Raw genomic sequence first — 70,631 nt, forward strand, 5'->3', positions numbered from 1 at the left:
GCCGTCGTCGGCACTGAAGAAGGTCAGGCAAGGCTGTCGCCCGAAGCGCTACGACAAAACAAATGTAGCCGCGACAACCAGCAAAGGAACAACAGCAAAGTCTAAGCAACGCCGACAACCGCACTAGTGCAAGAACCTGAAAGCGCATAGGATGCATCAACTTCCGTCACAGGTGGCTGGGAGGCCGTCATGGGCCAGCTCCAAGGGGCCATCAAGGAGTTCCTCAAGCTCTAGGACAGAAACTAGAGCCAAGAAATTTCCCCAATCATATCTTCTTTCCACCGGTGCAGCCTCCACTACTCGCCCTAGGTGCTACAGCAAGAGGAGTATGAAGATCCAATGCCGGTGTTCAAGCTGAACCTCGACGTCGACTTGCCGGTGTTGATCTACACAAGGAGAAGCTACTGCTGCAGTGGGAGAGCTACACCTCGACGGCCGCCGGTGAGGTGCCAGCCGGAGAAGAGGAAGAAGAATGGGAGTAAATGAATTAATGAAAATATGTAGGGGGTGAGTGCATAAATGGGCTGCGACCTTACAGTGGGCCCCACCTGTAAGAAAAAGTGCCAAATGCGCTTAAATGTTGGCTTTGGGTAAACTGAGAAGATTAGTCTAAAGAAGTGTGGTTCTGCGAGAAAATTATCGAAAAGTGTGGTTCTGTGAGAAGCTTGCCTCAAGAACTGTGGTTCTTTGAAATTTAGTTTTTTTTTATCGAGAGTGTGTGGAAATCATCCTATTTTATCCCCTTCTCCTCCCTTCTCTCCGTTCTACGGTAGCCTCCAGGAAAATCCTTGGAGCCCGGCCCGAATCCAGCTTCTTGCCGCCGGCAGAGCCGGTGGGGAAGAAGATGGAGGAGGTGCTCGGAGCTCCGCCGTAGTTAGGGTACCCTTAGAGGGTTTCGGCTTCTTGCCGGGGTATGGCGCTATGCCGTTAGGGAGCAGGCGGCTGCCGTGTTCGAGCGACGATGGTCGGCGTTTGGCGGCGGAGAAGCTCGGAGGGACTGGAGGGGCAGTCCATGCGGAGGTCGATGCCGACAGCTCCAAGAATAAGCTCGTTTGTTTCCTGGTGTTGTAGAAGATCCAGTGGCTTTCCATTTGAAATTGTAGCCACCATGGAGGTGGTCCTCCGATGAGGTGAAAGCGGCGGACTGAAGCTGATGTGTCGAGGTCGAGCACAACCATGTCGAGGTCGAGCACAACCACGGTGGTCACGGTGGAGCGACGGCGCCTACATACGGCCGCCTGCTTCTCCCTTGCAACCGTATCTTTAGGCCGAAGGGCGGCCATCTTCTTTCCTCCTAGTCAAGAGGCCTTATGGAAGGCAGTTTAGTGTCTGATTGGTCGTCATAGTCTCCAACTATGGCAGCCTCGTTGTCCCAAGTGGTTTTGTCCCCAACGACGGCAAGGTGGATTCCGAGAGGATGCTGAGGACCTGATTGCATTTCTTCTTTCTGTTTCTGGGTCCTTTCTACATTTTCCAGGAACTTGTCTATAGTTCTCTGTCTTTAGAGAGTCCTGTTGTAATATGTGCTAAGTTCACTACTAATGAATAAAATCATCTGGATCCGGAATCCAGCTTTTACAAAAAAAGAAGTCTTCTTTTTTGAAACAGCTAGTTGATGCTCTGCACTGCATGCAGAATGATTTTCCTGATTATCGCGTCGATTAAGCAATTGATTGGAGCAGTAATTGTGAGCATTTGACAAGTATGGGCTGCTATATTGTGGGCCGAAACAAAGAACGGGCTGCTATATTTTGGGCCGGAGCAAAGAGGCCAGAGCCAGCCTCGCCGAACAAAAAATTGGGAATCCAGACTTTTATTAGTGAAGCGCCAGAACCCGAAATCGAGATGAGGATTTCCGGAACGCAGGCCCTAGATTAATTCCTTCTCCGAAGCCAGCACCCGTCTCCGTCCGATGATGTCCGGATCTGTCCATGGCAACGACGGCAGCACGCCGCCGCCGTCGCCGCCGACCTGGCTCTCCCCCGTATCCGTCACAGACGAGGCCGTCTCCGCGTCCACCTCGCGCGTGTTCAAGATCGAGGGCTACTCGGAAACCAGGGGCCTCCTCGGCGCCGGCAACAGCATTAGATTCCCCACCTTCTTCCTCGGAGGCCATGGCTGGCAAATCTGGTACTACCCCGACGGCCTGCACCCCAGCCTCTCCGGCCGTTGGATATCCATGGCGCTGGTGCTCGTGGGCAACGGCGACTCCAGGCCGAGGAGGAGCGTCAGGGGCTCAGGGCAAGCGTGACGTTCCTCCTGGTAAACAGCGAGACCGGCAAGCCGCAGCAGGGCCAGGGGGGCTTCGCCGGCGGGGCGGGGAGGGCGACGTTGGGGAAGGACGAGCCGCTTGGCGTCCCGGAGTTCGTCGAGAGGGCGAGGCTCCAGAACTCGTGTTATCTCAAAGGGGATTGCGTCAGCGTCAGATGCGACATCTCCGTCGCCACCACGAATGTCGTCGCCCGTGGGACAGAGCTGTCAGAACTGTCAGAGCCGTGGTCGTCGTTCGTCGTGGTGCCGCCTTCCGACCTGCGGCGGGACCTCGGCCGGCTACTGTCATCCGGCGCTGGGGCGGATGTGGCGTTAGAGGTGCGCGGCGAGACGATCGCCGCTCACTGGCACATCCTCGCCGCCCGGTCCTCAGTCTTCGCGGCAGAGCTCCTCGACGGCACGACAGAGGAAGAGAAGACAATTCCTTCTAGCAGAGTTCGGATCGATGCCATGGACGCCACGGCGTTCAAGGCCATGCTCCACTTCATCTACACCGACTCGCTGCCGGCGACGATGGACGAGGCCGGGGGATCTATAATGCCCATGGCGCCGGACTTGCTCGTGGCGGCGGATAGGTACGATCTCTGGGGGCTGAAGTCGATGTGCGAGGAGAAGCTGTGCGATCACATCGCCGTGGACACGGTAGCGAGTATGTTGGCGATGGCTGAACGGCATGGCTGCCACGGGCTCAAGGAGGCGTTGCTTGGGTTTTGTCCAAATTCCTGGCGATCTCAAGCCGGTCTTGGGAACCGAGGGGTTTGAGCGTCTGGTCGAGAGTTGCCCCTCTGTTCTGAAAGACCATCTTGCCGTGTTTGCTCCTTGAGCTCTTTTCAATCGGGAGACCAACCGATCAGCAACATTATTTGATTTTATCATTATCGTAAGTTAAATTTCGTGACTATATATCCAGTTGCTTGCATTTTCACCGATCTCATGTGCGTGCTAGTAAAACTTTTGCTCATTTGGGCCCAAAAATGATGCTTCTAAATCCCAAGGAGGCATTGGTAAGCATGACACCATAGGACCGCTACACCACTGAACAGAAAGAATTGAGCAACTCCTAGGCAGATATGAATCCAACTTGTGCAACGATAATCTCCTCAGCTCGTTCACACTCATCATTTGAACCTAGAATCTCGCAATTCATTTTGGATTTGAAAAATCAACTTGTTTGGCTCGCATGGAATTGAGCAGATGAGTTCTATTCAAAATTTCATGTAATCGTACCATAACTGACCTCATTTCCTCTTTAAAAATCGCCACTTCTCTGGAATCATCTCCCACTCTACAAATCAATGTGGCTGACAAATTTGATTTTCGAATTAGAATTCAAATTCAACCAAATGGAATCCTAATAAAAATTTGATTTCATTTCATTACCAAACAAACTGCAAGATGCAAGAGGGTAGCATATATAGTTCCAAACTTCAGCACGGGCATGCTACTAGGAATAATTTTGATAGTTTATTGACCATCCAAATAACTTCAGAAACTATTCAACATGACCTTATAAAAATTTGGCGCGATTCTTAGTTGCCGAAACCATGGCGGGATCTATTCGTTGTTTCCATCCAAAACTGACGTCCGGGTAGGACATAATAATCTTGCCACGATCCCAACCTCCCAAACAAAACATATGTACGGATTGGCAAAGTTGAGCCACGGATAGTTGTTTGTATGGAAAAAAGATCCGTCTGGAATTAACGCTAAATCGAGGCCCCGCGGGCGTGAGGATGGCAATGGGGCGGGCACGGGTCGACCAAATCCATATCCATATCTATCACCAAACCAACTATCCATCCACGAAAATATATATCCGTGGGTGCAAAACAGTATTCACATCCATATCCACGGGTATCCGGATATTCATGGATTATCCATATCCATGCAATATATTTCATAAACAACAAAAAACATCATCAAAAGCAGCATATATACATCATCAACAACAACATATACAAAAACATACAACTAATTCTTGTGGTGGAGTGTGGCATTGAGGGAGGTGAGGGAGTTAGTGTTAGTGTTGAGTGGGAAGGGGGCTATTTATATAACTCATGTAGCTGACTAATAGACCCACATGTCAGTAATTTATTTATTATAATAAGAAAAAGATGAGGTTGCTCCCGAGCGTCTTGCTCCATATATCTGGAGCCGTCCATCAACTGAGTGCACAAACGGTGATTTTTAGACGTTTAAACGGAATGTGCACAGTGCTCTTCTTGGATTTGTAAATTTCAGTACGGAAGGGGACGGCATCTGCATCTTTCTCTCTCTCTCTCTCCTCCATGTCTCTCCTCCACGTCTTTCCTCCATGTCTCTCCTCCACGTCTTTATTCCATGTCTCTCTCTCTCCTCAATGTCTCTCCTCCATGTAGATGCTCCATTCTTGAGAGAGGATGTCTCTCCTCCATCTACATGAGGCTGCAGCATGGCCTGAGATTACCTGTGGCCGCCATATGGCCAGAAGCCACCATACATGGAGCCGCCATATATGTACATGGAGCTGCGCCGCCCTGCCGGCCTGGACGAGGGGAGAAAGTGACGGGGAACAGTGATAGGAAAGAGGAAGAAGGGGGAAGAAGAAGACACATCAACGGCCTGGGCAAGGAGAGAAAAGGAGGGGAAACTAACATCGATCCGGATCGCAAACGAAACATTATCCCCTTGTTCTCCTGCCGTGCCGTCAAATGCATTTGATGTGGGCTAACGGCTCTTCCAACCCCCAGATCGAACGTTCAGCATGCAAGGGTTGGACGGCATGGATAGAACGTGCAGGATGCTCGAGAGTAGAAAAACTGCTCTCTTATAATAAATGCCGGTTATCCATGGATCAAATGTAATATCCATGGCCACTCCATAAGTTAGCGGGTATCCATTCATGGATCCATGGATCCAAAATCCTTTCCATACCTGCCATGCATGGTCTGGATATACATGGTCGACCATTCCATCTTGACGCGGGCGCTTGCCTTGGCCACGGATCGCTCGTCTTCGTTATACAGTACTAGGTACAACCGAGAAGAGCAGGGAGCAGTATATAAAAACCCACAAATCACCCTCTCAAGATTCCTCTTAAAATCACAAACCCCCCAGACTCAGCCCCGAGCCCCGACCGACTACGTCCCCTTCGCCGGCTCTCCCGCTAGGGTTGGGCTGGGCCTTGCTCCTGCGCGAGCACTCCGTCGGCGCCGCCCTCCCCCATCCTACCAGGAACACCCGCCGCGGTCAAGGAGTTTGTGGCCGGCGTCCGTCCAGGAGCTCATCGCCGGCCGTCCAGAGCTCATCACGCCACCTGCCTCCCACCGCCCCAGATCAGCCGCTACTGGCTGCTGCCTCCCGCTACCCGGATCCGCCCCGCCGCTGCCTCCCACCGAACCAGCTCGACGGCCCATGCTGGGACAAAGTGAGTTCGCCACTGTTTTTGCCACTGCCTCCCATCTCTCGATCAAATTTTTGGCCGTTTTGCTTTGTGAAATCAGACGGTGAATGACTGCAATGTGGTAGAACGGCAATGACACTAACTCAAATCAATGGTTGGTACTGCTTGTCTTGTTTGGTGGCAAACCAAGGTGCATTGTTTTGTTTACGGGATGTTTTAGAGCTCTGGTTGATGAGCTATGATGATATATAGGTTGATATTAGTTTTAATATCTGTATTAGTTAATCAAATAGAAAGATCGTGGCTTTTACATTATTGCTTTGTGGAACGCTTGGTTAACAAGTGTTGGAAATATGCACTAGAGGCAACAATAAATTTGTTATTATCATATTTCCTTGTTCTTGATAAATGTTTATTATCCATGCTATAATTGTATTGACAGGAAACTAAATACATATGTGGATAAATAAACAAATACCGTGTCCCTAATACGCCTCTACTAGATTAGCTCGTTGATTAAAAGATGCTTAAGGTTTCCTAACCATAGACATGTGTTGTCATTTATTAATGAGGTCATATCATTAGGAGAATGATGTGAGATACAGACCCAACCTAAGCATAGCTTTTGATCGTGTCACTTAATTTTAAATTGCTAATGTTTTCATTATGTCACGTATCATTTCCTTAGACCATGAGATCATGTCACTCCCTACTACCGGAAGAATACTTTGTGGACATCAACCGTCATCTCGTAACTGGGTGATCATAAAGGTGTTCTTCAGGTATCTCGGAAGGTGCTTGTTGGGTTGTATGGATCAAGACTGAGATTTGTCACTCCATGTGACGGAGAGATATCTCTGGGCCCTCTCGGTAATATAACATCCTAATGAGCTTGCAAGCATGTGACTAATGTGTTTAGTCACGGGGATATTATATTGCGGTACGAGTAAAGAGAACTTGCCGGTAACGAGATTGAACTAGGTATGGTGATACCGACGATCAAATCTCGGGCAAGTAATATATCCCGAAACAAAGAGAATTGGATACCGGATTAATTGAATCCTTGACATCGTGGTTCAACCGATGAGATCTTCGTGGAATATGTGGGAACCATTATGGACATCCAGGTCCTGCTGTTGGTTATTGATATGATCATGTCCACATGTTCTCGAACCCGTAGGGTCACACACTTAACGCTTAATGTCGTTAGGGTTTGATGAGATAATAGATGGTGATATCGAATATTGACTCGGAGTCTCGGATGGGATCCAGGACATCACGAGGAGCTTCGGAATGGTCCGGAGATAAAAGATTTATACATGGAAAAGCTGTTTTAGGGTTCCAGAAAAGTTCGGGGTATTTTCGATATTGACCAAAAATATTCTAGAACGTTTCGGAAGTTCTCAGAAGGTTCTGAAATGTTCCGAAATATTTCTGAGAATTTAATTGGGCCTTTATATGAATTAATTGGAGCAATCTAATTAATTATCCCCTAATGGGCCTAGGCCCATTAGGGGAGAGGAAACGTGGGGGACTCCACCACGTGGTGGAAACCACCGTACGGTGGAGAACCACGTGCGTGGAGAGGCCGGGCAGAAGGAGGAATCCTTCCGGGACTCCCCTAGTTGGCCCTAGCCTCTTCTTGGAGGAGGGACAAACCTTGACCACCACCTTTATATAAATAGAGGGGAGGGGCAGGGGGAGAAAACACACCAAACCTTGCTCCTCTCCTTGACCTCCTCCTCTCACGCGCACGGTGAAGCCCTGCCCGTGGAGAACTCCACCATAACCTACACCACGCCGTCCTGCTGCTGGAATCTCATCGACCTCTTCCCTCGCTTGCTGGATCAAGAAGGAGGAGACGACGTGAAGCTGAACGTGTGGATACCAAGGAGGTGCCGTCGTTTCTGCACTGAGATTGATCTAATCGAAAGTTCCACTACGCCAACAATGATCCCGTGATCGTAACGCTTTGTGGTCTACGAGGGTATGATGCTCATTATCCCTCTCGTTACTTACATCTACTAGATATGATCTTGGGTTTCTTCCGCACATCTCGCAGGAAAAATTTTGTATTCCATGCAACGAACCCATCAACAAGAAACCGAGTCACAAAAGAACAGCAATGTGGACTCTGGTTTTTAGGGTGTTGTTTGGTTGAGGGCATCTCTGGATGAGATCGATAGGGATAGCCAGATTTTAGAGAAATGACAAGTGTATTAAGTGACAACCAGGAAATTGGAGTCAGCCAAATTTGCCGAATGGGGGCAAACCAGTCAGCCCGTAAATTCTACAATCTGTACAATTATGTTCATCTGGTTCTTGAGCACATTGTTACCTTCATCATACTTTTATAGTTCTTGGTACGGGTCATACTGATCGTCAGGCATTCATTATTTTTTCTGTTGTTTCACATTTGTGATTTTTTATGTGCTTCCAGTTGCAGTTTTGATTATAAGGATAAGTGACTTCGATGAAGTCATTTCGAGTTACTGACATATCTATCTTGTTTTCTCACATAGGCATGCATGTCTAAGATTGCTAAAGTTACTTTGCTTCGTACAGTGAAATAATGATTGTGTTATTGTTATTTCTGTTGGATTAGTGGTCTTCCTGAATCAAATGCTAATATATCTTAAATATTTTAGTGTATCATTTCTTTTTTCAATTTAAGCATTATGATGGTTATTTTGTTACTCAATTAGAATATTCTGATTTGTTCACTCTTTGTAGCATTTGGCTGATACATTTGTCAGATAAGGTTAGGTTAGCACAGAGTTATTTTCAGCCTTTGTACATCTCTTGCATACTCAATTAGTTATGTTTTGACAGTGATCTTGTACACATTGAATTATTTACACACAGATGGGTTGGTCTTAACTTGTTCAACCCAACGGCCAACCTTGGTATTTTAAATTAGTATACGATGCAAAATCTCATACTTTGTTTTGAATTGGAATAGAACTTTACAGTTTACCAAGCTAGGTGTCAACTAAATTGTATTTCGTAAACCCAAATTAGGTCTCATGTATCCGATATCTTTGTTGAAGAATTAGGTATTTTCGATGAATATTTAATCCAGAAAATTATGGCTAAAAATTTGTAGCATATTATGTCATGCAAACTAGACAAACTAAACAGCAACGCAAATCGATAAAACTCGTCTAATTCCACAGCATGCATAATATAACTACTGAATAAAATCAACAAGAAAGAGCAGATTATGTACGGTAAGGTGCCCTTCTCCTGAGTTGGTTCCTTGTTGATGAATTTCTTGAAGTCGGTGACGAGTCCAGCGGCGTCAATGTTCACGCCGGCTGCAGCAGCTGACCTGGCAACCTCCTGGGCAGCTGCGAGCGCCTGTGCTTGCATCTGGGCAGCAGCAGTCGCCCGTTGTTCGATCTGCTGCTGTGCTTGGAGTTGAGCAGCCTGCTGCTGCTGAGCTTGAGCGGCAGCCTGAGCCTGAGCCTGAGCGGCAGCCTGAGCCGCAGGATCACCGTTGTTGACCATGGTGACGAAGAAGCCGACGAGGAAGGGACGTGATGAAGCGAGCAGTCGCATAAGAACGCTCCCCAAAAACCTTATCGACCGTCTACCGGGCAGGATCTCGAAGGTCGGGCTTCCGGAGGCCTGCTTTCCCGGCGAGCTGTGCACGTAGCCGGTGGGATGGAGTAGCAGAAGGCAGCGAAACAGCGAGATTGGATCGTGGGTGCAACGACGGATTTTTGGCGTATTCGTTTTGAAGCTGGGAACATCTTATTATATCGGCATGCATGCGGACGTCGGTTTAGCCGACGTTGATTTAGGAAACCTTCGGTTTAGGAAACCAAAATCGACTCCGCAATTATCGGGATTTGTTACGCGTCCGCAACATATTCCAACTGCCAAAAGAATAAGCAACGATCCGGACCGACCGACTCGATGAATGGGCTTTTGAGATTTTCCAGGAATTTAATTTAGTTTAGGCGTTTGCCTTATCCTAAATTCCAACAATCCCCCACAATATCTCATAAGCACATAAGAATGTCGTTGATCCAAAAACTCTGTTTTTGATATACCAGCGTTTCAGTGGAGACCGGTTAAGGTTGAACATCCACCTAAACAAATAGCTACACTCATGCACAACTGAACAATGGACAAGATCTTAAATTGTCAGTTTTTTATGTTAGAGCTTCACTAAGTTGTTGTCTGGTACAGGGCTGCCGAAAACTACCCCGCGGTGTGGAGCATATAAGTCATTCTCCAGGCCTTTTTCATGAGCTGACTAGAGACCACCCAAATCTCATATACTGCGACCAATAGTCAGGCTCATATAGGTGTGTTCTTTCGAGACTACTTTGTAGAACAGTATCTCTCTTTGAAATTTATGCAACGCATCAGAACACATTAAGTTGAACAACCTACCATACAACATAAGAGAGTAATGCATCGTCAACGGAGTGGGATAAGGAATGTACACTCTCTTCTGTTATCCTATGACTTGTTTCCAGGTCCTACTTCACGGGATCTCCGATCACATAGGCTGGTTTACCGCCATGTTAACTCACGTGGGTCGCAACCCCATCTCCCTTGATGCAGATTCTATCACATTCCTTGATAGACCCTTCGTAAAGGGATCTGCCAGATTTTTAGCCGTTGAGATATACCCCAATGCTATTATTCCTGAATTTCTCATTGCTCTGACAGATTTCAGACGTCTTCTGACGTGTCTTGATGACTTCATGTTGTCTTTAGAACTGTTCACTTTGACTGTCACAGTTTGATTGTCATAGTTCATAAGAATTGCCGGTACAGGTTTTTTCAACAATCAGCAAGTCCATCAAGAGCTCTCGAAGCAAGTCAGCTTCAACCGTGGATGTATCTAACGCTGAAAGTTCTGCTTCCATTGTTGATCTGGTTAAGATCGTTTGCTTGCAAGACTTCCAGGAAACAGCGCCCCCTCTGAGTGTGAACACATATCCATTCGTGGCTTTTAGCTCATCAACATCAGATATCTAGTTTGTATCACTAAAGCCCTCAAGTACCTTGGGGTACCCAGTATAGTGTCTACCATAGCTCATTGTACCCTTTAGTTAGCGCATTACCCTCTCGAGTGCACTCCAGTGATCACCTCCCGGATTCTTAGTGAACCGACTCAGTTTGCTCACAGCAAAAGAGATGTCAGGTCTAGTTGCGCTAGCTAAATACATGAGCGAGCCAATAATCTGAGAATATCTCAGTTGGTCTCTTCCAATTCTGTGATTCTTGCGAAGCAGAACACTTGGATCATAAGGAGTTGGAGAAGGTTTACAATCAGCATAGCCGAAACGGCTCAATATCTTCTCCACATAGTGAGATTGCAACAGAGTGATCTCACGATTGTCGCCTCTCACAAGCTTGATGTTTAAAATGACATCAACTACACCAAGATATTTCATTTCAAAGCACTTCGACAAGAAAGCCTTTACCTCTTCAATCACTTCGAGGTCAGTCCCAAATATTAGTCAAAGTTTTGTCAAACTTCTCATGCCATTGCTTAGGAGCTTGTTTCAGGCCATATAAAGACTTTAATAACTTACACACTTTGCCTTCATGACCCGTTATTACAAATCCATCTGGCTGTTTCATGTAAATTTTCTCGTCCAACTCTCCATTAAGGAAAGCTGTCTTGACGTCCATTTGATGGACGATCAGACCATATGAGGCAGCCAGTGATAGTAATACTCTGATTGTGGTCAATCGAGCTACAGGTGAGTAAGTATCAAAGAAATCGTCACCTTCTTTCTAAGTAAAACCCTTGGCCACAAGCCGCGACTTGTACTTCTCAATAGTACCATCAGGCCCAAAAGTTTTCTTGAACATCCACCTGCATCCTACAGGTTTGCACCCGTACAGATGGTCAACCACCTCCCAAGTACCATTAGCCATGATGGAATCCATCTCACTACGAATGGCTTCCTTCCAATAGTCTGCATCCGAAGATGCAAAGACCTCATTAATGGTTTTAGAAGTGTCTTCCACAGGGTACACAATGAAATCATCACCAAAGGATTTTGCAATCCTTTGTCGCTTACTCCTCGTAGGAGCTTCAGTGTCATCCTCCTCAGGAATCTCAGCAAGCGTTTGTTCAAGATTTTCAATTGGGATGGCGGTTTCAGGAGCTACATCATGATCTTGATGTTCCTCTGAACTGTCGGGTTCGACAGGTATAAAATGATCCTCTCTAGATGTGCTATGCATATCTCTCATGGGAAATATGTCCTCAAAAAATGTAGCATCACTGGACTCCATAATTGTACCGACGCTCATGTCGGGTACTCCAGAGTTTACAACCAAGAATCTATAGCCGACACTCCTAGGAGCGTAGCCAATAAAGACACAATCAACGGTTTTGGGTCCAAACTTACGTTTTTTGGTAATTGGCACATTGACTTTTGCCAAACAACCCCAAGTCTGTAAGGAAGAAAGTCTGAGTCTCTTCTTTTCCCATAGCTCGTATGGTGTGATCTCTTTATCTTTTGTGGGAGCACGATTTAGGACATGACACGAAGTCAATAGAGCGTCCCCCCACCATGCCTTGGATAAACCTGCAGTGTCTAACATGGCGTTAACCAAGTCAGTCAGCGTGCGGTTTTTCCTCTCAGCAACCCCGTTTGATTGGGGCGAATAGGGAGGCGTCCTCTCATGGACGATGCCATGTTCCTCACAAAATGAATTAAACTCACTGGAGAAATATTCTCCACCGCGGTCAGACCGCAACCGTTTGATTTTCTTCTCAAGTTGATTCTCGACTTCAACTTTATAGATCTTAAAATAATGCAATGCCTCATCTTTTGATTTTAAAAATACACATAGCAAAATCTAGTTGCATCATCAATGAAAGTCATAAAGTAACGTTTTCCACTTTTGGTTAATACACTGTTCATCTCACAAATATCAGATATGAGCTCTAACGGTGCTAGGTTCCTCTCCTCCGCAGCCTTGTGAGGCTTGCGAGGCTGCTTTGCTTGCACACAAGTTTGGCACTTCGAACCTTTAGCCACGGCGATTTAGGGATTAAACACAGATTTGCTAACCGCGTCATGCAAGCAAAATTAATGTGACAAAGTCATGAATGCCAAACATTAGACTCATTGTTAATAGAATTGACGCTGTTCACGACCTTATTACAAAAATCCGAAAGGGATAAGCGGAACAAGCCTCCGCACTCATAACCTTTACCAATAAATTGTCCATATTTAGACACAATAACTTTATTGGACTCAAACACTAACTTAAATCCGTCCTTGCAAAGGAGGGATCCACTAACAAGATTATTCTGAATGGAAGGCACATGCTGCACGTTCCTCAGCTGCACGATCTTCCCCGAAGTAAACTTCAGATCCACCGAGCCAACACCATGAACAGAAGCATGAGCGCCGTTCCCTATCGTCACTGAGGACCTGATGGCCTGATATGAAGAACACAAGGAAATATCAGCACACACATGAATAGTTGCACATGTATCAACCCACCAATCGGTGGATTGACATACAGAAAATACAGTAAATGAATTACCATACCCGCCTGCATTTTCATTGTTGCCAATAGTCAGATTGGCAAACTTTTGCCGTATCTGTCCTCCTTTGCGCTCTTTGCAGTTACTCGCCCAATGGCCGAGTCCTCCGCACACAAAGCAAGGATCCTTGTCCTTGTTGCCTCCTTTCTTCTTCTTCTTGAAAGTGGTAGTGTTCTTGGGACCAGGAATGCTGAATCCCTTTCCCTTTCCCTTGTTGTTATTGTTGTTGTGGTTATGGTTGTTCCTTTGAACCATGTTGCCAGTGGACGTACCCTCCAAGGGATTGCCTTTGGGGCTAGCATCTTTTGCTCTCGCCTTCTCCTCAATATCAAGAGTCGAATCAGGTTCTCCACAGAGATTTCCTGTCTCTTGTGTTTTAGAGAAGTAGCAAAGTTCCTCCACGAGGGAGGAAGCTTGGCGATGATGCCCCCGGCAACAAATTTGTCGACTAGTGGACACTTGAATTGCTCAAGTTCCTTAGCCATAGTCAGTAGCTTATGAGCTTGTTCGACTGCAGATCGGTTTGCAACCATCTTATAGTCAAAGAACTGCTCCATGACGTACAACTCACTGCCAGCATCAGATGCGCCGAATTTTGCGTCGAGCGCATCCCACAGCTCTTTGGCATCCTGAATGTGCAGATAAGCATCAACGAGCTTATCTCTAGCACACTTAGGATCGCGCCAATGACTACAACACAAGCCTCTTTATACAGCTGCTCAGGAGCAACCGTTTGAGTCTTCCCGTGTTGGACCACCCACCATGCGCCCATAGCCACAAGCCACATGTGACATTTATACCGCCACCTCTTAAAGTGCAGTCCAGCAAACATAGGTGGTTTCAAAGTAGCAGCGAATTGAGCCATCGAAAATTTGCCTATACATATAAGGTTTTTGGATTGTTGAAAAATTAGGTATTTTCGATGAATATTTAATCCAGAAAATCATGGCTGAAAACATGTAGCATATTATGTCATGCAAACTAGACAAACTAAACAGCAACGCAAAGCGATAAAACTCGTCTAATTCCACAGCATGCATAATATAAGTACTGAATAAAATCAACAAGAAAGAGCAGATTACGTATGGTAAGGTGCCCTTCTCCTGAGTTGGTTCCTTGTTGATGAATTTCTTGAAGTCGGTGACGAGTCCAGCGGCGTCGATGTTCACGCCGGCTGCAGCAGCCGACCTGGCAACCTCCTAGGCAGTTGCGAGCGCCTGTGCTTGTATCTGGGCAGCAGCAGTCGCCCGTTGTTCGATCTGCTGCTGTGCTTGGAGTTGAGCAGCCTGATGCTGCTGAGCTTGAGCGGCAGCCAGAGCCGCAGCATCACCGTTGTTGACCATGGTGACAAAGAAGACGACGAGGAAGGGACGTGATGAAGCAAGCAGTCACGTAAGAACGCTCCCCAAAAACCTTATCGACCGTTTCCCGGGCAGGATCTCGAAGGTCGGGGTTCCGGAGGCCTGCTCTCCCGACGAGCTGTGCACGCAGCCGGCGGGATGGAGTAACGGAAGGCAGCGAACAACGAGATTGGATCGTTGGTGCAACGACGGGTTTTTGGCGTATTCGTTCTGAGGCCGGAAACGTCTTATTATGTAGGCACGCATGCGGACGTCGGTTTAGGAAACCATCAATTTAAAAAACCTTCAGTTTAGGAAACCAACCGACGTTGATTTAGGAAACCTTCGGTTTAGGAAACCAACCGACGTTTAGGAAACCTTCGGTTTACGAAACCAGCCGACGTTGATTTAGGAAACCTTCGGTTTAGGAAACCAAAATCGACTCCGCAATTATCAGGATTTGTTACGCGTCCGCAATATATTGCAACTGCCAAAAGAATAAGAAACGATCCGGACCAACCGACTCGATGAATGGGCTTTTGAGATTTTCCAGAAATTTAATTTAGTTTAGACGTTTGGCTTATCCTAAATTCCAACAATCTCCATGCTAAGGTTTGCTAGCCACCCATTCATATCTGACTGCACGCAATTTCTTCTTTGGCTAGTCATTGTAGCTGCGTACATTGGTAAACCCGACATCCCATTTTATAATCTGTATTAGTTTTAACTCAGATACCAAGGAAGGTTTAACTGCTAAGAAATAGGCTGATTTGTTTATGTGTTCTGCGGCTGAAAATGCTTCGGGTGCATCCTTCTTAATTGCATGCATGTGCCAACTGCCCAGGCCATGCATAATCAGCCACGATGCGCCGGTCATAGGACGGTCTAAAAACGATGGCACTCACATACACAACAAGGCCAATGACATCTGCGTAAAAGAATAGTTAAGAGACTACACATAAAAACCTTTAGGAAGGCCTTGCTTCTGCTAACTACCTGCTAAACATCTATCCCGCTGGTAGAAGCAAGGCTTTCGTAAAGGTCTTGATGTATTCTCTCTTAACTACTATTTTTTTTTATTATGCAAATGTCATTGGGATTGTTGTGTATGTGTGTCCCATCGTGTTTAGACAGTCCTATGACCGGCGCGCTATGGTCCTGTTTGGTTAGGATTAAATGTGAATTTTGGCTTATAAGTCACAAATGTTAGGAATTAATCTTGTCTAGTCCAAATAGTACTAGGTTTAGCTAGTGGTGTAGTCCGTGCAGGACTTTGTCCTGGTTAGCTAGCTGTGTACGAGTTGGTGAGTTCCCAGCGTGTTTGGCTTGTATGCCCATGGTGTAGTTTGAGTCCGTATAGGTATACGAGTACTAGTCCTAGTCAGTTTAGTATAGCTACTTAGGATATGTGCGTGTATAAATACACGGGCAAGGCTGTTGCTATAGGTCAAGCTTGTAGCGTGAGTCCTGAGATTTAGAAGAGAAGCAAAGAAAAGGCACGACGGGTGCCTTTGGCCATAATCTGGTGATCCTCGTGTGCGTCTTCATGTGATTGATCTTTGAGCAAACCCAACATTTGGTATCAGAGCGAGGTCCAAGATTTGAAGACGCGCTTGCCCCGGGGAGGCGATGTGCTAGCGCCTCGGGGCGGGCAACGGAGGCGGAGCGACGTCCGCGGATAAGAGCCGGCAATCAACGGCTGAGCAGTGTCCGCGGATCAGATCGGGTAATCGGTGGCAGTGTGCGAAGAGGTGTTCAGCGGATTGGATCGGGAAATCGGTGGCTGTGCAGTGGAGCGACGTTCAGCAGATCAGATAGGACTATCGTCGCAGTGGACCGATCTCCTAGTAACGGGAGATCATCCTGATCGTCGGAAAGTACTCGATATCGGGTCAAGCTGCGTATGTACGTCCAGGTCAGCGTCTGTGAGTCGTGGTTGTGTCCAAGTGCTTGTCTGTGTGGGACTCTGTTGCAGCGGAAGTACGTCACGGTCGAAGGGTTGTCCGGTGAGGTGTATCACTGAGGGCGAAGACGTGCGTGCAGACAAGGTGGCGGGCAGTCATCTGTGTGTCTCGGCAAGAAGATGTAAGCTCAAGAGTGTTGTGAGGCGGTAACCAGTGAAGGTGAGTCTCTTCAATGAGGACATGTCTCTACATGGAGCTATGAGTTTAGCTAGCACATATTGCGCTAGGTGTGGACGGTGTAGTCCATGCGGAAGCTAGTATGACTGGAAGTCTGGATCATACGTGAGTGTAGTCGATGAGTCATGAAGATGAAGTGATTCAACATCAGGGGGAGCATGGAAGACACGAGTCAAGATTAGGGGGAGACTATTAGGAATTAATCTTGTCTAGTCCAAATAGTATTAGATTTAGCTAGTGGTGTAGTCCGTGAAGGATTTTGTCCTGGTTAGCTAGCTGTGTACGAGTTGGTGAGTTCCCAGCGTGTTTGGCTTGTATGCCCATGACGTAGTTTGAGTCCGTATAGATATACGAGTACTAGTCGTAGTCAGTTTAGTATAGCTACTTAGGATATGTGCGTGTATAAATACACGGGCTAGGTTGTAACGTGAGTTCTGAGATTTAGAAGAAAAGCAAAGAAAAGGCACAACAGGTGCCTTTGGCCATAATTTGGTGATTCTCGTGTGCGTCTTCATGTGATTCATCTTTGGACAAACCCAACAACAAAAACATTTGTTTAAGTGCTTTGTCTTTTTTAAGCCAAAAGACACATTTAAGTGTAACCAAACAGGGCCTATGGTGCATGCGCCCATGGAAAAGTTGCATCCCATGATCAATTGCCATGAGACGTATATCAGTTAAAGAAAGGAGTTAATGACAGTAGATAATTATGGATAATTAGTGGTATCTATTCTTTTTTGTAGGCCCCGTGTCATTCTCTTGCATCCCTTTATTTTTCTATTTCATGTCTTGGTACCTGTGTCTTGGCCGTTTCTTCTGCGGCAAACGGGTACCTCACTTTTTCCATCCACGTTGGCTTTGAAACAAGAAAGAGAGTGATAGTACCGGTACTAAATTTCTTGTTGGACATGCTCTAGCTAATACGACATATAAGTTGGGAAAAAAAACTAAGACGACCTATAAAATAGAAGGAGGGAGTATAGAGTTAAAGTCATAGAAATTTGTAATACTTCATTAACAATGTAATGTTTACAGAAGGCGCTAATTGGGTGGTAGACTAATCACTGACTAGGCAGTCTTAGACGGGATGCATTTGCTAGCCTGTTTGTCTTGCCAACACCTAGTGCTAGCATTCTGAAAGTGTCTTCTATCCATAGGCATCTAGAGCTAGGCTTTTTAAGGAATACAAGGAGGTGCAGCGAGAAAAGTCAGCTGACCCAGATATCCTATTACTCTGTGATGATTCAAATATATTCAAGTGGACTGCTCTAATCAAGGTGTTTGTTTCTTTTGCAAGTGTAATGCAGCAACAAGCAATGTTAGCTTTCTTCTAATGCCTTTTCTTACTGTATATATTGTTAGGGTCCATCAGAGACACCTTTTGAAGGCGGTGTATTCGAACTTGCATTCTCAATTCCTGAGCAGTATCCTCTGCTGCCCCCGCAAGTTCGCTTCCTGACCAAAATTTTCCACCCAAATGTTCACTTCAAGGTTACTTCTATATTGCCTTTTTTTTCCAATGTCATATTTGATTTAGGGCGTACGAATTTGAGTTCGTAATTAAGGTAGGTAAAATTCCGATGCTCTAGGTTCCTATTATTGAATTGCCTTGCTACAACCTGAATGTGTTCTGCCAATATAAAACCATTTGTTTTTGTTGTTGAAATTTTCTGCAACACTTGAATACACTATGTGTTCATTTGTGCAGGGACAATTGTACCTGCCTTTATGATTGTTAAATCCAAACTAAGGGCCAATCTTTTTTCTCTTTTAAAAAAAACTTATTTATTTTCTCTTATTTATGTTTCTAGACAGGTGAAATATGCCTGGATATATTGAAGAGCGCGTGGAGCCCTGCATGGACCCTACAATCTGTTTGCAGAGCCATAATTGCATTGATGGCCCATCCGGAAGCAGACAGTCCAGTTAACTGTGACTTTGGTAGCTTCATATCATACTCACAATCCATTCAAACTGCAGTTTACTCATTAGTTTCTACTGGTGAACTGATTGGTGTTTATGCTCTCACTCTGCATCAAGCTATGATGCATGGAAACTGTCCCACCTTCAATTGTGTTTTCAACTACTTGATGAGGCAGCGGTTCTTTAAATTATTTCTAGACTGAGGTGTTAGAAAATTATGGTTCACAACGTTGCCAGCTTTGACACTTTGTATGTTACCCAAGGTTTAGCTTTTTAAGAAATAATGGGTGTACAGCAATAATTAGTAGTAAGAAACTATATTAGAGTGATTGAATATTATAAATCTTAATCATTGCCTTTAACATATATACGTGAAGCACTCGCTACAAAAAGGTACTCCCTCCATCCCAAAATAATGGGTGGATGGAGCATGTAGCTTGTGGTCACATAGTATAAGTTTTGGCTCTATCTTCAACGCTTTGTATGTTAGCCAAGGTTTATCTTTTTAAGAAATAATAGGTGTACAGCGCTAAATAGTACTCCTTCCGATCCTAAGTGTCTCAGATTTATTACAAAGGGAGTAAGAAGACATTAGAGTGATTAAATATTGCAATCATTGGCTTTAACACGTGCACTTGAAACACTGGGACAAAAATGATTTCTAGCTTTGTTGTCCCAGTATATTCTTCGGCTCTTTATTGTGGATACAAATGTGTACCAAAATGGAAGCGATAAATCTCTGCTTGCCAGACTGTTGATGTACAAAACATAAGCATGTAGATTTCCAAAAACAATTCCTGGTTAATGAGTACTGCTTAAATTGAAAGGTCATAATTGTGCCGACTGGGTTATTCAAAAGAGGCCTATTGTTATGTTTTAAATCTTGTGTTGGTTCCTGATTCTCCATTTGTGTAACCACCATAGGCAATCTCCTGCGCTCAGGCGATATCAGAGGCTACCAATCTGTGGCACGAATTTATACGAGGCTAGCGGCGGTACCAAAGAAAGATTAATGGCAGATTGCGAAAGTAAACCAGATGAGTGGCATGGCTGATTCATGAATCACTCAGTTGTCAGGTTTCAACTCTGTACAGATGAACTTGGGATACTTGTTTTCTTACCTTGTTGTACTGTGTGTGTACATTCTGGTGGTGCAGTAAAAAGATGCGAAACGTGCATTTGGAACGCTTGATTTATGAGGTAATATAACTGGGATTTGGTACTTTGAATCGAGTGCAGTATCTGCTTTAAAATTACTTGTTCTTTTTTTTTAAGAAGAAACAATCCATTAGCTCGTCAAAGATAACAGGTTACAGGGTACAACACACTGAGCAACAACCGATACAGGGACAGACTCCTATGGCAAATCAGTCATTTTCGACAATCTAGCATACTGAGCAATAACATGACCTAACGAATTGCCCTCCCGGCACACCCAACTAATTAAGAAGTCATTACAGGACACTAAAGCTCTCCTAATCTCCTGAAGCAAGAAGCAAGAGGAAGATCTGTCTACTGAGTTGGAGTTCAGGTTGTTGACAAGCTGCTGGCAATCGGATTCCAGATGCAGATTGACCCCCGGCTGCATGCAGAGGGTCTCAATTCCAAGCAGCCAGGCGGCAGTTTCAGCTTCGTTGGGGGACGAGCAGTTTACGATCTGTCCCCAAGCGGATACGACAATCTCCCCATTACAAGTTCTGAGCACGCCACTCCACCAGGCCTCCTTGGAGTGTTCAGAAAAGCTCGCATCCACGTTGAGCTTCTGCCAGTTAGGGGCCGGAGGGCGCCATATGCCCCACACTGCAGACTGGACAGCAGGAGAGCAGACCGATTGAGTCAGAAGATCCAGATCAGCTACAGACTGAGCTACAGTTGAGCTGTTACACAGGTTCAGGCTATTGTATATAGCAGCGTCGTCCCCCCTGAGATTCTCATGCGCACGGGCATAGCCGCATATGAGCCGGGCCGATTCCTCAATACTGGCACTGCCTTTGTTGAACAACACATCGTTTCTGTGGTGCCAAGCACGCCACCATAAGAACAACAGGTGCTGACGAGTGCTTGGGGACACCGAATCAAGCAACACCAGAACCCAGTCCTCCCCATTCTGCTTCAGTAAGTTTTCAGGGGGGATCTTCCAGTCCTGTCTCATATGCTGGCGGAGGTCCCGGGCCTTGGGGCATGCCATCATAGCGTGGTAGCCTGTCTCATTACTCATACCACATATCTCACAGGTGGGTTTGGTATTTTTGATGCGCTTGCACCTGTTAGCTTGGACTGCTAGCGAGTTTGTGGCGAGCTTTCATGCAAAAACGCGCAATTTCAGAGGGACATTACACCTCCAGATCACATCCCAAATCTTGCGATTTCCGTCAGGGCTAGAGCTTGAGCTGCCATTCCCCTCCCCCATTGACAGGTCCAGAGCCAGCCTGTAGGTAGATTTCACCGTGAACATGCCCAGTTTATCAGGGAACCAAGCCAAGACATCATCATGTTGGTTCACAGGCAGCTTCAATTGGGTGATCATATCAGCATCGTGGGGGTAAAAGATACGGCGGATGAGCGGCTCATTCCAAGTGCCAGAGTCCTGGTTAATGAGATCAGAGACTCGCCTTAATCGAGAGTTCCCCATTCTGCCCGATGGACGCAGGTTTCTTCTAGGAAGCCAGTTTGGCGCCATATGTCCACCGTGTATCCGTTTCCAATCCGCCAAATATATCCTTTCTTCAGGAGCTCGAGACCGTGGGTGATACCTTGCCAAACCGGCGAAGCAGATTGGATGAACACCGTATCCAGTAAATTGCCATTAGGATAGTATTTGGACTTGATCAGCCGGGCACAAAGACTGTCTGGTTTATCAAGGAGGCTCCATGCCTGCTTTGCTAACAGAGCTTTATTGAACAGTGCCATATCTCGAAAACTCATACCTCCTTTGTTTTTTGGCCAAATCAATTTATCCCAAGCAATCCAGTGTATTTTTCTTCTGTTATGCTCATCCCCCACCAAAAGTCTCTAGTAATGTGTTCCAACTCCTCACAAAGTCCTTTAGAAAATTCAAAAACACTCATCATGTACGTGGGCAGAGATTGTGTGAGATCGAGATAGGCAATCAGGGGGGGGGGGGGTGAATGATCGCGCGGAAGCAAATTAAAACTTTTCCCGAAAGTTCAAACCCTAAATCACCTTTCTGTCCGTGATAGTAAAAAACAGCCGTAACTTTTGATTGGATGAACCAAAAAATACGTATGAGTATGAAAAAGAAAGGTATTGAAATTATCTAACCAATGCAACAAGAATAAACTCAATTGGACTTACCAATCAAAAGATATGATCAAATCAGTAACAGCTAATAGAAAGTTCCGAGAATTAATCTATAATCGATTTCGAGGAATAACAAGAAAGATGAAGTAATCGCGATCTTTCTTGAGCTCGTGGTAAATCTGCAGAAAAGTATTATGAACTCGTGATAAACCTGCAGCAAAGTGTTAGAAAGATCTAGCACAAAGAATCCACGAAGATCCGAGAAGAACAGAGATGACACCGCCAACGAATCTCTTTATTGCAACGATGTCGATCGATTACAAAAGATGCAACCATGCATCCAAGAACTCTTCAAGAATTGATCTAGATCCAAAGCTCTTAGTTCCCTCACGTCCTTGCTAAAACCCTAGCTAGGACGCTCTCTATTTATAAATGAAAATTCGCGACCCTAAACCGAGTCCGAATCCAACACGAACTCCTCTGTCCCGGTCATTATTCTGCCCGTGGGGCCCACAGAATACCTCGGATTGATATGACTCCAAAAGAAAAGTTGTTCGTCTCGACGATGCGCACAACTTTCATGTAGACCATTTTTCCATCTGACGTCATCTTAATGACGCTACTGTTTAATCTTTAAACAACTCTCATCCAGCCACGGCTGGACCTACATATCTTCACGTCGATGCCACTTCATGCCATCAACTCTTCCTGTGATGTCTTCAAAACTCGACCATCACGTATCGAATATCTCGCATACCATACATATCCGGTACAAACAACGTACGGCAAACCGGTGTCCTCCCGGATCATCGTAACCTTCACTTCCATTGTTCCTTCGCACGAACGTCCCGCATGACCTTGATCCTCGACCTCAGCTTCTCCCAAGCTTCGTCCCTCGATCCCGTCATCGACCACGTTCCTCTAGCTCCGGCAACACCTGAAAGAGAACACACAAATAACCAGTACGAGCACAAGTCCACGACTTGACTCAGGGTAAGTTCCACACAACTCACGCCATGTTTTCACATAAGAAACTAATGGATCAGCACACCACTAGCAAAGCACTAAGTCCAAACAAGATACATGTCATCACATAAATATCCATATTATCCAAAATATCCACATCAATATTTCATTTAAAACACTTGCTAATGTTAGACATCACCTATGATTTCACAGATTGAATTACCGACTTGATCAGTACTTCTTTTCCGCCGGCTGAGAGATATTTCTCGGACCAGTCATTGAGTCTCTTCCTTGCCTTATCTTTAACAGATTGGAAACAACCATTCTTCATGCGTCCCTCTGGGACTGGGAGTCCGAGATATTTTTCCTAGAAGGCCATATTGGACACATTAAGCACGGCAGTGACAGCAGCTCCTTCGACCTGTGGCACATTTTTTCCTAGGAGATTTGAACATTTTGAAGGGCTGAGATGACCAGCACAAGATTCATAACTATCGAGGATCCCTTTTATAATTAGAGCTTGGTCATGTCTTGCTTGAAAGAACAAAAGGCTGTCGTCAGCAAATAAGAGGTGCAATATGCCCGGCCCACGACGAGCAATTTTTAGCACACTTAGGTTAGCATTTTCAATTTCTTTCCCAAACAAACTTGACAAGCCGTCGGCCACAAAAAGGAATAAGAACGGGGAAAGGGGTCTCCCTGTCTTAGTCCTCTCATCGGGCGAAAGCTTTCCAAAATATGGCCATTCACTTTCAAAGCATACCTGACAGAGCGTACGCAGGACATGATCCAGTTGACCCATTTGACATCGAACCCAAATTTACATAGGGCACCTTCAAGATATCCCCAATCAACACGATCATAGGCTTTGGCGAGGTCAAGCTTATAAGCACAAAACTTGCCAGTGTTTTCTCCATGTTGAAGTGCATGGATGCATTCGAAGGCAATGATCGCATTATCCATAATCATTCTTCCTGGGACAAAGGCACTCTGGGCATCCGAAATTAAAACGTTCAGCAGCGGATGGAGGCAGTTGGCCAAGCACTTCGCCACAACCTTGTAGATCACATTGCATAAACTAATCAGGCCGAAATCCTTTAGGTACATAGGGTTCTTGATCTTGGGGATGAGCACAATAACTGTATCGTTAACTCCATCGGGCATGGCACCTGTAACAAAAAAATTCCTCACCGCACGGATAATATCCTTCTTCACCGTGGCCCAGTGACGCTGGAAGAAACGCGCCGGGAAACCATCCGGGCCTGGGGCTTTGAGGGGCCCAATTTGGAAGAGGGCGTCGCTAATTTCTTTGTCCGTAAATTCTTTGCACAGGTCTTGATTCATGTGCCCTTCCACCTTAGCCATAATACAGTCTATAAGAGGGCCAGGCTGCACGTTGTCATCTCTGGTGAAGAGCTCTTTGAAGTACACAGTGGCCATCTCCTCGATCTCAGTCGTGTCCACAGCAACAGACCCATCAGCTCTACTCAGCTGAGTAATCTTGTTCTTTTTAACTCTCCAGGTGGCTTTGCGATGGAAAAAAGCCGTGTTGCGGTCTCCCGCGTGGATCCAGTCCACCCGAGAGCGCTGATGCCACTTAACCTCATCTTTCCCAAGCAGTTCGTCCGTTTCAGCCGATAAAGCCTTGTATCTCCTTCGGCCTTGACCATCCCGGCGGTGCACCAACTTCTGCATTTGAGCTCTCTTCTTGTCGATCATTTTTCCGATAGCACCAATGGTGGCTCCGCTCGACACATGCAGATGCCTCATAGTGCCGTTCAGAGCAGCCGTAATAGCACCCAAATCGCCACCAGTACACTGCTGTTCCCAGGCTTTCCCCACTTCAGTACTTAGTTGATCTTCATGCTCCCAGTAGGCCTCGTATCTTCTAGCAACCGGGCGGCGGCCAGTAGCAGTTTTCTTCTGCAAAGATAACAAAAGTGGACAGTGGTCCGATCTGGGAGAAACCAGGTGTTGAACTGCATACTCCGGGAACATGGCAGACCAGGCAGGATTGGCAACCGCCCTGTCTAGACGCACCCGAATATTCCTGTACCCATCTTGTTTATTGTCAAAAGTCCAATCAGCACCCACATACCCCAGGTCATGAAGGTCACAGTGGGATAGCACCTCCCTAAAATCCAACATCTGCTTTTCTCCTCTCAAATTCCGTGAGATGTGTTCATGCTGCCACAAAACTTCATTAAAATCCCCAATTACCATCCAAGGTTCGGTTCTCATGGGGAAGATTCTTCTCAGAAGCTCCCACATATGGTGACGGAGGTGTTTGCGAGGTTCTCCATAAACAAAAGTACCTCTCCATTTTATTCCATTCGACTCACTAATTATTACATCGATTAAGCGATTATTGAACAAAAGTAAATCTACTTGCAAACTTTCATCCCAGAACAAAGCGAGGCCGCCCCCTTTTCCTTCCCCGGGCACCGCGATCATATGCTTGAGCCCCAGCCGCCACCTCAAGCCCTCGATCACAGAAGTTTTATTGCGAGTTTCTGAGAGGAACATGATCTTCGGTTTGTGAGTCTTGACCAGATGGAGAAGCTCTTGAACTGTTCGGGGTTAGCCGATCCCTCGGCAGTTCCAGCACAAGAGATTCAAGTCGCCCTCACCCGTCAGTTTGCCAGTCGCCCCGGGACTGGTCGCCTCCAATTGCTTCTCTGACTTCCCATCGCCCTCAGGCGCTGCCGCTTGTCCCTTCCCCTCGAACTTGCCCTTCTTGCTCTCCTATGATGCCTTCTTGCCAACCGGATACACGGCACTGCTCCTTTTGCCCGGCACCTGGCCTGCATCTTTCGGAGTCTGGCTCGCCTTCCTTCCAGCCGATCTGCTCTTGTACTTCTTCAGCTGTGTGTTCTTGTTTGCGACGGCCACAGGAGCAGTAGCCCCGCCAGCGACCGACTTCGGACCTGCTTCTTTCCGTGCCTTTCTGATCGCAATTCTCACATTTGCCACCTAGAGACATCAGCATCAGTAGGCTCCACCCCTGGTTTCGCCCCTCCCTAACTTGAAGTCTCCTTCTTGTCGCCGATGTCAACACCCACACTGAGTTTGCTAACTCCATCTACAGCCTTGATCATAGCTGCCATCAGATGGTCCGGCACGAGAATATCGCGCCAAGGGGCCCCATTTCTGCCCGAGGCCCTCATGTCCTTGTTGGACATTTCCAAACTCAGCTTCCTCATAGGCGGCGTATAGTACGGCTGCTTCTTGGTCTTCAGGTCTTCATCCGGCAGGTAGTAGCTCCGCCTATCATATTTCTTGTATGGAGAGGCAACCTGTTCCACGCTGAAGCGAACCACCTTTTCTTCCTCCGGCATCACGCACGCCCGGTAATCATGACCGACGATACCACAGTAAAAGCAGAAGCGGGGGAGGCGTTCATACTTGACCTCATACCTCTTTGGGTGCTTGTCCTTCTTTCCCTGGATCCTCACCACAGGCTCAATGGGCTTATTGATGTCATGCTCAATCCTGACACGGAGAAACTCATCCCATGCCTTGCCGCGTTTATCCGTGAAGACCATCCTCATTGGAGGCAGCAGGTCAAAGATCCTCACCCACACCGGCATCGTGTCGATCTTCATCTCAGCCACAGACGACTCCCCGACGTAGGCAGCGACGAGGAGGACGTCCCCAAGGTAAGTCCAAGGGCCACCTGCCAGCACATGCAGGTAGTCCCCCTCTTGCTTGAACTCGATCAGAAACTTACTTCCTGCCAGATCCTTATACTCCACGCCTCCCCGAAGCTGCCAGATCTCGCGCATGCGCTGGAAGAGCCTCCCAGAGCTGAAGCTGCTGGTGGTGACGTAGCGCGCTACCACAATCCACTGGCTTCCCATCTCAAGCTTCAGTTTGTCAAGGTCCACCACAAGGACCTTGGCCGGGTTTGCATCCCTGGGTCTGCGCTCGGGCGTCTCGTTGGCAGAGACAGCATCGACAACCGCCAGATGCTGCATGTCTTCCTCCTCCACATGCTCCTTGCCTTTGCAACGGACGAACTCAGATCCGGTCACACTGCCCTGGCTCTCACCTTTCACCTTAACATCGCCTGCCATACCGTTGGGCCAGGGAGGATCTGGCGGCCTGAGAGGATTGCTTGGGGGGTGGATCTGTTGAAGGCGAGGGGATGAGACGGTGTGTGGAGAGAGGAGTACCTGTGATCGCTATACATATGGGGGCAGGCGTGATTCCCACCAGCAGTATCGACAATCAACGGCATGATTAACTCCATGGCTTCCATGTTTGATGCGATCGCATATCCCGTGATGGCCTCCTTCCTCACGATCTTCGAATCCGGTGCAGAGCTGCATATGGCAAGAACCTCCCCAATTACCTGCGGCTCCCGTACGCCCGGCCCTGGGGGCAGCGGGCATGGCAGGATTTTCGGCGGGGAAGGTTCCGTCGCGTGCTTGGGCGAGGGGGGCCCCCCATCCATACGGCCGGCCGGGATCTTCTAAGATCTGATCCACTCAATCATCTTTGCTCGTAATTCCGCAATCTCTGGGAGGAGATCTTCCCGGATCGGAAACAACACGTTCAGGTCCCCTCCTTTCATGGCCCGGGCATGAGCCTCCCGGACACATCGGCGAAAGCTTTCCTTTGAGAGAGCCAGAACCGGGGTTTCACCCCCGGTAGCATTCATAGCCATCACTGGCGCGGCCAGCGCCGGAGACGGCGCAGGAGCGGTGCTAGGGGCGGCCTGGGGGCGGCGCTCGAAGGGACCTTTGAATTACTTGTTCTAGACCCATCAGTAATTGAAAACGCCATGCCCTATATTCGGCTTCGTTTGGATGTTCATATCGGGGGCAAGGAATTGAATTAGCTGCAATACCAATTCACCTAGGAATTTGTTTATTGTTTGGTTGAATTGTCTCATGGAATTCAAGGAAGACGCTTGGACACATACTTTGCAAACAGTTGGTGTGGGATATTCGCGTGCAGTTGAGTGCTCATTCCCGCAAAATTTTATCACCCAAAAGGCTTGTTTATTAACGACTGTTCCAATCGAATTCCATGTGGCCAAGAGAGAAAAGAACCAATCCGGCCGAGATCAAAGAAAAGAACTCCATCCGTAACACTGATCGAGAACAAACAAAAGTAAATCCCCTAATCGGTAGACGGCGGGGCATTTCATTTTTCATCAGGTTAGTTTACTACCTGCAGGTGGTCGTACCACTCCTGGACGGTCTTCAGCAGGAGCTTGTTCAGTGTCAGCGTGGTCGACGTCACAGGCACAGGGATCACTGACGTCACAGGGAGCTAGCTAGCCGACATCTCGTCGCTGGTCGAAACCACCTTCGCAGAAGCCAACCCCTGGATGATCGCTGATGCCAAGGCTCTGCAGAGAGTTTTTTGCCGCTTCACTATGTTTCCATTTGCTCTGTATAGTTTATGAATATTTTTTTCTTCTTTTTTGGGTTTGCCGTTTTTCTCTGGGTGCTTCTAATGAAAATGGCACGCACTTAGGTGAGGTTCTAGAAAATAAAGGTATCACGGGAAATGAAATATAGATTTTGTATGTGTTGCTAACGTTTTTCATCTCTTTTACGATCACCTAGCTTGAGACGTGGACGGTGGATCGCGAGTCAGTTTAATCCCAATTTCCCAAAACCTACGGGAGGAATCGGTCAAGGCGAGTAGTCATATTAACGAAGTCAACACACTTGGCACTCACGCATATATGGTGCAGATCTCGATCGACTTTGCAAGTTGCAACTTGGTCTAGGTACTCCCCTGCATGATACTACATATAGCTAGCCAGATATGCCCTAATTAAGATTCTTTGGGTGCCTAAGCTAGCTATAAATAACATCCTCAAGCTCCATCCTTTGTATATATGCACGTACGTACAGTACTGAACACATTTTATCCCGTTTAGATCTCCTTGTCTAGCCATCAGGCAGCAGCAGCAGCTTTTGCTTGCAATGGCTTCAGGTTCATCAGCTCCTCGGGCTCTCATGGCTCTCGCAGTCGCCTCCGTTCTCGCCACCCTGGTCCTGCCTTCCCTAGGCCCTAGCCCGCTGTCCTTCTCTTGGACCGGCACCCGAGCAAGCGTCACCACCATCGGCACTCCCAGCTCCGGCGCCAGCGCCGGGGCCGGGAGCGCCGATATCATGCGACGACTGCTACTCCCAGTGCTACACGCCTTGCCACGCCGGCGTCCGCTCGGTTTGCAGCGGGCTCTGCGACAGCATCGAAGGCAGGTGCAAGGCGTGCTACGCGCGCGCGATCGAGGACTGCAAGGCCAGCACCAGCTACTGCTGCAACGCCGGCAGCTGCGACTGCAACGACGCCCCAAACTATTGGTGCGCCAGCGCCTGCACCACCCGGAACTGCGACGCCTGCCTCTGGGGCGTCCAAGGGCAAGTGCCAGGACGGCTGCCGCAGGGACTGCGCCGCGGCCAACTGCGTCCACGGATAAAAATGAAATATGAAAGCCGGTCGTTGAGACTTGAGAGCACCATGAAATATATACTCCCTCCGTCCCGAAACAACGTTCCGAAACAAGTGACTTGGATTTTTATACAAATTCATGTCACTTATTTTAAAGACGGAGGGAGTAATTAGCACCGGCGGTACTATAACTCTGGATGAATTCTTGCACTGTTACTCCGTTTTATTTAGCGCATCCATCTTTCTTTGCATACCCCAATAACAGTAACACAGGACTCTTCAATTGACACGAGCAAACTATGCAGACCTGAAAAGAAATAACACCAGGTAAGAGTGACTTGATGAAAATGGAAATGAGCGATGAGCCAAGCCAATGATATGCCGAAGCGATGATCATGTAGTCGTCCCAGGCTTGTTGAACCGACATAATACTATCTGCTGCATAGAGCAATAGCACGCGAATGACAGGGACAAGAAATCCATCGCGTTCCTAGGCTTCACGCAGCTCATGACTTCCAGACTGTCTTTACTCCTTTCATGGCGTCCTGACACAAAACAGGTTCCCAGAGAGGCGGCCTTTCTGCTCAAGGTGGCATCTATTTCCTCCGTCCCATCATTTTTGTCGAAACATTACATGTACCTAGACATTTTTTAGGAATAGATACATCCATTTTTAGACAAATTTGAGACAAGAATTATGGAACGAAGCAAGTACTGAATATGATTACCTAATTTCAGAAACAATTCCAGGGATTTGGAGGATACACAAACAGTCCAATTATCACCGTGACCATTGAAATATTGTAAACAGGCTAAAGCACCCAGGTTAATAACAGATGATTTCACCAGCAGATAAAGATTTCAGATTCTTTCATATAGTAGCACTCAGAGTAGGATTCAATAAAGCACTCATCCAATAAATTCATATCACCGGAGGTCACAGAGGAAGATCAATCTAGCAACACCAAAGTACACTTTAATTTTAGGCAACAGACCAAAACTGCAACCAGTGATGTACTCATTAGACCTACATAGCTGAGCGCAAGACATAACCAGTGTTCAAGAACTTCATACAGACGCAGTACAGTAAAGGCAACACAACAGCATTTTACTTCCGGAGACAGGGACCATAGCTGCTCAGCGCAGCCTCCTGGCCTCACGCTCGGACTCAAGAAGGGTGAGGATGTCGCCCTCACGGATGGGCCCCTTGACGTTCCTCATGATGAGACGGTTCTGGTCATCCAGGAACTTCACTCTGACCTGGGTCACCTGACCCCTGGAGCCGGTGCGGCCCATCACCTTGACCACGACAGCAAGCTTGACCTGCGTGTCCATGCTGTGCAAGCAGAAGGGGGTGTATTAGGCAAAGCACTGAGTGCAATCAGAAGCAACTAATGTATTAATTGCATTAATCATATGTTCAGAACTTCTTCAAAGTTCAAACTGCACAGGCAGTACCACTAGTTAAAATTCTGAGTTTAGCACAAAACCATGTCTACTTTTGCATGTCTGTTGCCAAATTGGCAGATGAGTTTTCTTAACAATATAGTTAGACATCAAGCAGTCAACAGTCGGAATTTCATCAAGAAACTCTACAAACTGATGGCTCTGAACTATAGCTCTAATGTTGGCTGGTAGCCTTGTGTCATGTATACACATAATAAACCTCTTGTCCTGTGTACACAAAATAAACCCCGACTGATGCTACAAAATACAACGAAGGATGCTACGAATCTGAACGTAATAATTTGAGGCTTATTTGAGATCTAAATGCAATTCCTCATATAAGCAAAACATAAGAGATTAAGCTACATAACCCAGCATTTTACAGGCAGACAGTACAAGAAACATCCCTGAGATCTAAACAGCAATTCCTCATATAAGCAAAACATAAGAGATTAAGCTACATAACCCAGCATTTTACAGGCAGACAGTACAAGAAACATCCCTGCAGATGAGCGGATCATCAGTACGCCACTAAATACAGACTGGGGTTTCTTACCCCTGCAGGTGAGCGGATCATCAATACGCCACTAAATCCACCTGGACTGGTTCTTCAACACCCACGTCTGTCGACCCCCTAACCCCACCCCGCCGCCATCTCCAACTATATTCTTCAAACGTATCTTGAGACTACAAGAGATCCACCATAAAAAACGCCAGTCATGGCTCCACCGCCGCCTTCCCTGTTCCTCTTGTAAGGCTTTGTGCGTACTGACCTCAACAACGACACAGCAGGCGCTTGTCCTGTCCTCTGGAGTCCAGCTGGTGGTCAGGATCGACGAGGACGATGATGGCGACGGCGATTTGGTGGTGCAGGGCATGCTGCTCGAAGCAGAACCTGATTGTTCTCAAATCGACCTTCCCACATAATCTTAATTCGCGAGATCTAGCCTATCTACGACCCCATCGACAGGTCGCTCCGCACGATCCACTCCCTGCCTCGCAAGTACCGCGTGATCACAGGACCCGTAATCTCGCCGCGCGCCGTCACGACGCGGTCAGATTCTACGCACTGATTCTGGAGATGGAAGCATTCTTCTCCGACCAAGGAGAAGGCCTACAGCACGAGGATTCGACGGAAGCCCCCATCCAGATCCGGCTCACGCGTAAACACGACACTGGAGAACACACGGAACGATCGAGCCCGCATGAGAAGGGGAGGGGAGGGACAAGGAGACGAACCTTTCTTCGGCTGTTGGCGACGGCGGTTGCTGCTGCTGCAGGGACGACGGAGCCGGCGGCGCGAAGAGGGCTGAGAGGAAGAGATGCTAAAACCCTAGCGCTCTTATATTATTATCTATAGCTAGCGCCGCCGGCGGGCTTGGGGCCGTGGTCTTAATTGAGTTGATGGGCTATTGGGCCTCAAACACAAAGTTGCTTATATTAAGGGCCTGCTGGGATTTCTTTTTTGTCTTTTATCACTTTTTTACTCCTGCCATAAGAAAAGCACCGTAGGCTTTAAATTCTCCAAAAATACAATATTAGTGTCCAAAAGGTTCTTCTTCACATTTATATTTTGAGTACATAGCAGAATGTCCGTGCGCTGTCACGGTCCAGGCAAATCATTTTTGGGTCTTCTTTTTTTTTCTCTCCTTATTTTTAACTCTTGGGTCACACCTGTTCTTCCTCTTGGGCCAGCTACTCGGAGAGCGTCCAGCCCATGCCCGCACAAGCGCTCGTGCCCGTCTTCCTCCTCGTGCCTAGGGATGCCAATCGCAGCGGCCGGTCGCCAGCCGTGAACTCCGCCCGCCAGAAAACGTGTTTATTGGCCCGTGCGGCCCACTGTTTTAACTTTGTTCGGCTAAGTGGACAGACTCTGTGCGGCTCGAAACATCCGCTTCGCCCGCGAAACAATCGACCGTATCTTTTTCCCTGAATCCTCGTTCGCAGTTCCGCCGCTCCTTCGCCCAATCCCGTCACGGTGGTGCCGGCCTGCCACCCGTTGACCCGCACACCCCTGCACGGCAGTGGCGCCACCACCACGAAGGCATGAAGAGCCAGCAGACCACGCGCTGCCGAAGCGGACGGAGCCATGCCGGCAGCCGCGCCCCACACGGAGATCCGGCTAAGAGGACCATGGATCCGTTCTCCCTGGCAGCCACAACTCCGGCAAGTTGCCGCAACGGCCGTGGCTCTTATTCGAATTGCTTTTCGCACTTGAATTCACATATATTTGCATTCTTCTCCATTGTGTTGCTGTGTGCATGCGGCTGAGCGGCTGAGCCGCAGCGCTGCTGGACCGCCTTGTGTGTACTTGCGGCATTCGCGGCAGCCCGCGTAGCCTTTTGCGGCCGAAGCGGACAGTCCCGCGTAGCCCATTGGGGGGCCGCTGGCTCCCTAACTCGTGCCAAAAGCAGCACACACGGGCGAGAGCCGCCGCAATCTCCGCCCTCGACGATGCCTCCTCAGCCCGTGACCCATCCAGGTGCTCTGAACCGTATTCCAGGGCACTTCCCTTCCTTTCCCCATCCTCAATCATCCTCCATTATCATGGCTGAACCGCCTTAGCGCACGTTGTCGTAGCGGTTCCCGTTGGCCCAAATCAACACGCCGGGGATGAGGGCTGAGAGAACGAACCCGTTCCCCTGTTTTCTTTGCAGGCAGAGCCGCCGGCTCTCGGATGGAAGGAAGCACCGCATGCGGGACCATATGCTGCATCGCAGGATCAATCTGCTGTTGCACCTACGGATAACGAGCATCACCAAAGCAGGAGAGCAAGATCGAATGTGTGAAGAGATACCTTGGTCTTTTAATTGTGTTTTCTCCGCTGCGTTAGGGGAATTATTTATGTTGGATTAGGAAGGGTCTCCTATTAGGCTGCGCCAGGAGAGGGGAGCTCGGCTGTCTGGAGCGGACGGAGGAGTGGTTTGCGTGCGGGCGGATGAGTTAGGTCTCGGGAGCTTGATGAAAAAAAGGGAGGAAAAGAGTTTGGAACGGTCCGTGTTTTTTACATTGGTATAGATATAGATAGATTCGGTGCAGTTAATGGGCCAGCCGGCTTAGTAGGACTAATATACATGCAATCCTGAGGGTCCACAAATTTTATGAGATATATAGATAGATTCGGTGTAGATAATGAGCCAGTCGTATTAGTAGGCCTAATATACATGCAATTTTGAGGGCCACAAATTTTATGAGAAGTTTGACAGACGATGGTGAAGAGAATGGTCTGTATTTTTTAGATAGGTATCTATTACAATATATTAAATTAGAATCGGTGGTGATGGGTGGGCGCCGTTGGTCGGTGTTGGTCGGTCAACTTCGTTAAAATTATAATCAATATGCCACTGCCTCTTATTTTCTTTCCCTCTCGCCTTATTCACGATTTCAGTAGCAGAAATTCTACGATTTAGATTTACCGAAAGTTATCGTACGGTTCAAATTTGTCACAACATAATACGAACAGTCCTAAAATAAATCAATCTCCTTAGCATGAAATCCAAAATTCTTCGTATCCATCTCAGTATGGAAATCAATCCGAACCCAAACAAAAAATCTCGGTATCAATCCAATCGAAAAATCAATGTCCAGACTTCGCTTCCACCGGCTCGTATTTGATACACTTTCCGTTGTTTCGTAGCATCGCACGGGTTCTTTTGCTAGTAGATATAGATATAGATTGCATTGACGTTGCAAATACATACTGTATAATTCAGGTAACGTAAGCATCGCGTCAGTAAAAAATCAGTTTATAATACTGTAATACAATCTCACAAGCATCTCATGGGCACAAATTAAAATGCTACCCTGTCCCATCAGAGGCCAGTATCTGTACGTCGTCCTACTCTGAACGTGTCGGCCTCAAACTTCCAATGCTGAGCCCGAGCAGCAGCATGAAACACCAGATCCCATTGCAAAAGTTAAAAATACCGGAAAGAATCGCAGGACCTGGGATTCAGAACTAAGATGATCCTCTTAACAATGTCCATAGGTTGGTGTGTTTATTGCCTGAAACATTCAGGTTGGTATGTTTAGACAAGAACCTGAAACTGATCTGAATTTTACTTTTAAATCCTCTTAACAATGTCACAAGCGTTTCATTGGCACGAAACAGAGCTCGATTGTTCTTGTCAGGGCTCAATACAAAACCACTCTCGGAAAAACTAATTGAGCAGAACAAAACAGGAAAAAAAAACACTGTGTTGACGGATGAACAGGTAAGCAAGAAGAAGAGGTGAACAGGGGATCTCTGCTCCTCGAAAAAGAAAGAAAAAGAAAACAGGGAGCTCGATCGATCATGCGTCTCCATCGCTATCGCTATCGCTCTCGTCCAGGATGGATTGGAGGTAGGCCGAGTGATTGACGGCCTCGACGAAGCCCTTGGATTCGTACTCGCGGCGAACCCAGGCCTGGAACTCGAGGTGGTACTCCCACAAGAGGTCCATGGCGGCGGCCGTCCTCGCTGACTGGATGAACCCCGGCGGCGGCGTCGGCTTCGTGTTCCTCGCCAGGATCCAGTCGATCTTAGCCTGCGGCATCCTCGCCAGCTTCCCGCTCGTGGCCGCCGTAGTCCGAGCACCGGAATTGGCCTCCCCGCCGGAGCAATCCTTCGCCTTGGGCTTGGACATCACCCCATCTGCCTCTGCCTTCTGCTGGCACGGCTGCGACGCACTCTCCATGCCTTAGAAGTTACCCGGCGTGGAGTAGAACCTTAGATCTGGGCTTGATTCGGGCGGCAGCGTCGCGTAAATAACAGGCAGCCGAACCTGCTATGGTACTTGGCTAGATGGCTTTTCTCCGGTCGGGCTCGGGCTCGGGCTCCGGTTCCTGCTCGGCCGTCGCAACTTGCTGAGTTCTGGTCGGAGTCGGACACCCTTTTTTTTTTCATGTCGAGAAAGATTTCCGACCAGTACTCCGTCCAACAAAATACATGTAAATTTGGTTAAAATTGAGAACTTTTTTGTTGAACGGAGGGAGTACGTCAAAATCTTGGACGCCCACATGTATGGTTCTCATCCTGCCAAGAGCCTGCACAGGGAGAAGGCACCCGACGAACTTATGTTTTTTTTTTATAGAATGACGTGTAACTTTATTCAGAAGTCGATAACCATTACGGATAGAAAATATGGATCATATACCCTAAAGATTACAAGATAATTCATATAACGAATACGGAGTCGGAACGGATATTGTCCGGATACGGATACAAATATGGAATGAATACGCAGCAGACATGGTTCCGTAATCAGAATAATCTGCCTTGCCGGCCATCCTCGAAGCTTGAGCTCGTCGTCATCGAGGCGCTTCCCGGCAGCTCCACCATCCCCTTCCACGGATCCGGCGGCTGCAAGTCCAGATCGGTGGGAGCCTCAACCCGTGCGCTTCCACCCCAGGCCCGCCGTCCCGCCTACAACCGCTCCAACACCGGAGGCGGCCGCCCTGCGTGGCCTGTGCTGCTCAGCTAGCCCGGGCAGATCCGGCGCGCCCGCCTTGGCCCCCATGCCCGATCTAGATTCTTGCCACTGGTGGACTTCACTGCCATCTCCAACGCCGGTATCGTCCTCTTCAATTTTGCTGCCCTCCACTCCACCAAGCCCATCCCTTCTTAGTTTGCAACATTTATTCTGATGCTCACATTGGTTAGAGTGATGTTGTATACTCCTCTTTTCTCTCCTCGTTCCTCCCTCCGTCGGTTGTGGTTCAACCACGCATGCTTTCGGTAACCATGGTTTGCAGATGGCAACTTTGGTGGAGGCACTGTTTAGCCTAACGGCTGGTGCCGTGGTTGGATTTGGAGATCTCTATACAACCTGGTTTCTGTTCCAGGATCCATGGAGTTGCAGATGGCGGCCATGGAGGCGACACCCTCCTGATGGAGATGGTCGTGATAGAGTGTGTGTGTGCCGCTAAATGTCGATCCGAGTTCCATCCACCTCCATTTAGCTACTCCAAATCTCCAACAAACTTTTGCTCGGTAGCCTTGTTGTCATCTTATGTCGTCGTATGTGCCCTTCTTCTAAACTCCTCCACTGGACTCCCCTTTGGGGAGATACCTTTCACTAGTGGCACTCTTGGAAAGTATGTGACCATCCTGTCGCTCTTCTCCTCCTCTCGGAAAAACCACCCTCCGATGGAGGATTTGTGCGACATTTATGCGTGCTCGATGAGCCCCGCCGTCTATTGTTTTCCCCAATGATGGCATCGGTGCGGCTTCCTGGTGATGATGCTTCGGTTTTCTCGGATTAGTTTCCAAGCTTTGGTTTGAGCTCTCTGGTTATGATCCCCCCGCATTCTGGTACTGTCTATGACAGTCCTCCTCCTATTGCTTGTGATACCCCGTTCGTTGACTATAACATTGTCGTGGTGGTGTCACGGCAGATGCCATAGGATGGCTTATGTTGGGGCCGATGGACGAAGGAGGAACCGGAGGAGGGAGGGCGTGAAGAGAAACACGCACAAGCACACAAGCACACACAGATTTACCCAGGTTCGGAGCCCTCTTGCAGAGATAAGACTCCTACTCCTGCTTTTTTGTATAAGCCGAGATAGCAAGATCTACAATGGCCCCCTTGAGCTGTATTCTTGAGGAAGAAGAAGAAGAAGAAGAAATAGAAGAAGAAGAAGAAGAAGAAGAAGGGGAAAACCCTAAATGTCTAAGTGATCCGATCCCTCTCCTGAGAGGGGTAGTGCTCTATTTATGGACCGTCCATGTCACACTGACATGTGGGTCAAGGGCTAACGTTATCTTCTAAGGGCCCCGTCGGGCACGCGCCTTGGTTCCCTCCGGGTGGCACTGCAGGGGACAAGACAACTTTACTTTTCCTGGCGCCCTGCAACAAGTACAGCAGTCGTCTGCCGGCTTCCGTCACTGATTCTCTTTCGGTGCTTCTGTGCGCAGTCGCCTGGCACCGCGACATAAGCGGCGACTGCTTTTCCGTGATAAAGAGAGCACTTGGTTTACTTTGCGCCATGAGATAAGGATAAGACCGTTGAGCCATCTCGGCGGTGGCCGAGATCAGAGTATCTGTCCTTATCCTGCAATCTCATAAGACAAGATAGTCATGCCAGCATATACTTGGTATGTCGGCTTAGCATTAGTCCGACTTTAGGATGCCGGCGTACATGCCTGTGCCGGTTTTGTCTTCGTCATCTCGGCTAATGTGTGTCGTCATGACCCTATCCGGGGTTATCCCTCCGGCAAACATAGCCTATGCTGAATAAATTAGCTCATGTTTAGTGGGTTCATTGGTGTTGTGTTGTAATCATGCACTGGGTTGTTTTTTCCTATGTGTTCTTGCTCTGGCAAGTTGTATTGCCCCTCGGGATTCCTTTTGGAAATAAAAAAATACTCTGTCATACATAGTGTCAAAATCAGAGACCATATATCACGCACTTAGGAAAATATATGACGAACTTCATCAATCATCAACACTAGTTTCCAACGAGAAAGATGCCAAAGATGATTACGGAAGAGATGAATAAGGCGAAAATTCAGCGCTTACGGGTTTAGGCTTTGGGGGTGTCACGGTAGTCGCTGGTCAGTGGGCAAGTTCATGTGGCACACGCGATGGGGTGTGGCTGAACTATGACGTCCAGATAGTCACCGAATAATCTTGGACAATACTGCACTAAAGGGGATAATATCGAATACGAACACATATTTGTAAAATTGTATTCGCATACGTATCCGCCACAACTATCCATATCCGTTTTCACATCCTGACGGATATCTGCAAATATTTTCCGGATGAATATCCGGGACCCTTCTATCGAACGGTCAAGCCGGAAATTATCCGTTGTTCGGCCACTTGTCTGTATTTGGGTAATTAGGGATTGTGGCGCGCATGGAAGAAAAAAAACCCGAGAGAAATTTGGCATGTGAGAAGGTTTCTGCGAAATTCCAAATGAATAGTGCGTGATGTATTCTAGCGCGTGATGAAGAGCAGATGTGTGGGAAAGGTTCACAGAGATCAAAGTTGGAGATACTACTGTCAAGGCTAACTGCAACCATTGTGGCCTTGAGCTTTGCTGTGATTCGAAAATCCACGGTACATCCTCGTTGAGATCTCACTTGAAAAGGTGCAAAAGTAATCCGGACAACTAATAAGCAAAGTATACTTTGCAACCGCAGCCAAATCAGAAATCAGGGGTAGAAGTTACTGAAGCAGAGCCTGAGGCGCCCTACAGCCAACGGGAAATTTCTAGGTGAGGGCGTAGATGCCTACCCGGTTATCCAATAACGTGTGTCTTCTGATCTTTTGAATAAATGCCAATTTTATTACTTGAATAGACTGCCATTGATTGGTATTGTTAGTTAGCAAGTGTGTCGCTTGTGTAACCGTTATGTATCTGGTACTACCTCTGTTTCATAATTCTTGTCTCAATTGTCTAAATATGAATGTAATTTATTCCTAAAAAGTGTCTATACATGTAATATTTCGACAAGAATTATGAAATGGAAGGATTATTTGAGTATCAATAAAACTTGCCATGGCATTTTATCAAATAAAAAAAGTTTCTGGTATTCTGCACAGCCTTTTCTCTCTTTTTTTTGAACTGCAGTTTTTTTTTCTCTTGATTTCATATTCAGCAAATTTTATGACATGTCAAATACTTCGAATCAACATCTTCCAATTTTCTCAAACTTTTAGGTAAAAAATATTTCTTGTTGCGGTTGTCCTACAAGTTATATGAGCTGATGTGCACAAATATTCTATCACGTTCAACACTGTTGGACATGAACAAACCACGCTCTTTTAAGTTGCACAATGGACTCATCTTGAGACAGATACAACCGCGAATTTTATTGTGGATTTGATGGTTAAAAAAACGACTGAAAGATAAAAGTAGTGGAGGTAATCCTGCACTGGTAAAACTGCATGAAACGTATTCCCTCTGTCCCTAATTAATTGGCGTCGGTCTTTTTCAAAGAAATTTCTATAAATTTTCGAAATAAACCTGCAGTCCACATATTTCAATTAAACGTGAACTGCGTGTTAATTTTGAAAATTTAAAGGAGTTTTTGCAAACTACACTAACAAAAGCGGTCTTGGAGAACAAAAGAGTACAACAAAAAGGAATAATTAAGCGAGAACTAGTACGGACAAGTCACATGTCTTCGTCGCTGTCGTCGTCGCTCTCGTCCATGATGGCCTGGAAGTAAGCCGAGTTGTCGACGGACTCGACGAAGCCCTTGGACTCGTACTCGCTGCGGACCCAGGCCTGGAGCCTGAGGTGGTGCTCCCAGTAGAGCTCGAAGCCGGCGGCCGTCCGGGCGTTCGACGGCGGCGGCGTCGGCTTCGTCGTCCTCGCCAGGATCTGGTCAATCATGGCCTGCGGCATCCTGGTCAGCTTCCCGTCCGTCACCGGAACCGCAGCCCGACGGCCGGAGGAACGGCCCTTCTTCGGCTCCGCCTCTGCCTTCCGTTTGGGGCGCCTCTGATGCCCGCCCTCGGTGGCGGTGGACTCCTTCTTCGGCGGCGCGGTCGAGCCCTCCATGCCTTCGATCTGGGGTTAATTCGATAGAGGCGTAGAGCTCTCGTGTCGATGGCGACGATGGGTACCAAGGAGGCGGTGGCGCGGGCGTCGCCTCGATATATGAAGGGGGCCAAGGGGGCTTTCTTTGCTCCTGCCGGGCTCGGACTCCAGCTCTACTCGGTCGACGCGTTCTCTGCAATTCTTACGGGAGGCCCGCGTAGTGGTGTGTTGAGTTCTGATCGGAGTCTCCGGTCCACTCATAAGGCCTAAGGCCCAGCCTTATTCCTCGAGTTTGCGGCATAAGGCCCAGCCGGCCGGCCGGCCCGCTTAGTGGCCATATCACTTTGCTCTCTTTGCTAAAAAAAAACTCACTTTGCTCTCAACTAAATCTATACTAACACAGACCATAATCTGAGGAGGAAATAGATACCTCAATAGCACTATTGTACATCCATAGATTTGATATTTTTACACAGACCACAATTAATGAATCTTTACAAGAAAATGTATAAGTATGTACTCCCTCCGTTCCAAAAAATGATTTTCACGATGTTTGAACTATAGGGAGCACTGCATCCCGGGAGCCTTTTCAGGTGGTTTCAAGAGCGGGCGTGGTCTCTTACCATGTGGATCCCTCCTTCGGCAAGGCCGCCGCCGCCGCGGCATGCGATGCCACGCGTGGCGAGTGGGTCCACGACCCCAGCGTGCGCCCGTACTACACGGACATGACGTGCCCCTTCATCCAGGACTACCAGAGCTGCATGAGGCGCGGCAAGCCTAGAGTCTCAAGTTTCTGCGGTTGAGGGGCCGAGGGGGCGACCCGGCGCCACCGGCGGGGTGGACGCGGCTGGCTACGGCGAGGTCGCGCGCTTCGACGCGGCGCGGTTCTCCAGCTAGTGCGGGGGAGGTCGATGATCGTCTTCGTTGGGGAATGACAACGAGCCTGCGGCAGATGACAGGGCCGCTCCCGCCTGCCCCGCTCCCGATGTGGCGGATGAGGAGGAGCCGCGTCGCGCCACCTTGCCGGGGAGCTTCGCAGCATCACCACGAGCCACCCTGTGGAAGGAATCCGCCTGAGGTGCTTTGAATCGTCGTCGCGAGTCATTCTTCTCCAACTCCGACCGGCTGCCGATTGAGAAATCCCCATCGTCTCCCTCTCGTCCCTTCCGTGAGGGATCGCTGCATCGCCCTCCTCTAAGAAGCCATGGTGCGCCACCATGTCTGGCCACCGCCGACGTCGAACGCCTGACGTGCGCCTTGTGTTAGAAACTAAGCTCTTTAGATTAAACATGAATAAACACCGGTCAACATTAGAGCACTAAGACAGAGAGATTAGGGTAGATTAACCATACGTCTGAGGGAGGAGGAAGCCATCGCCTTGGTTGCTGTAGCTGTTGCCGTAGGACGGAGGTAGCGGCACTGACCGATTAACGGAGTGGACGTCCTGGTCGACGGCCTTCCTGCAGCTTCAGCGCTCCCTAGATCGGTAGGGCTTACAGTCGTGTGTTGAGGTCTCACGTGAACTAGAGTAGCCCATCGTGAGGGCAACGTTTCCTTTATATGGTGCTGCGCTACAGGGGGCCGAAACCTACAGTTGGTAAGTGCTCCCGATCAGGGCGTGATTTATGGGGATAAATGCCGGAACGTTGGTTCTGGGCATTTACCTCATCAAATCGCTAAATCAACGCCCTTAACTGTGGGCGTGATTTAGGGGCTTTAAATCCGGTAATAAACCAGATTAACCAACACCTTGTACTAGTCTTCCCGAGGCCGACGGGGCTGATTGTTGGAAGTACTCCGAGCTCCACCACTGTCGTCCTCGTCGTGCAGCAAGAACTCGATGACGCAGCACCTCAAGGCGTGCCCGGCTGAACAAGTGGCTATCCGTGTAGATGCCCATGGCCAGCAGCCCCGGCGAGCAGCACTGCAGCAACATGCTGAACGCCGTGAGGAAGCCGCCAAGCTTTGGCTTCGCTTACTACTCGCAACGCATACCAGTACTCCCTCAGTTCCATAAATAATTCTTGTCTCAAATTTGTCAAAAAATAGATATATCTATTTCTAAAAAGCGTCTAGATACATGTAATATTTCGACAAGAATTCTGGAACGGAGGGAGTACCATTCTTGAGAGAATCAGGAAATAATTAGGATACCCAGAACAGGGATTCAGTGGGGGCCAAGGGGATTTTGAGCAGGGGGAGGGGAAAGAAGGAGAACTGCGGGTGCAAAAGGTATAGAAGCCAGGGGTTTCCTCAAAAAACGGAAAGAAGGACGCCTGGGTAGCAACGGGCAGGGCGAAGATGTCGCAGTGGATCTCGCCGGATCTAGGGAAGAACGGGGTGGTGGAAATGGGAGGGTCCGGGGAAGGCGTCGGGCGACAATGGGCAGGCCGGAGACGATGGATCTCGCCAGATTTAGGGAGGATTCTTCGGGGAAGAAGATGGGTCCTCCCGTCTATTCTTCTATGTAGGTGAGCTCTTTTATTTTCTTTTTTCTGTTTAGAGCCAGGAACCGGTATCTAAGTGGGCACACGTGGGCAAGGTGGTAGAAGTGTGCGAATTCAGCCCAAAACCGAGCGGAAGGGGTCGGAAATTGGATGGAGGTACTCTTTAGTGTTGGCAATACCGGTTAGAATTGGAGAGGAATTCCAGTATTCAATTCTTTCTTATACCATCCAAATAAAAGAATTGAAAGGAACCAATTGCGCCAATTCCGAATTCCGAGGCTGAATATACTCCCTCCGTGCCGAAAAGATTGGCATGGCAGGTTATTTTGCAAAAACACCCTCACCTTTTATTTGTATCATCCCACACTCCATTTCGTCAAATACCAGCAAGGCAGAAACCTCTTCGTCTCCTCCACCTCCCTCTCGTCTCCTCTGCTCCCTCTTTCTCCCAAACGACTTTGGCCCCTTCCCTCAACCTTTCTCTCGTATCCTCCGTTTCCACCTCCAAGAAGGCCGGATCTGGGGTGGCAACGCGAGATCCGTTGGCGGAGAGGCAGATCCGGTGGCGGCGACGCGAGATCCGTTGGTGAGAGGCGGATCCGGGGGCAGCGACGCGGGACCCGGTGGCGGCAAGGCCACCGCGCCATGGCCTTGGCGACGTCGCTCCGCCACCTCCTCGCCGCGCCCTGGCCTTCGCGCCCCATCGCCGACCGATCAACGTCCCCACAAGAAATCGCCCTGCTGTCCATGCTTGTTCCACCGCACCATGGCCTTCGCGGCTTCGCGCCCCACTGGGGCGGGCGCCTCTCGTCCGCGGTTTCTGTGCCGTTGCGCAAGCGGATCTTCGGCCACGGATTTGGGGATTTGATCTGGGATTTGGGATTGTGGATGTGTGTAATATTCTGAAAAGTGTAGGACTTAATTGTAAAGTTGTCTTCTGAGGTCGTGCCAGTCTTTTCGGTGCCAGTCTTTTCAGTACGGAGGGAGTACATCCAAACGGGCTGAAATGTATTTCTTTGGGGTTTTGATGATCTCATCATGATATTAGCATTTTAATTTGGAGTCTAGATTAAATACATATATGGGATTTTTATAAAAGAAAAAAACTGGGACGTCATGTCCCTACCTCTCATTAGCATTTTAATGCTGGCGGCTGTGCTTATGCCCATGGCGTAGGTCAAGGGTTTTTGGCCGGAGGAAATTAGGATCAAATTATTAAATGGGGTCATTTGTGGCTTAACTTGTGCTAAATGGTGTAAAAAAACGAAAATCTTACTAAATGCGGTCAAAACTGTAAAAAAATTGAAACTTGAGGGTCAAAAATGAAATCCACTCGCAGTTTGATTCAGAGTCTACTAGATTAAATACATACTTCCTCCGTCCAACAAATGTTGTCTTAACTTTGACTATATTTGAATGCATCGATACACTAAGTCATGTATAGATACATCCAAATTTTGAAAAATTTGAGATCACTACTACAGAAACGGTTATCAGTAACGGTCGAAAAATCATATCAGTAACGGTCGGGGTCGCCGTTACTAACTTCGTGTTACTGATGATACCCATCATCAGTAACGGTCGCTCGGACCGTTACTGATGTACAATCATCAGTAAAGGTCGCACTGACCGTTACTGATGTATATATACATCAGTGGCAGTTGCTCCTCCCGAACCGTTACTGATGTATATATCATCAGTAACGGTCTCGACCGACACTGATACATTTTCGGTATTTAAAAAAATAATTAAAAACACAGTAAATACACAACAAATTATATACAGCACAACAAATTATATACAAAATGTATCTCATCACAGAAAAATGTATCTCATCGCAGAAAAATACATATAAAGCCGCATCACATCACATCAGATCACATCACATTCACATCATTTAAAGCATACAAATGTATATAAGCCGCATCATATAAAGCATATAAAGAATACAAATGTATCTCACTTCAAGACATTGATTACAAAGTGTCAAAATTTCGTCGAAGCATAATTACAAAGTGTCAAAATTTCATGGAAGCATATAAAGAATACAAATGAATCTATTGTCGTGGGTGAACCCTAGACACGACTTGTTCCACGCGTTCGAAGAAGTCCCCACTAGGCTTGATGACCTCATTGTTTATGAGATGGGCAAACTCCCTTTGAATGTTATAGACGACCCATTTAGGTCGGTGTCCCATTGTCATTCGGGGCCGCAGTACTCTTCCATCGCCGCGACTGACCCCTTCCACTCAGGCTTGAACATGCTGGCATTCTCCATAAAGATGTGACAGCAGTAGTAGCCACAAAACACACTGCCAGGTGGCTGTTGCTGGCAAGGGAACCTGTGGTTGTGGGGAGGCTCGTCTTTATAGCCTTTACCAGCTAGTTTTCCCTTCGTCGCCACTTTCCAAGCAGTGTTAATGAGTGATTTAATGAGTTTCCAGAACCTACCTCAAACACCCTTCTCCGGAAGTCGTGAATCAAAGTAGTACACCGCGGACCAAAGCACACAAATGAGTATTGTCACCCAATGGTCTCTGTTTTCAAAAGAAACAAACTTTAGTATCTAAGGGTGTATAAGAAAGACTGAATTAGAAAAAACAAACGGTTTCATATATAAAATTGAACTTACTCCAAATTAAGGAAGAAGAGGATGAAGTCGTCGTCCGCGTATTTCTCGACACATGCCACCAAGTATTTAGATGCCATGGTTCTTGAGGCATCCTTTTCTGGCTCAAGACCGATATCACCGTAGTTGAACAGCGCGGGGTCTAAAATGGCTACTTTTTTTTACCTCCAATCGCCGCAGTTCTCTTATTTGGTAGGCCGACCACAGCCTTAAGAGGTTGATATCAAGCTTTTGGCGGTTAAAGAGGTGGAAAAGTTCATTGAAACTCCACACCAACTGTGATAGGACGTTCCTGAATGTTCTCGGTTTCTTGGTCAAAGAAGCCATAGTCTTTTGGGATTCTAACATTGATCTGTTGGGCATGCTGTTGAGAACCAGCTCATGCTTGCATGTAGAACTGATGAAGCTCTTGCATCTCTCTGGACACGGCACGCAGGGAATCTTCGGTGACCATCGGTCTTCCAGGATAGTAAAGAAGCACCCGGTCGAACTCCCTAGCCACGAAATAGGATCCGTCTTCGAATCTCTAGCCTTGATATGGGTTCTTGATGAGAATGTCAGGCCTACTGTCCTCCTAGACTCCAGTTATGTCAGGCACATGATGCATCTCATCTTGAGTGACATTGGAGAACTCCTTGATGGTCTTGCCGCCGCGCCTCCTCTTTTTATGCCTCCTCTTACTGTCCCATGTCTTCTGCTCCTCTGCCTTGTACTTGTCATTGATCTTGCGGCCACCCATGGACTCAGCGGCACCCAAGAGAGAGAAGGTGCGAGGGATGCTTCCAGCCTGTGCCGACCCTGTGGTCTGGCTATCTTTGAGCTGTGCAGGCATCGACATTGCCCGCTCTTCATCTCCCCCGGCATCGACAGGAGGAAGTATCCTAGGGGAAAGGCCGAGCGGCGAATGAGAAGTACCTTTCTGGGCGGAGGGAGATGGAGTCATAGAGGGCCGGCGCTGGTTGTAGAGAGATACAAAGCTCCTAGGCCACATAATTCGGTAGTTTGGACAAGCGCCTAGGATATCCACGCCTTCCTCCGGAGGTAGCGGGATAGCATAATCTCGATGGTCGTCGACGACGGAGTCCACCATCACACTCACTTGTGCGTCGTTCATGAGAATGCCGTGCACTAGTGGCGGTGATTGTCTGGGCATCAGGCGGCCAATGGCGGCTACAGGCTTCCCACGCTTGTCAACCTGGATACGACACTTCACCGGTGCCTGCGCGTAACAAGAAGAAGGCATATGTGTGTAAGATCTTTATTCATGAAGGTAAGGAGTGAAAAAGAGTTTGAAAAGCTTGCTTACAAGGATGTTGTTGCTCGGACCCGGATCGTTATCTCGGCTGCCCTCGCTTGGGGAAGGTTGGCTAGCGGGGGCGTTGTCCATGCTAGGAGCCGGGCTGTAAGCTGGGGTGTAGGTGTCTTCGTCCTCCATACGTGTGTCGGAGGCGGCGCTGCTCTTCAGCGGGGGAAGAGGAGGAAGAGGAGGAAGGAGGTTCCTCAAACCTTCCACTCCTCCCTGGAGTATGGCGCCAAGGGCGGGGTGGTCTTTGGCCAATGCCGACACCAAATGATGGACGGCTTGCACTGCATATTCCCGTGACACCTCTTGAGACACGATAGATGCATGCTCTCGTGCCACCGCCTTAGCTTGTTCTATTATCTCAGAAGAAGCAGGGAGCTTTTTCTGGACCCTGCTTCGCTTCGGAGCAGGCGGGAAATAATCATCCTAGCAGGCCCCTTCGCTTTCTCCTAGAACACGGTCTGTGTGCTCTGCCTTTTGCAAGCCGGCGGTCATAGCCAACTCCCACCTCTTGCTCTGCACGGAGTTGTCGGAGGTTTTTGACCTCTTGCTCTCCTCCCATTTGTGCTCCGTTTTCCCATTGAACCTTTCCTTGTCATCCCTCCAAGGGTCTTTAACATCCAACCACTTTCGGTGGTCCATGTACACAATTTTGGATGAAGCGGGCAACTTCTCCGATGTCGTGTTTTCCCCGCACTTTGTACATGCCTTGTACCCATGTGTCACTTGGCATGAAGTATTTCCATTCGCGGTGTAGTCATGCACGCAGGTCAGAAGCGCTGCTCTCATCGTGAAGTACTCCCTCATGTTTGCGTCCCAAACCACTCTGCCAGGGTTCCAAAGCTGCTTCAGCTCATCCTTCACTAGCTGCAGATACACATTTAGGTAAGCTCCCGGCTACTTTGGACCCTGTATGAGCATGCACATGTGGATGTATTTTCTCTTCATGATTAACCATGGAGGAAGGATGTAGACAAACAAGATCACTGGCCATGCGCTGTGCTTGTTGTTCATGTTTTCGAAATGATTTATCCCGTTAGTGCTGAGACCAAGCCTCAGGTTTCTGGGCTCTGCCCCGAAATCCGGAAATGCCGTGTCGAAGTTCCTCCACTGAGTTCCATCGGCAGGATGTCTTAGGACCCCAGATTCCTCCACACGGTAGTGCCCGTCAGGATCGAATGCAGCCTGCGCCGGATCGTGATGGACGAGATACCTCGCGTCCTTAACGTTTTGCATCCAACGTTCAATTCGGCCACCTGCCGTAAGATACTAGACAGTCTTTGCCGGCCTGCCCTTCATCACTTCTTCCCCATCATCTTCGCCAGCTCTGGCGTTTTTCTTCTTGTATCTCGATGCACCGCATATGTGGCAGCTCTCATGGTTTTCGTACTCTCCAATGTATACCATGCAGTCATTTGGACATGAATGATGTTTCACGCAATCCAATTCGAGCGGGCATGTATTCTTCTTCGCCTCGTATGTGCTCTTGGGCAACTTGTTTGGCTGTGGAAAAACCGAAGCAAGGTAACTCAACAAGCCCGTGAAGCCCTTGTCTGACCAGCATGATGCTGCCTTCAGCCTCAAAAGTTCGAGCGTCACTTCGAGCACGTTGTTTTCTTCACCAGCTTCATCATACAAGGGTGTGTTTGCGTCCTCCAACAATTTTTTGAACTGAGCAGACTCTGCCTCATCTTCGGGGTCTTCCAGCTGCTCCCGTAGGTACGGGTCATCTAGCATTTCGGCAATCTTTCCACGTGGAGCTCCTTCACCTTCCACATTAGCCTCCTCATCGACCCTTATTTCTTCCTCGGAATCATTCGCCAGATCATACAGCAGGACATCATCATCTTCGCTACCGCTACAGACATCAACCGCATCCTCCTCGTGACAAGTCCAGCGAGAATAACCATCCACAAAACCCGATGTCAGCACGTGCATCTGAACATCTTCAGGCTTCATCATGCATGTGTTTCCACATTTGCGACATGGGCAACGCATCATCAAAAGTCCTTTTCGTTCCATATCACCTTTCACGACTCTAAAAAAGACCGTCCATTCGGTTATCCATCGAGCATTGATTCTTTCCTTGGCGTACATCCAAGAACGGTCCTTCGATCTACAGCACAATACACAAGAAAACAAAAAAACAAAATAGTTAGCCTAATCATTGACAAGGAGATTAAGGTGCTAATTAACCATAGCTAACTAAAAATTTGAAATTAGAGACATTCGTAGAGAAATTGGAGGCCGGCGAGAAAGATTGGGAGGGAGAGAGAGCTCGCAAGCGAGAGGGAAGTTCCGGGCGACGACGAGGAGGCCGCATTTTGGCCGGCGGCCGCGGAACTCAAAAATTTGAAATTGGGGAAATTTGGAGAGAAATTGGAGGCCGGCGAGAGAGATCGGGGGGAGGGGGGGGGGAGAGACATCGAGAGGGAGAGGGAAGCTTAGGGGTCGAAGATCGGAGCTCGCCGGCCATGGAGGCGGCGCCGCCAGCGCGGGGGGAGGGAGGAGGAAGTGGGAGGGAGGAGGGACTACCTGGGGGACTCGCCGGCCGCCATGGCGCGGGCGGGCAGCACCTCGCCGTCGCCGGAGAGGAAGGGGCCACAGCTGGTCCGTTACGACGCGCGGTGCGACCAGCTGCGGCTCCGCCCGGCGTATTTAAAACGCGACGAACATCAATGTCGGTCGGGGTTCTCGCGACCGTTACTGATAATCGTGTACACACCGACTCGACCGTTACTGATGCATGGTTCATCAGTGGCGGTCGTCTCATAACCGACCGTCACTGATGTTACTCGCGAGCTATGAGTGTACATCAGTGGCGGTCGGTTCCCGCGACCGCCACTGATGTGTCGTTGGCCGGAGACAGGCGGTGCCCGCTCGGTTCATCAGTAACGGTCGGGGCCGCGACCGACACTGATGTTTTTCATCAGTAACGGTCGTGCCGGACCCGTTACTGATGTGACGTTGCATATAGACCGTTTTGTAGTAATGGATATCTTTTGTTGGACGGAAAGAGTATATGAGATTTTAAAAAAAAAAACCTAGGACGTCATGTGCCCTACCTCTCAGGCTCTCAGCAACGCCATCACCCGATTTTCTTTCTCAAAACCTTGTCCGCCCCACATGTCAGGCAAAGAGGAAACAACGTTTCAAGGAGCGGGACAGCGGCGCGTTTCCAGAAGTTTAAACTCCGGTTACGGGTCGGGTTCTCGGGCTCAGAGCCTCAGACCCTGTATAACTGCTACTAGCTGGCCCCTCTAGAACCGACTCGAACCTCACCAGGACAAAAGCAGAGCCGCGCCGACGCGTCCCCGCCGGGAGCGCCCATCTCCGCCGCACCGCACGGCCCGGGTGCTCATCTCGCTTGCCGGCGTTGGTGCGTGCAAGCGTCCGGCGAGAAGCGCATGGCTCGCCTGCAGAACGAACCGAGACGATTGCTCGGCGCGGTGCTCCTCCAGCATGAGAAAGGAACGGGCCTGGAGGAACATGCATGTGCAGAGGAGACGGGGCAGTGAGGTGGGGGATGGCGCTCTTGAATCAACTGCCGGCCGAGCCCACGCAGCTTGCTGAACAGCTGCTGCACTTCTGAGACCGGCTGGCCCAGATCGCGGAGTTGATCGGTGTAAGACTTGAGCTTGGACGCTTGGTGCAGTACTGCAGCACGGTGAGTTCAGCCAGTGATCGACGCAGTGGTCGGCCATCACCCACCCATTCTCGGTTTTCGAGCTGCTGCAGCACCGTCGAGTCGAGGCCGTTTGCAGCCCGTGCATGCCGATGACGGTACTTGTCGAAGAACCGCCGAAACTGGGAGTAGTTCCCGGCGGCCATGTCGATGACCACGGGCACATGGGTGCGAATGTCCACCCCCTGGAGAGACGAAGCAAGGATGGCGACCGTTGCCGGCGCAGCAGCTGCGGCACGACTGGTGCGCAGTGGCGAGCCTTGCAAGAAGCGAGAGAAGGATCGAAGATCGGCAAAAGGGTTGAGCAGAAATTCCTGCTGTGATACCATGAAGCGAGATAGAATTGGATTCTCAACTCCTTTTCATTGATACAACGGTTAGTACATATTGTCGAGCACCTTACGTGCACAACGTGGACGAGGACATTATCTCAAAACTGAAGGCTACGACGACCAGACATGGCATGGACAGAGTCCTGTACAAGCCTACGGCACACATATTGATATATACTCAACAGTAAAGAGGTAAAATAGCGTACATGCTTCACAGATGACCAAGTGAGGATGTCAATTCATAACTGTTCAAGCAGTACAGTAGTGTATATATATACGTAGCTTCTCAGGTGGGAGAGCAATATCAAAATTTCCACAACGCTGTTCTGAAAACTAATGATCAACTCAGACAGAAGTACCAACTACATCAAGAAGTATATCAACTCACACAGAAGTACCAACTACATCCTTCATCTGAGAAATACCCGTGCTATCCGTTGTTCACCAATACTAATATCCACAGAAACCCTGCATGTTAAATCTGATTTGCCGAAGTCATCTACAGACTATCACTCAAGCCAAAACTACTGTCAACTCAGACAGAAGTATCAACTATGTATACCAAGAAGTATGAACTATAGTACCGACTCAGATAGAGGTACCAACTAATTCCTTCACCAGAGAACAATCAATGCTACCAGTTGTTAACCAAGACTAATATCCACACGCTGATTTGACGAAGTCAAAGACAAAATCAAGCCAAAGAGACCTTGAGATGGAAATGTGATGGGATCACGGCAGGCGCGCCTCCGGCCTTCTCGATGTCCTTGGAGAGCTGGACCGCTGCCTGTAAATCCATCTTCATGTTGCGCTTTAGCACACGCACCACCTGGCCGTGACTGTACCGATCCCGAACACGTGGAAACTGAACAAGCGCGTCATGGATACTTTCACGGGACCAAGCTATGGAGTTCATCAATGCTACAAGCTCTAAGTTCATCTCGTTGACATCTGGTTTCTCAGAGATAAGCGCCTCATCAAGAACGAATTCAGTCGGCTCCAAGAACTGCACACAAGGTAATCTGCATAAATTAGCCAGTAAAACGTACAGATCGAACTGCTAAGTGTGCAAACGGTGCATATTCTACATAACACAGATGATTCTTGGAATCTTGGGCCTAGCTTGTGCTTGCAGTTACTAGTACGGAGTATTAAAACAGGAAGGTAATATGAATTGTCAACATGTACTCCCGTACAAACTCGGATACATGAAGGATCCCCAACAGAGAACAGAGATTAACACAGAGATCGAAGCGAATTTACACAGAAATCATCGAATGAAGCACATATAAAGGCATGTCAACTACTCGTTTAGGTGGATTTAGAGCCTTGGATCAGCATCAATGGACGGCTAGCTTCGATCCTTACCGTAGAAAACCTCCGTGAGAAACCAGAGAGGAGAAATCCTAACGAACAAGGTCGAGCGCGCGCACAGCGAAACGCGTCGTACAGAGAGGCAGACCGCAGAGCGAGGGAGGGAGGGGACAGAAAATACCTCGTGCTCGTGATGGTGGCCAGCGCCGGCTCGGAGCCCTCTGCCCGCGGCGACCGCACGTCCTCCTGGTCCTGGCCCGCCCGCGCCCGCGGGCTCGTCATCGTCTCCGCCCGCGGCGGCTCCTCCTCGGGCGCCGGCGAGCTCGCCATCTCCGCCGCGGGCTCCTCTTCGCGCGCGGCCGCCAGCGAGCTCGTCGTCGCCTCCGCGGCGGGCGGCTCCGGCTCCTGGCCCTCGTGCGGCCACGGCGTCTCCACGCCCGCCGCCTCGGCCAGCCGCCCCGCCGTCGCGCCCAGCAGCGCGCGCCGCCCTCCCCCTCCTCCTGGCGTCCATCTCCTCGCGGGTGGGGTTTGGGTTTTGGTTTTGCACCGGGGAACGGGGAGAGAGGGGATTGCGGAGGAACTGGGAGGGAACGGGAAAGAAGAGGGCGCCGGGGTATTTATAGGGCAAGCGCTACGGCTAGTATTCTCCCTCATTTATTTTCTCTTCTGTTGCAGCTTTCTTTTTTAGCATACGTGTACCATTCATATTAATTCAAAGACAAGTTACAAGACACATACACAGCAGGAAGACACCAGGTCCCAAACGAAAAAAATTACAAGTGTTTGTGCCCAAACCAACGATCGCCGCCCATCTCCGTGGTCGCCTTGAGAGAGAGGTAACCGAGACCAACAAACCCGAATTCGACGCGGCTCCATCGCTGCACATCAGCTTTATGGACTTCACAAGGAGATCGCCTGAGGCAAAACCCAGGCTCGTCGGCCGGGGCCGCACCCCGAGCCTGCCGTCGAATTCCAGATCTAGTCCACCCCGTCGAGGAAAGAGGCCAAATCCGCCAGCATCACATCAAGATCCTAGCATAGAACTTGTCGCCTTCCGGCACATCGCCGGCACCGGCTCCTGGACCACCTCCGAGGCTCCACAACAGCTTAGGTGCACGCGCCATCGCGAAGGCAGAACCGGTGGAACAGATACCGAAACAAGGATGCCGACACGCAATCCCCGCACGGCGACCCCAGCTCCGGATACATCACCGACCATGAAGAAGACAGCCACGTCAAGGAAAAATCCCGAGCAAACTTATTCAACGCCGCCACCATCGTTAGCCGAAGAAACCACCACCGGACAGACGAAACACCCTAGCTACGAGGCCCTAAACCTAATAATCTTGAGCTTCTTGTGCTGAAATTATGTCTGAATCTAGCCCAAGGCGGTGCTCCATTAAATTTAGAGATAAGAGCACCCCTAAAGTATAGGGTGAGCACCAGGATTTGAACCCTGGTGGACGGAGTCCTACACCCACAAGTCCACCACCACACCAAGAAGTGTTTTCTATCTCAATGCTGAGAGTAGAAATAACAACTATCTCCTGGCACGCTCGCTTGAACTCTTCTCGGGTTTTAGCCCTTGGCTTGAAGAAGTCGCCGAAGCTTTCCAGCCATTGTCACCCTACACAAGATGAACTTGGGTCTTGTAGCTAGCAAACTTCTCCCAAGTGGCCCCTCGGCGGCCCTCGCCACGATCGAGCAGATGGTCTTGTCGACATGCTCCTGCTCCGACAAGAACGGCTTCTTCGCTGCACCATCAATGAGAGATTTTTTGCCTAGGGTTTTAACTTTAGTTTAAAATTTAGGGTGACAAAAAATTTTAGACCAGAATTTTGGAAATAATTTCAGTACTAGTTCAAACAAATTTCATTGAATTTTGACTAAATTTAAGTTTGATTTTAGTTTTGTTTGAACCTAGTCTGAGATTTTGAGTTCAAAATATTTTGGTACCCTGGTTTGGGCTTGTGGGGAGCGCGGCAGCTAGCCGGGCCGGAAATATGCTAGGCTCTACTGGGTACAACTCAGGCCTGAGGTACAACAGTCCCAGTCATCGTCAAGTCGTCAAGCAACAGGCGGCAAGGGAACAGATGGACGCCCAGGCTTGCTGCACCAGCAGAGCATCTGCTGCACGTATAGCAATAGCCGAGTGTGCCTAGACTTCCCAAGTGCTACATTTCCGAGTAGGACGAGTTAGAGGAGTTGACCCTGAACCTGAACCACCACAGCCCACCACAGCTCAAATAACGATTTCAGTTTTTATTATTGCGCCTGCACACAAAACGAGCTTCAGGTGCTTTCTGCTCAAGGTGACATGGACTGATTTGGTATGTTGATGCCTCCAAACATCTGAACATGATGATTTCAGAAACAACTCTCAAGGATATGGAGGATCCAATCCAATTGAGTAAATTGTACAAAGACAAATATCTAGCGGCTCTTGTAACAAAAAACCACGAACCTAAAAGCTTTCAATAGATACCCACTAATTGTATGCTAATGAGTAACAAAAAACCCGAAAGTGACCGGTTTGTCCAACTTAATCGCCCGTGGCCCACATGTCATACAAACGAGCCTAATTTCTGGATCAATAGCAAGGGGAACGGCTTGAGCCGAGAGACGAGCCGAGCCTGCTTAGGCTATAACCTCCGAGGCTTCTTTCTTCTCCAAGCCCGGCAGGTGCGCCGCCGCTCCCGATCCGCTCGACCGAAGCCTTCCCCGCGACCGTTCCAGCGCCAAGGGGTGAGCGTCGACATGGCGAAGTTTCTCCAATAGCCGTCTGCGTGTCTCCTTCACCGGCGCGTCCCCCGCCTCGGAGCTTCTCTGCCGGCCACCATGGCGCGGGCCTCCTCCGATGCTGCAACCTCGCCGATACCGCCGCCATCCTCTTCCCCTTGCTGGCGCGCACGTGGGGGCAAGATCCGAACGTCGAGCCGCGCTCTGAGACCTCTGCGCCCCCCCCATCTTCTTCCTCGTGGTCGTGGGATGGCTCCGTCGCGGTTGACGGCGGCTAGGGCGGCCACGGCAAGGACCTCAACCCGCGCCCCCATCTTCTTCCTCGTGCTCTGGCTGCAACCCGTGGAGGGGGCAGGGGCGGGGCAACCCGTGGAGGCGGCCAGGGCGGCTCGCGCGCTGGCTGGAGTTCGCCGGCAGCTCGAGCCGGCAGGTCGGGAGGAATAATTAAGCCAAAAAATGGGTCATGACTACGACATGTGGGTCACGGCTTAACTTGGCCAAACCGGCCAGTTTCCAGTTTCGAGTTTTCTGCTATTCATTAGTCTTCATGTCATGGGTATCAGTTGAAATTTCCTGGGTTTGTGGTTTTCCATTACAAGAGATATGTGTTTTTCTGCAATTTACTCCATCCAATTTATTCTACAGGCAATAGACAGTCCAATTCTCACACTGGTGAATCACAGGCACAGCTTGATTTCACTAGCACAAAGCGAAATATTCTTTTTTAAATATAGCGCTCATTCAATCCATCATATCACCGGGAGGTCACACAGCATGATCGAGTCTCACAACATCAAGGTTTAGGCAACAGACCAAAACTGCAACCAGTTAAGTGCTCATTACACATCCATAGCCTAGGCGAAACACATAACCAGTGTTCATTCAAGATTCAAACGTACTACAGTAAAGGAAGCAACAACCCAGCATTTTACTTTCGAAGACAGAAACCACGGCGGCTCAACGCAGCCTCCTGGCCTCACGCTCGGACTCGAGAAGGGTGAGGATGTCTCCCTCGCGGATGGGCCCCTTGACGTTCCTCATGATGAGACGGTTCTGGTCATCCAGGAACTTCACTCTGACCTGGGTCACCTGACCCCTGGAGCCGGTGCGGCCCATCACCTTGACCACGACCGCGAGCTTGACCTGTGTGTCCATGCTGTTCAAGAAGGGACTGTATTAGATAAAGCAGGAGTGCGGTCCAAAACAGCTAGTGTATTGCAATTGCATTATCATGTGTTCACAGTTATTTCAAACTGCACAGGCAAGTACCACTAGTTAAAGTTCTGAGCTTAGCACAAAACCATGTTTGCATTTGCTCATCTGTTGCCAAATTGGCAGATCAATTTTTTTAACAACAATACAGGGGCATCAAACAGTCAACAGTCAGAATTCTATAAGGAAAACTATACAAACTGATGGCTCTGAAATATAGCTTCCACGGGGCTGGAATCCTTTGTATTGTGTTCAACTGTGTTGTATTCTCGTTTTCCAGTTGGTCATATCATCAGCATAAATTCAAGATAAGACAGCTAGATATTATGATTCAAGTGCTAAATATGCTTCATAGTCAAGCAAAGCAAATTAGTAACATTCAACTGCATTAATGATGTGTTCCCAATTACTTCAAATTGCACAGGGGACTACTCAAATGTTCATATAGAACAACAGAAAAATCGAAACAAGATGCTTACATATTGTACAATTCAAGTGATAAATATGTTCCAGAATCAAGCCAAAGCCAATTGGTAACATCCCAATTAACAGCTCCATGTTTAGCAAGCGAAAAGGCTAAATACATAATAAACCTTTTGTCATGTATACACAAAATAAACCCCACTTCGTCCATTACACAAAAGCGAAGGATGCTACAAAAAGATGCTACGAATCTGCACGTCAGAATTTGAGGCTAATTGAGATCTAAACGGCAATTCCTAATATAGTAAGCTACAGCACGCAGCATTTTATAGGTGGAACGTAGAAACATCTCTACGGATCATCAATTCATCAGGACGCCAGTAAATAGTCAGATCGGGGACTAGAACTCCCAGCGAAGCTAGGCAACGGCATCAATACCAGAAAACTACATCCCGCGGAGCTCTACTATGCAACGACAGAAGGATTCGATCAAATCCCCCAATCCGAATCCGGCGAGCCACGCGTCAACAGCAGACTGGAGAACACCACCGATCGAGCCCCCAGGAGAAGGGGAGGGGCGAGGAGACGAACCTTTCCTTGGCTGTTGGCGACGGTGATTGCTTGCTGCTGCTGCGAGGGAGGCGGCGGCGCGAGCAGGGCTGAAAGGAAGAGGGAGTAAAACCTAGCGCCGCCGGCGGGCTTGGGCGTGCTCTTAAAGCGAATTGATGGGCTACTGGGCCTAAACCCCAAAGTGGTAGTGCTTTTATTGTTTAGAGCCTGGTGGGTTTTATTTTTCCCATACGATCAAATATGACAACAGTACTACTCCGTACTTAATAAAAATCTACCAACACAAATGTGCCGGCAATGGAACTAGTTCAGAAAATAACAGTACTCGAGTGCAGCTCACCCGCTCATGTTACACCAATAATGTTGCGACAATAGGCACAAAATAGAACAAAGTAGAGGCCACCATAAATTATTTGATTTCCTATGACATGATTTATAATCAGGAACATTGAGGACATACATAGGCCTATTCGACACCAGTGCAGGTTAGATTTTGATTCTTGTCAGAAGATGCTCTGAAAAACTCTCAAGTATCAGTAATTAAAGTAACTAAATGTATACAAAAAAAATATGTGTATACTCATCAAGCATAAATTGCTTGAGCATATGTTCAGGATAGAAATTCATAGCCAAGCGCGAGATGGGGGAAACTCATATCCTAGGAATCCATCACAATTGTACATTTAACCACATTACATGTTTCAAAAACTCTATGGCAGAACAATATCCATACAGACCCAGAGAGAGCCCGTGTTCATATTGAAAGTAAAGTTTGTACAGTTACAATGCAGATATACAAAGAATCGTAGATGATTATGATTATCCCTCGTTTGTTCCTGCTACACCAAACAAGCTACACACAATGTTATCACATCTCTTATGAGCCGTCAGACCTCTTCCACCCACCAAACCTTGAGCTGAACGTCCCTCCGCCATGCCGGTGCGCAAACTCAATCATGGCTTTCCGCACACAGGTGTCCCACGCGGTTGCAATCTCCTGGATCGACCAGGGCTCTGGGAGATTGTCGAGGGTGAGCAGGAAGGCCACGTCCACCAAGTCGGAGATGGCACTCATCTTTTTCCTGCAGGTGGTCCACGTCCAGCAAAAGGTTTGGTGAAGCAAGAGCAGATTTGAGACAGTCTGATGGTCAATAGTAGTAAACTCACCTAAGCTGGTCATCTACTTTGTCAAAGATGAGCATCGGGGAACTTCTTGGGTAATCTGGAGGGACAAATAGCTTCACGGGCATGACAATAGACTGCATTGCATTGGTCAGAGAATTGTCAGTACAATGTGATACTCATGGTGCTGTATCGTGCAGTGAGTATCCCAAGGTCAAAGGTACCTTTCCAAATTCTGCAAGTGGTGGTTTCAGGTCCGGTGAAAACGCCACGGCGGTGTACGAGATCTTGATCGTTGTACCAGCGTCGCAAGAGGTGGGGATTCCATATGTTCCGCTGTCATCAGTGATGCTGATCTCTGTATCGATCAGTCTGCTGTTGATAGTTTTTATCTCATTCTGCAAGGGAAAATCCAGATATTTTGGACTGTTGTGTGCTAGGCAGGAAATTATTTCCCAACATGTAAGAGAACGGATGCCCCTGGACTGGAACTTCAGAAAGTAATGATCAATCATCTTACCCGTATTTTCTGCCTCTCAATGTTTTCAAACGGTGGTGATTCAGGAGGTGAAGTTGTATGCTCAAAAACACGCTTCAATTTGTTCGGAGAGCTAGATCCGCCCTGCTGCTGTAAGAATGTCCAATCTGGAAAAGGAGGTACACTCTCGCTCCTGAGAGTCCGCCACATTGAATGAAGTGAGCTCCATGGTGCTGCTGGGGATGAAGATCCCACCTGCAGATTGTGCTTGCACCTGCAGAGTCCAATAAATTGTTTGGAAAAGTAGGACTTGCATCTGCATATTGTGCTTGCTGTCGTTGCAGTCTACTTCTAAGAAGATTGCATAGAGAGAACATTACACCAGTTCTCTTGTTTTTATCTGATAAATAGAATTTGAAGGAAAGAGTGAAAAATTAATATGAAGATTCACGCAGCACATTACACACATTTCTCTTGAAAAGTGACAGTGACCTTTAAATCAAAAGAACCACTTACTTTATAAAAGAAGTCCAACACTTTGTTTGTAGTAATTCATGTGATTCAGGACAACAGCATATGTTTGATTCAGGCTTAAGGTCATATGTTCAGATATCCAATATTTCTCAACGTTCTCTTTTAGCTCTTAAAACAGAAAACCATTCGATTGCATCAAACACATACACAGTATTCTATATAACCTCCCCTGATATTTTCAAGCCGTAGTGTTTACGAACCGTTTGCTGCCAGGGGATCGGACTGCAGAGCCAGTAAGATTGACCATTTGAGGCTGCTCACAACAATTCTGCAACCCATATCCTGTATTCATCTTTGCATCCTCAGCTTTAATTTCCTTGCCGACAGACAATAAAAACTGTATGTGCTCTTTGTACTTGGGGAGCTTCTCCGCCAGACTGTCATACACATGACTTTTCTGCATCTGTAAGAATTCCAGCATTTCACTGATCAATTTCTTGATTCTTACTCTACTGTTGAATTCCTCAGTTTCATCACTAGGTAATGACTGGACATGTTCCTGTTGATGGAATAAAGGAATGTAAGATAGGAAATCAAAGAACAAAATTCTTTTACTGTGAATAAATTACAAAGAAAAAGACAGAGCACCTTGGTTAAATTTGGAACAACATACATTCGATCAAGTTCCATCAACTTTGATAAGTAGCCATCCTTCAATGATGTGATCTGCCATCAAACAATTTTTTGCAGCAATATGATTCAATATATTTCTTCGAAACTAACAAGATGATCATGGAAGAGGAAGGTCAAGAACTCATTCTCACATGCTGAAATGTTTCCTCCCTTATGCTGACTTCTCCAGCACTTGCCATTAACATGAAGTCATTCTCAAGCTGATAATCAGTTATCTCCCTAAACTGCATGACGACAACACTCAACAGTCCACACATAAGGCTAATAAGGTACAAAGCAAGCTTAATTCAACCTTGCAAGAAAGCTCAATTCTGCAGTAACCAAGAGAACAACGCGGGGCAACAAAACATCAAACATGAGATTTTTTGTCCTGCCTATTCCATGATTGACAAAATCTGCGCAAGCATCGTTTCCAAGCAATTCAATATCCAGGCAACATCGAACATACCAGAAGAACAGGAAAGATAATCGCAGGAAATATATTACAGAGGTAAGTTGTACATCAAAGAACTAAAAGAAAGAAAGGGCAAGAAATTGAAGGGAGGGATATGCCTGAGGGGGCACTTCTTGGCCACCCAGCGTCTCTTGCTGCTCATGCCCTGCTCCTCCATCACGAAGCTCCCTAAACTGCATGATGACAACAGTAAGAGTCAACACATAAGCCTAATAGGGTACTAGTACAAAGCAAACCTAAATCTACCTTACAATAGAGCTCAGTTCTGCAGTAACCAACAGAACAACGCAGTGGGCTCTCAATCAAACATCAAACACGAGAACTTGCCCTACCTATTGCCGCGATATATAAGATCATAAAATGGACCAAATCTGTGCAGTCGTCGTTCCCAAGCAATTCAACATCCAGGCAGGCAGCATTAACATACCAAAAGAATAGGAAAGATACTCGCAGGGATATATCACATAGGTAACGTATACATCAAAGAGGAACTGAAGGAATGAAAGGGCGAGAAATTGAAGGGAGGGGTAATGCCTGAGGGGGCACGTCTTGGCCACGCGGCGGGGGCGTCTCTTGCTGCTCACGCTCCGCTTCTCCTACACCGAGCTCGCGGTCAACTCCGCCGCGTTCCGGGCCTCCCTTGTCCGGAACGTCCATCGGGTACGGCGGCTACCACAACGCAGGGAAGAGGGGGTTCGCCGAAGATTAACCGGCGGCGCGGGCGCGGCGGTCGCGGACGAGCGTGTACGGCGCGGTGCAGCAGGGCACTGAAGAAGGGGCCCCGTGCGGCGTGGGTGGCCAGATGGGTACGTACGGAGAGGCGCAGGGCTCGCCGACGAGATGCCCGTGCGGCGGAGATGGGCGGCGGGGACGCGTCGGTGTGGCTCTGCTTTCGTCTTGGTGAGGTTCGAGGTTGTTCTAGAGGCGCCTGAGAACCCGACCCGTTAACCGGAGTTTAAACTTCTGGATCGCGCCGTTGTCCTGCTCGTTGACGTTCTTTGCTCTTTGTCTGACATCTGGGGGCATCACGACCCGGGTAATTTCCTTTTTGATAAATCCCATATATGTATTTAATCTAGACTCAAAAATGCTCATATCATCTCTACTACTATAATGCGGCAGTTTTGAATTTTCAATTTCAAAAACCGGTCTCAGATCCCGCCAACGTCGAGCAATGAAAAACTACCGTTGATTTCAAAGCATGTGCTGCTATCCACCCTACATCGTCCTGTGCCGTGTTAAATCGAACGGCTATACTTAGTTGGATTTGCCACTTGTGATTTCCTGCCCTCGCACTTGTGATTTCCCGTCCCTGCACGTATTCTGCCAGGCACCTGGCCCTTCTAGATAGCTCCCCATCCCTTTAGGCTTATAATATTTTATTTTCAAACAGGTCACCCGCGCACCTGGAGTAGATGGACTCAACTTTCTCCCGCGCGCGCAACGCACCACCATATATCCACTCAATTATTACACTTCCAGCCAACCTCTCTTCATCCAACTACAACTCTACTCCACCAAAACTTGCACTTGGTCTTCAACGATTCTTGTTGCTGCATATCACAGATATTTGGTGAGTTGAAGTGTCACCCGCCGGGTGCATCGCCAATCTGCAACATCTTGGCTCTCTCCAGCGGCGCCGTCGTGTACATACCGTGTACATACGTATACAATCTGTACACAGCCAAGCCTGCCCTTCACAAGACATAAGACACATTGTGGGAAGCCAACACCGCAGGAGGAAACCACATGTAAGTCACTCCCTCTCTTTGTTTATTTTTTATTGATGTTATGAGTTTGCACAATGCATCTGCATCAGATTGCAGCACATATAATGTTTGTTATGCCTGATATTAAAATTAGCTGGTTATCCTTTGTGTGTTACCTCTGTCATTTTTGTTGCACAAAAGGTGTTTGGCCTTTTGTCCAGTCCAGTGTCATTTACAGATCCTTGAGGTCAACTACAGAGATCCATTAATATAGTTCTTATCCTTCTTGTGTCTCAAATGTCGACACCGCAGATCAAAAACATTATATAGTTCAGCTAAGCGGTGCAGCATCAATGGATCCTTCTCAACATAAACGTAACCGTGATCGGGTTAGGTACCTGCAGATGACACCACATGAGAGAGAGATTTATTTGCTAAGAAATCGGGAATACAAACGAAGGAAGCGAGCGGTAGCAATGCACAATCCGTAATAGGGGATATCAGTACGAGTACCAATGGCAACATCCACTTGCCAACTAAATCTTCTACAACAACAGAAGGTACCATGCGTTCTGGACTTGTGGTAGTAAATATATCATCTTCATTGTACAAGATTATGTGCTGATATTATTATATATATTTGTCCCAGGAAAAGAAATAGCAGTCACTTTGTTACAAGAACAAGATTTTCCATCTTTGAGCTCTAAGATACAAAGTTCCTTGGTCCATCAGCCAAGGTGTTCGGTAAAAAGGAAACGAGGTTGATAAGTATATATATATATTAATTTAGTACTGATATTTTGTATTATTTACTAATGTTATGGTCTAACCTTTTTTTTCCTATGACAAAAAGTGACCGCAGTTGGAAGTTTTGATGTGTCAGCCTATGACCAACGCATCCTTCAGCCAGACATGTGCCGCCCACATTATGGTACTCGAATAAAGATCAATCCATCTGGAGTTTATGTATCTTCTATTTCTTCAGAAAACCAACCTACAGCCAATGCACAAATGACATCTGAAGACGGAGAGGCATACTTACAAACAAGCCGTGATTACAAGAGATGAAGAGTGTCTCAAGGAGCAAGTTGCAGCGGTGCACACCATAAATCTGATGGGGTAATTTTTAGTAGTGAACATACAACAGGACATATTCTTGTGAAACCACAAGATCATACCAGCCATCATTATGAAGATCTTATCTACATGCCAAGTGATTCTTTTCCTGTCATTCGAGGTAATTTCTGTACCACCTTGCACTGATATTACTAATTATCCTCAAATAAAATATCATGATATCTGATTTTACAATTCGCAATTGACAGATGATATTGGGGAGACTGTAGACATACTTGAATATGACGACCATAATGATGAAAGCTATATGTTTAGCGGACAAGGTAGGTATTTACTGAACTTAAATTTACAATAATACTTCTAGATCTAACTCATATTTCTAATCTTTTCAAAACAAATTATGTAGGTTTTGAATTCCAATCATATCCGGATAGAAATATTGTCCGGGGTTGCGTACAGATGGATCCATATGATCGTATATATCAAAATTTACCAGCCCATTATCATTTTCTAGATCAAGTTCCTAACTGTCAACATTGCAATGCAAAGAGGTTCCAGTATGAGAGACCAACATTTTGTTGCATGGGTGGAAAAGTTAAAATAGTAACTACACCTGTACCCGATGAATTACGTCGATTGTACACGAGCCAAGATCAAGATGCAAAGTACTTCCGGGATAACATACGCTACTTCAATTCTCATTTCTCATTTACCTCTCTTGGTGTTGTCTTGGATCAACGATTCTGCAATAATAGATCTGGAGTATATACATTCCGTGCACAGGGTCAAATTTATCATCGAATCGAGCAATTAGTGCCCGGAGATGATGGTCCCAAGCATCTGCAACTATACTTTTATGACATTGATGCTGATCTACAACAAAGATTTCGTCATTCACCTAACCTAGATAAAGATCTCATCAGAAAGTTGCTAGATATACTCTCATCTAATCCTTATGTCCATATCTTTAGAAGCCTTGGTTCTATTCCAAACCTTGGTGAGTATAGGATTGAGCTCAACACAAATATTGCTTTGGACCAAAGAGTATATAATGCTCCAACAGTATCACAAGTGGCAGCAGTTTGGGTTGAGGGTAGTGACCCTCGAGGCCATTTTGACAGAAGTATAATGGTTTATGGTATATCAGACCGTCCACAATATATAAAAGCATATCATGGGTGTTATGATCCGCTATCATATCCGCTCTTTTTCCCAAATGGAGAGGTCGGATGGAACTTGGACCTACCTAGAGTGAGTCGGCGTGCAAGGGCATCTATATACAATCAATTAAATACTTTTGATGAGGAAGGCAAGTTCACTATCATGCATTAATTGGTTGACTGCTCTCTGTTTCAACTTTAGAGTAGCTTACTAACCATATGTTATATCTTGGGTTGTGTAGGAATGCTGGAACATGGTTCTGGTTCTTGTGTCTCGCCAAGAGAATATTATTGTTTCAAGCTGCAAATTAGACTCGAAGAATTTAACGTCCTACTGTTTGGAAGGCGATTGACTCAATAGTATATAGTTGACATGTACATTAAGATTGAATCAATAAGGTTAGCATTCTTGCTACGGCCATCCACTCAGATTCTAATAAGAGCAGATTTATATCAAGGATTGGTAGATAGCATTGTTGCTGGTGAAACACGTGCATGTATGACTGGTAAGCGCATTGTGCTCCCTCCATCGTTTATTGGAGGACCAAGAGATATGCGTCGCAGATATCTAGATGCAATGGCCTTGGTCCAACGGTTTGGGAAGCCAGACATATTCCTTACAATGACTTGCAACCCGTACTGGGAGGAGATAACTAGAGAACTCGCACCAGGCCAATCACCACAAGACCGGCCTGACTTGGTAGCACGAGTCTTCAAGGCAAAATTAGAGGATTTAAAGAATCTTCTGTTCAAGAAGAAATTCTTTGGTGAAGTTGCTGCACATGTGCATGTAATTGAGTTCCAGAAGAGAGGTCTACCACATGCACATTTCCTGATAATTCTAAAGTCAAGTTACAAGATAACTAACCCAGACCAATACGATGAGATAATATCAGCTGAAATCCCTGATAATGATAAATATCCTATGTTGCACGCTTTAGTTATTAAGCACATGATGCATGGCCCGTGTGGAGTTCTCAACATGAAGAATCCTTGTATGGAAAATGGAAGTTGTAGGTATCATTATCCTCGGCAATTCACAGAGACTACACTGCAAGGAGAGGACTCTTATCCAATCTATAGGCGCAGGAATGACGGCCATCGAGTGTGCATTAGGGGTGCAGTTCTGGACAACAGATGGGTTGTGCCTTACAATCCTTATCTACTTATGCGTACAATTGCCATATCAATATTGAAGTTTGCTCTAGCATCAAGGCTGTGAAATATTTGTTCAAGTACATCTACAAAGGTCATGACCGTGCCTCTTTTGTGATCGAGGTCGCAGAAGATGGTGCGGTTATTAATGAGATTCTTGAGTACAGAGATGCAAGGTTTATATCGCCTCCGGAGGCAATGTGGAGGATTTATTCTTTCAACCTTAGTGAGATGTGTCCGTCAGTTATACAGTTACAAGTCCATCTGCCAAATATGCACCATGTGTGCTACAAAGATTCTGAAAATTTGGAGGATGTGGTCAGCAAAGGATTGGCTTCGAGAACAATGCTTACTGAATATTTTAGAATGAATTCTGTTGATAGTTATGCCAGGAATTTCTTATACAAGGAATTTCTAGAATATTTTGTATGGGAAAATGGTACTAAGAGTTGGAGACGTCGCAAACAGAGAATACAAGTAGGGAGACTTGTTGCTGCACACCCTGCTGAAGGAGAACAGTACTACCTGAGGATACTGCTAAATCATGTGAGGGGAGCTACATCCTTTGAGGATTTGCGGACTGTCAATGGTTTTGTTTTTGCCACTTTCAGAGAGGCTGCGGAGAGAAGGGGACTGATTGAGGCTGATTGTAGTGTTTCTGATTGTCTAAGCGAGGCGGCAACATTTGAGATGCCTTCTGCACTTAGAAGGCTTTTTGCAACAATATTGGTTTTCTGTGAGGTAACAAGTGTTCGTGAATTATGGGAGAAACATTTCAAGGCCATGGCTGATGATTTTCGACAGGAGAATGCAAATAATAAAGAATGTCTTGAGCAGATGGTACTTAGAGATATTAGTGCCATGCTACATTCAATGGGTAAGGATATCAACTGCTTTTATCTTCCAAAAATGCTAGATGGTACTGATTTTGCTGGCTCAATTTGTAGAGAAGTTACTGAAGAGTTGTCTATTCATGTTGATCAAGAGCACCTGGACCTCTATGCAACATTAAATTGTGAGCAAAAGGTTGCCTTTGATGATATAATGCATCATGTTCTCCATAAGAAGAGTAAGGTTTTTTTTATTGATGGTCCAGGAGGTACTGGAAAGACGCATCTATATAAAGCATTACTCGCGAAAGTGCGGTCCATGGGCCTAATAGCAATTGCAACAGCAACATCTGGAATTGCTGCGTCTATATTGCCTGGTGGTAGGACCGCACATTCCAGATTTAAGATACCAATAAATATTCAAGATGACAGTATGTGCGGCTTCAGTAAACAGAGTGGTACTGCCGAATTGCTTCGAAGAGCGTCTTTAATTATTTGGGACGAAGTTGCCATGACAAAACGTCAGGCTGTGGAGGCACTTGATAGAACCTTGCAAGATATTACTGGTGTTGAATCTCCATTTGGTGGAAAAGTTGTAGTATTAGGAGGAGATTTCAGACAAGTTCTTCCAGTGGTGAGGCGAGGCACAAGAGCACAAGTAACAGATGCTACGCTAAAGAGATCATATCTCTGGCAGGACATAAAAAAAATAAAACTATGGCGTAATATGAGGGCACGATTTGATCCATGGTTCTCAGATTTTCTGCTAAGAATCGGTGATGGTACGGAAGAATCAATTGGCCAAGACTATGTGCGCCTACCTGAAGAAATAGTTGTCGCTTACACAGATTCAAAAAAACCAGTTAGTAAGTTAATAAATGATATCTTCCCTTCACTTGGCCAGAATGGAGTATCACCATCTTATATTAGTAGCCGCGCCATTCTCTCCACTAAGAATGAATATGTTGATGAACTAAATGCAATGCTTATTGACCGGTTTCCCGGGGGAGAAAAGATCTACTATAGTTATGATTCAGCCGTGGATGATCCACATAATTACTATCCACCTGAATTTCTAAACTTACTCACACCCAATGGTCTTCCTCCACACGTTCTTAGACTGAAGATTAATTGTCCTGTCATTTTACTTCGGAATCTAGATCCGTTCAACGGACTGTGCAATGGGACACGACTTATCATTAGAGCATTTTAGGAAAATGCCATAGATGCAGAAATTATTGGCGGCCAACATACTGGAAAAAGGGTATTCCTTCCACGAATTCCTTTGTATCCTTCAGAGGACGATGTGCTCCCCTTTAAATTCAAGAGAAAGCAATTTCCAATTCGTCTTAGCTTTGCCATGACAATTAACAAAGCTCAGGGACAGACTATTCCGAATGTTGGCATCTACCTTCCAGAGCCAGTGTTCTCTCATGGTCAACTCTATGTTGCTTTGTCGCGAGGGACATCAAGACAAACAACAAGAATACTTGCAAAACCAAATAAGGAAGTTGACCGATCAGGAAAAAGCACCAAAAATATTGTCTACAGGGAAGTTTTGACGTAATTCACATACATGTACAGGTAAATGTGTCATTATTGTTTCTAATATTGCATTTTTTTCTTTTATATTGTGTTTACAATCATCAGAATTACAAAATAGTGACCTAGGTGCTATACCATTCTGTAGGTCTGTACGTAGAGCTGATGATGCCTATTATGGAGAGATGTTGATAGCTAATTGTGTCTACAAAAGTGAAGGCAGATATAAAATGAATTGGCAGGCCACGTCTTGAAAGGAATGGGAGAGGTTACTTGTCTAGAAAAATCCCTTTTGCCGTAGAAAGCTCTTACAGAAAGCAATACCTAAGATTATATTATGTTGTAATTCATATATATATATATATATATATATATATATATATATATATATATATATATATATACACTCTATTTCCTCTTTAAGGTATTTTTTTTATCTTTTTGTGTAACTCTGATTGGTACAATAAGTCCGAGCTCTTAACTATGAGATACAGTAGCTATATATTTTCATAGCACAATCAACATAAACATTTGTCATTATGTTGTTTCAACAAATGCGTCAAACGATGATTTCTCTGAAAGCACATATTTTCCTCTTCATCCAAAATTTCTTAAAGATAATAACCTAATATATTAATTGACTTTCCCTAAACTATAATCTTCAGTCTATTACTGATGAAATTAAATGAAATGTTACAATCAGTGACTAAATTATGGGGCATCCTACAATCGAAATAGGGGGGAATCAAAAACTTACGAATGGAAAGGTGGAACAGCCGTGCAGAGTCAGACTGAAGCAACGAGCCGTGCCGCCTTGCCTGCCAACTATGGGCTGTAGTTGTCGTCACGGAACGATGGCGAGCTGCGATTCCCAGCCCTCATTGCCGGAGCGAGAAGAGCCGGCGGCGCCCGCGCCGCGTTGCAGTCTTCAGATCGAGCCGTCGGGGAAGGAGGCGGTGGCGCTCTGCTGGGCTCCAGTTACAGTGGGGTTGGTGCAGCTGCTGCCTCTGCAGGTTGATCTGCTGGCGGCTCGGATGCTCCTGGCATCACTGGCCGAGCTGCGGTCCACCATGCGCATCCGCAGCTGCGGCCACACCTGTATGCGAGGGCCTCTCCTACCATTCCAAATCCAAGCATATCTGGGCAAGCTTGGAGATGCCCTGGCAGGAGAGACTCGATTGGGAAATTGGGAATTAGCATAAAAATTAATTATAATGGTTTCAGGTTACCGTCCTTCCATTCTTTCCTATAGGGTGTATTACATATTCAAATACAAACTTACTCTTTTTGGCTTATTTTGCCACAAAATATATCTAAACCTCGCATACAAAATAAATAAAATATGGAAATACATTTCAAAATCATATATGTCGCAACGTGCAAAGCACGTGTTTTTGACTAGTTTGAGTAGAATACGGGTTTATGGTTTGTTCAAATTATATAATGAGCATCTGACGATGAGACCTTCGAAACCCCAAAAGAAACCCATTTAGGTCCCGTTTGGAACGAAGGAATACAAAACACAGGAAAAATAAAAAATACAGAAACAATAAAAAACACAGAAACAAGAAAGAAATTCATGTGTAAACCTAAGGATTGAAACCACATGAAAAAATGACAACATGTTTGAAATGTAGGAATGGATAAAATATAGGATTTCGTTTTCAAACTAGTTGTAAATTGCTTTATAAGTCAAAATATACAAGAGGCCCATATGTCATACAAGAGAAAGACAGTAACTAATCGTCGTGTTTGTTTTCCTAGGAAGCAACGCTACAACACAAACAAATTTGAGACTAAAACCTTCTTGAATTTGCACTGAAACTACGACAAGTATTTAGAAAAAGAGGAGTACATCCTAACAGAATTGATTCCAACCACAGAACTGGACCAAGCGGAGGGATCGCAAAGGAGCACGTGAAACACTTCTTCAGAATGCAGCAGTTGATGGCTCTTGTGAAAGCTAGTGTCCGGCTGGATTGATGCAAAGGAAAAAAAAAAAGAGATCAGACCGGATGTTTTGGCGGTTCCTGTGAAATTCCTTTATTTTTGCAGGATTGCTACAGTATTCAAAATCCCTATGTTTCATTCATGTGTTCCGACTTTCCCGTGAAAATCCAGCGAGCCAAACGGGGCCTGAGTTGTGCTACGTTAATGGAAGAAAAAGCTCAATTGCCCCGGCCAATAGAATTGTCAGAAATGGCCTCCTCCCGAACGAAATGACAAAAGTGACCTGACGGAACGTCGGGAAGGCGCCATGTCGCGCTTCTTGCCAATAGCATTGGTGGAAGGTACTTAACTTCAATTGCATTGGAGGAAGGGCATTAAGTCCAATTGCATTGGCGGCGGAAGCCCTATGCATGGACACTTTAGGACAGCGGACGGGCCCGGTTGATTTTCTTTTTTGTTTTTTTCTTATGTTTACTGGTTCTGATATTTGTAAAATTTATTTGAAGATCCAAACAACTCCAATCTTTATGAAATTTTGATGATAAGTTTAAAAATGTTATTATCCACTTACAGTAAAAGTTTCAATTATTTTGGGAGCAAATTTGAATCTACGATTTATTTGAATTCAAAACTTGTTTAATTCAAAGTTGCTCCAAAATAATCGAAAATTTTATTGTAGGTGGGTAACACCATTTGAAACTTACCTTCAAAATTCTGTATAGATCGGAGTTCGTTTGAATCTTCAAAAATATTTACAACTATCGAAAGAAGTAGGTGTAAGAAAAAAAAACAAAAGGTAGAACAATCTTGCGGGCCCATCTCCTCTAAAGTGCCCATGTATATGCCTTCCACGAACGCAATTGGATATAAGTTCCTTCCTCCAATGCAATTGGATGTAAGTATCTTCCTCCAATGCCATTGGCAAGAAGTGCGACGTGGCGCCTTCCGGACGTTCCGCCAGGCCACTTTTGTCATTTCGTTAGGGAGGGGGCCATTTCTGGCATTTCCGTTGACAGGAGGACCAATGGTTGAAAAATTTCACGTTAATGCCCTGACGAAAATCGGAAAATGTTTATTTGTACGGTTGTGTCACGGAACATGATTACTATATGTCCTAATTCTAGTTGCATAGTTGTCCATCTAAACACAATAGCAGAATCAATTTCGAGGTAATATAA

At 47.1% G+C, this 70,631-nt stretch overlaps 5 protein-coding genes and 1 long non-coding RNA gene across 8 annotated transcripts; 2 read left to right on the forward strand and 4 right to left on the reverse strand.

Moving 5' to 3' along the window:
* The first annotated feature begins 1,915 nt into the window (after positions 1–1,915).
* Positions 1,916–3,033, forward strand: LOC100830350 (BTB/POZ and MATH domain-containing protein 2). The gene is made up of 2 exons (XM_010240780.1): positions 1,916–2,214; positions 2,271–3,033. The coding sequence occupies exons 1-2, from the start codon at positions 1,916–1,918 to the stop codon at positions 3,031–3,033; spliced, it is 1,062 nt and encodes a 353-aa protein (XP_010239082.1).
* Positions 3,034–14,531: 11,498 nt separating this feature from the next.
* On the forward strand, positions 14,532–19,607 carry LOC100830966 (protein PEROXIN-4). Its single transcript, XM_024454549.1, has 5 exons — positions 14,532–14,582; positions 17,829–17,948; positions 18,034–18,162; positions 18,483–18,612; positions 19,519–19,607. The coding sequence occupies exons 1-5, from the start codon at positions 14,532–14,534 to the stop codon at positions 19,605–19,607; spliced, it is 519 nt and encodes a 172-aa protein (XP_024310317.1).
* A 10,504-nt stretch (positions 19,608–30,111) lies between these two features.
* LOC100831273 (40S ribosomal protein S28) lies at positions 30,112–32,076 on the reverse strand. Its single transcript, XM_010239260.3, has 2 exons — positions 31,921–32,076; positions 30,112–30,571 (listed from the first exon to the last, which is right to left on the reverse strand). Exon 2 carries the CDS (start codon positions 30,568–30,570, stop codon positions 30,373–30,375), a length of 198 nt encoding a protein of 65 aa, XP_010237562.1. The 5' UTR covers position 30,571; positions 31,921–32,076; the 3' UTR covers positions 30,112–30,372.
* Positions 32,077–55,298: 23,222 nt separating this feature from the next.
* Positions 55,299–56,989, reverse strand: LOC104584494 (40S ribosomal protein S28). Its single transcript, XM_010239261.3, has 2 exons — positions 56,831–56,989; positions 55,299–55,760 (listed from the first exon to the last, which is right to left on the reverse strand). Exon 2 carries the CDS (start codon positions 55,757–55,759, stop codon positions 55,562–55,564), a length of 198 nt encoding a protein of 65 aa, XP_010237563.1. The 5' UTR covers position 55,760; positions 56,831–56,989; the 3' UTR covers positions 55,299–55,561.
* A 476-nt stretch (positions 56,990–57,465) lies between these two features.
* Positions 57,466–60,964, reverse strand: LOC104584495. Of its 3 annotated transcripts, none has more exons than XM_024462804.1 (9): positions 60,565–60,964; positions 60,129–60,203; positions 59,708–59,800; positions 59,532–59,609; positions 59,144–59,442; positions 58,452–58,683; positions 58,156–58,329; positions 57,977–58,068; positions 57,466–57,891 (listed from the first exon to the last, which is right to left on the reverse strand). In XM_024462804.1, exons 1-9 carry the CDS (start codon positions 60,685–60,687, stop codon positions 57,687–57,689), a joined length of 1,371 nt encoding a protein of 456 aa, XP_024318572.1. In that variant the 5' UTR covers positions 60,688–60,964; the 3' UTR covers positions 57,466–57,686. The 3 variants fall into 3 exon arrangements, with proteins under 3 accessions (XP_024318572.1, XP_024318573.1, XP_014757998.1); XM_024462805.1 differs by lacking the exon at positions 60,565–60,964 and adding an exon at positions 60,277–60,530 and having other exon boundaries at positions 59,869–60,203; XM_014902512.2 differs by lacking the exon at positions 60,565–60,964 and adding an exon at positions 60,277–60,530 and having other exon boundaries at positions 59,708–60,203.
* A 1,017-nt stretch (positions 60,965–61,981) lies between these two features.
* LOC112268800 lies at positions 61,982–68,657 on the reverse strand. Its single transcript, XR_002960278.1, has 3 exons — positions 68,261–68,657; positions 62,570–62,733; positions 61,982–62,137 (listed from the first exon to the last, which is right to left on the reverse strand). It is a non-coding gene; the product is annotated as an uncharacterized LOC112268800 (long non-coding RNA).
* Positions 68,658–70,631: the final 1,974 nt, after the last annotated feature.

The sequence above is a fragment of the Brachypodium distachyon genome, chromosome 4, assembly GCF_000005505.3.
Source record: "Brachypodium distachyon strain Bd21 chromosome 4, Brachypodium_distachyon_v3.0, whole genome shotgun sequence".
In the NCBI taxonomy this organism is placed as follows: domain Eukaryota; kingdom Viridiplantae; phylum Streptophyta; class Magnoliopsida; order Poales; family Poaceae; genus Brachypodium; species Brachypodium distachyon.

Bases quoted from the DNA above. Each gene is read 5' to 3' on its own strand.
- LOC100830350 (XM_010240780.1), top strand. From the start codon at position 1,916: ATGTCCGGATCTGTCCATGGCAACGACGGCAGCACGCCGCCGCCGTCG. The intron at 2,215-2,270 runs GCCGAGGAGGAG...CCTGGTAAACAG, and splicing joins GTGGGCAACGGCGACTCCAG to CGAGACCGGCAAGCCGCAGC.
- LOC100830966 (XM_024454549.1), top strand. From the start codon at position 14,532: ATGGTGACAAAGAAGACGACGAGGAAGGGACGTGATGAAGCAAGCAGT. The intron at 17,949-18,033 runs GTGTTTGTTTCT...ATATATTGTTAG, and splicing joins AGTGGACTGCTCTAATCAAG to GGTCCATCAGAGACACCTTT. The intron at 18,163-18,482 runs GTTACTTCTATA...TTATGTTTCTAG, and splicing joins ACCCAAATGTTCACTTCAAG to ACAGGTGAAATATGCCTGGA.
- LOC100831273 (XM_010239260.3), bottom strand. From the start codon at position 30,570: ATGGACACGCAGGTCAAGCTTGCTGTCGTGGTCAAGGTGATGGGCCGC.
- LOC104584494 (XM_010239261.3), bottom strand. From the start codon at position 55,759: ATGGACACACAGGTCAAGCTCGCGGTCGTGGTCAAGGTGATGGGCCGC.
- LOC104584495 (XM_024462804.1), bottom strand. From the start codon at position 60,687: ATGGACGTTCCGGACAAGGGAGGCCCGGAACGCGGCGGAGTTGACCGC. The intron at 60,204-60,564 runs GCATTACCCCTC...GTCATCATGCAG, and splicing joins GCCAAGACGTGCCCCCTCAG to TTTAGGGAGCTTCGTGATGG. The intron at 57,892-57,976 runs GTGAGTTTACTA...GACCACCTGCAG, and splicing joins AAAGTAGATGACCAGCTTAG to GAAAAAGATGAGTGCCATCT.